The sequence below is a fragment of the Uloborus diversus genome, chromosome 4 (assembly GCF_026930045.1).
Source record: "Uloborus diversus isolate 005 chromosome 4, Udiv.v.3.1, whole genome shotgun sequence".
Classification (NCBI taxonomy): domain Eukaryota; kingdom Metazoa; phylum Arthropoda; class Arachnida; order Araneae; family Uloboridae; genus Uloborus; species Uloborus diversus.
Genome location: NC_072734.1, coordinates 66,167,419 through 66,239,507, shown reverse-complemented (window position 1 = coordinate 66,239,507; position 72,089 = coordinate 66,167,419). Strand labels below are relative to the sequence as shown.

The following is a 72,089-nucleotide window of genomic DNA, read 5'->3' as shown; positions in this document are numbered from 1 at the left end:
TTGAAATTTATGATAAATTAATCTTGACATTAGCAAAGGAATATTCATTTTTGAAGAAAGGAAATGATTAACATAGCTTTAATTTATTTTATTTTTTAACAATAATTGAATCTAACAATATTTTCTTGTTATAAACATTGACAAGTAACTAAAATTGAAAAATTTTTAAAACTCCCGACTGAGTCAACACGGAAAATTAAAAATCCTTTTCAAAGCCTTCTTTACTAATAATAAAGCTGAAAGTCTCTCTGTCTGTCAGAATCTTTGCCCGGATCTCTGTGCCGCGCATAGCGCCTAGACCGTTCAGCCGATTTTCATGAAATTTGGCACAGAATTAGTTTGTAGCATGGGGGTGTGCACCTCGAAGCGATTTTTCGAAAATTCGATGTGGTTCTTTTTCTATTCCAATTTTAAGAACAAAATTATCATAATATGGACGAGCAAATTACGAAATTATCATAACGTAAAACCGTAACATGGGTAAAATTGGCAAGAAAATTCACCATACATTATTTGTAAATATACAGGCAACCCAAAAGACCATTTAATTTTCCATTACGAGCAAAGCCGTGAGGGTACCGCTAGTATATTATTAAAAATCAATGTCAAGTACTTTATTTGCTATTAAATAGAAACTGGCAACAGATAAAATTTTAAATCATTGCGTTTTATTTCCTTGTCGGCTAACAATGAATTCGATTATCAATCGCGTGAATAAATGCTTAGCCGTTATTAAAATCTGCTTTTAAAAGCGTTATAATTCGAATTCTATGTAACATGGAAGCTCCAAACACATTCTATCAGACGCGGAAAAAGATTATTTTTGCATTAAATTTAAAAAAAAAATTAACTATGTTTACACTGCAAAAATCGCGAGAAGCCTTTTAGAGGTTTTTAATTAATATCTTCGTTAATTAATGTCATCCAATGTTTTTAAATCTTTAATAAATCGAAAGTTATTTTATAGAAATTGATATTTTGCAAACCGTTTAAGGAGCATTTTTCTCTACCTCCTATGGTTAACAGTCATATTTTTGTCAGAATATTCAGCAATTTCTAAAAAACAGCAGTCTTTTCCTAGTATACCATTAAAATCTGTGTGCATCTATAATATGTATGTATGTCTAACTAGTTCAATACTGGTACTGTTGAATACAAGACATCCAGGAAAAGCCATTCCGCTCAGTCTCACCCCTCTAAACCTTAAGGGGTCGGAGTTATAGGGTCGGGCATACAGGATGCCCTATATGGACATCCGGGTGCGAAAGCATTAAAATCATCAATTGTCATCCGCAACATTGAGCCACCGCAGGTGAGGAACGGGGGTTGAGGCAGAGCCCCCTAGTATACATGAATATCATACGCATTCATAAATTATATCTCCATCAAGTACAATTACTTAATTAATGCTATGTTGATGAAGTTCAGTTAGTTAAATCTACAATGCATAATTAATCACATTATTTTTCTTGTATCTTTGCCGAACGTTGTTTCAAGCCGTGGGAAATGTGTCGATGTTTTACCCAAAACAAAGACCTTGAAACTACAAGATTTGAAAATGACCAACTGAATTTTCCTCTGGTTCTCGAATTATTCACTTTTAAATTGCCAGTTTCGAACAATACGGCAGATTATTTGAAATGCGCTAATGGAATTGTGAAAATCGAATGAATGAATTTTGACACTAATTTACTTAGAGTAACTGTATGTGCCTTTCGGATAAGAATTAGCAAAATGAATAAAGATAAATTTCCGTCTAAGAAGTTTCAAGAAATGTTAGCTGACAGTAATGTAGCCAGTTTTAGGTAAAAGGGAAAGCTATTTTACATTTCCGAAATAAGATTGAAAAGCCTTCGGTATTAAAAGTGTATACTGCGGTAATGAATGTCTAGGGACTCAAAAGCATTGAGTGTTTCCATTTATATTGAGGGAGTTGAATTCATAAATTTAAATTTCTTTATTAAAATGGTGTTGTTTGAGAAAATGACAGTTTACCGGGTACTAAATTCAGGCCTTTCACCTTGATTCTGGTTGGTAACTACATTTTCAGTATTTATGCAGAAGTGTATGTATTGCTGTATGTTTATGTTATGTTATGTAAGTACTGCATGTCTAACCCCATTCGCTTTCATGGAATCCCAACATGCCAACAAGATATGGTAATAAATGTCCAACGATGAGTAAAAGTATATTACTGTTTATTATGTAGGGGAATATGGGGCGAAGTGGGGTTGCGAAGATAAGTGAAACGGGGAAATATTTATTTTTTTGTAAGTGCCCGCTCGTTACCGCTTGAGGTAATAAAGGCTTAGAATGGGATCGCTTCGGAAATTTTAAAAAGTATTTTTTCCTGAAAGAACGTGCTTAAAACATAGGATTTAACTATTTTTAATAACAATTTGACAAAGTTTAGTACTTTTTGAGTTATTTCAATCGGTGCGCAGATTAAAATTCATTTTTTACGCTTCTACACATGACATCACAAGTGATGAAATGCCATTCACTGATGCCATTAGCTCACAGCGCAAATTATCATAACCTGGCAACGCGGCAAAGCGTAAACATTTTGTGCGGCAATGGAGTTGCGTGCCAAAGTACATCACTTGTGACGTCATAAAGACCACGCCTTATTTCCAAAATCGGACGGCAAATAAAAGTATCTGTTGATAAAAGAAAAGTTTTTCTGACTCCATATATATATATATATATATATATATATATATATATATATATATATATATATATATATATATATATATATATTCGAAAAGTGGCACTTTTGAGTGAACGAAACAACCCCATTAGAAATGATCCAGCTCAGTGGCGTAGCCAGAAAAATATTGAGAATGGGGATATGGCTAAATTTCGAGGGGAGGGGATGTGGTAATTTTAGTCCTTTCCTTTGGTCAAAAAGGAAACTTCCTGAGCACGGGGAGGCGACAGGGCCTCCTCTCTGCTAGATTAAACTTAATATTTAAATCTCTGTAATATATTCTAAATCCTTGCACAATATATATATATATATATATATATATATTGTGTTCCAATTCAACAACATATAAATACTATTTAAATACGAATAGAAGTGAACTTTGAATTCTAAGACTTATGAAATGTTTTAACCGACGGACGAACATGATACAAGCATTTGTGAACATGTTTTTATGCTTCATTAAAATGTTTTATATGGTGCAAATAAATTTTTAATCAGCACAAATAGCTTTAAAAAAATATAGTTCAATATCTGCTGCCTTAACATTTATTTAAACCTTCTACTAAAAAGCTACTGTGGATCGTTAAAAATCCGATCGAATTGCTACCATAAATAATTCGGAATTTCAAATTATTCGGATCTTCGAAAATAGTCAAGAAAATACCATTTTAGGAAACAAGTATGCCATTTAATCAAAGTGATTATACAAATTGTGTGTACATAACGTACAATACAGTACCTAAGGCTTAGGTACTGTATTGTACGTTATGTACACACAACTAAGGGTAGAATATATAAGTGTAGTATTTTTTAATTAGGGTTGGTTGAGGTAAGTGGGACCCCTTTTGATAATAGTTCGTTTTTGAAACCTTATACAAAAGTTTTGAAACAAAATAATTTAAACTTACTATCTTATTTTATATTTTAGACATTATTAATGTAAACAAAAATTCATCATTATTTTCTAAAATAATGCTTTAAATATTTTTAACGATTATATTTTTTAAAAAATCGGATTACTTACCCCATAGTAAGTACCACCCAATTGTTGAAATTTAATTAAAGCATATCCGAAAAAGGGGTAAGGGAGTCTTACATGATAAAGTATGTAGCATTTTTGAGTGTGAGTTTTTTTTTTTTTTTTTGTTTGTAAATGAATCCATTTATGAGATATTTGCTGTGTTTTAAATCTGTATCACGGAAACTTTTAAAACGAAAAACAAAACAATTTTATTTGTGAAATTTATTGAAAGCCTATAGTTATATATTTTACCTATAATAATATTACCACACATAAAGGTGTGTTTAATGAACGTAATACAGTTGATTATGATCAATTTTAGTAAATTTGCCAAAACTATAAGTTGAACGAGTGATAGTCTTAAATTAAAAATTTTTAAAAACCACGATTGAGTCGCAAATATAGAATCAAGAGGGAAAATTGAAAATCCTTTTAAAAGCCTTATACTACCCTCCGTAAGAGCAGGGGCGCACTCCCACTCCCTAAATATCGCGAGGACCCTCACAAAAGCAATAGCCCCCCTCCCAAAGTGAAAAATACCCCTCAAAACACCCCCTTAATAAACTTCAATGGCACAGTCTGCGTCATGACCCCCCCCCCCCGGGTGGGCACCCCTGCTGATAATAAGATGAATCTCGTGGTCGAGAACTCATACAAAATTAAAGCATATTTTAATCTTTTTAATATATAAAAATTGGAAAAATCAGTAAAGGAAAAAACATTACAAACCAAGAATTGTTATCTATACTGCATGATTATTTTATTGACGCGAAGTTTCTATTCGAACTCGATGCGATACCTTACTATTTGCCTTAAATTTTGCTACAATCATTCGACCGAATGAAGACTATTAGTTTTTTCAGAAGCTCACAGAATATATTATTCGGTTTGTAACACTGAACACATTAACGGGACATGTCTCGCCCGCGGGTCGTAGGTTGGGCACCACTGGTATAAGGGATCTTCAACTTCGCTCCACGAGGCCAGAATTTACTTTCTGGGAGGCGAAGGTTTGATCATAACAGTTTTTTACGATACAAATTGCCATATTAAGACTGGTCATATGTATTAAAACCAAAGGTTCTGATAGGGTCGATTCCAAAGACCTCCCCTCCCCCTTCTTCTGAAGCCCCTAGGAGTTTTGTCTTTCATCGACGCCATTTACAATTTCGCCAAACTAGCACTGGATTCTACATCTTATTTTTGGTTGCAAATTTTACAAGTGGTTTTCAATTTATAATATTACTTTAGTTTGCATTGAGACTCATGCCGATTTCCCACAAACAATGGGGAAAAACACTTTTGGGAAAATCCAATTGCAACCATAAAAGAATGTGCACAATCATCGTTTTACAGATCCAAGTGACATTACGACTTCTACAGTTTACTGTTTTTGTGTTAGATACATACAAAAGCACATATATATATACACTGTAAAAACAATTCAGAAATGTTCCTGGAAAATAATGGGCAGCTGATGTGCCTAATTCCTACCAGTAAGATATATTACAAAAACCCGGAAAGTTTTCCGCTAAAATTCAGTAACCTTCCTGAAATAATCCTGGAAGCTTCCTGAAAATTTCGGAAATCTTTCCGTTCGAAGACAGTCGTGTTTCTGGAACTGAGGAGTAAATTTAAGTAGGCATAATGTAATAGCTTGGCGCCTTCCTGATTTATTAAGGAAGTTCCATAAGCAGTAATGGAAACAAAACAATGCCAAAGCTAAGCCAGAATGGCAGCAAGTAATGAGAATTTTACTCGCTTGCAATTCTTGCATAGCCAATGTAGCCCATACTTATTCGCTCCCTTTGAGAGCTTAACTGCATGACGGGGGGCGGTAATCAAACAGAGGTCGATACACTTTATAAGTACGCTCAGTTGATCTTTAAACTGGGAGCTAAAAATATTTTTCACAACAGTGAGAAGTCTTCATTCGTAAAACTTGTAGCAATTCAGGAATTTTTTTGACAATGATACTTGTTTTTTCAATGAAATATATAAAAACCATTGAAATCCCGAAACGCTACACTCAGTAACGTTTCGGAATTTTTTTACATTGTACATGAGCACAAACAATATTACGAGAAAACTAGCTGAAATGGACAAAATTCGGTTGCTCGTGGCATTAAAGTGTCCTTTTGCATGTACGAAAGTGCCTAAAAACTGGTCAAAATTCATTCCAGGGTGATAAATATAAATTTAGGTTGAAGTTTGATTGAAAATTTTTTGTGACTTTAATACTTCCTTTACTTTGTACAAGGAACTAAAAATACCGTAAAAGGGGAAGAAAACTAGTATGTTGTGGCTATCATGAAACTTTCTTTTATGTCTTTTTTATAATTCCGATCCCTCCCCATGCTTGACGAGGAAGCAAAATATTCCCAACAAAAACAAAATTAAACACTCCAAAACTTGACGACCTTCCCAATTCCCGATTTATTTCAAGAGCAAAGCAAAGAATGAAAATTGAAAATTATTTTAGGCTTGCTTAAAATAATTACAAAGATTTATTTGTTAACAAACACAAGATGGCAACAGTTAAAAAGTTTAAATCATCGCGATTTTCCTGTCATTTTCCAATAATTAAAACCAGGCGAAATACGAAGACGACAGTCTATTACGATTTATCTTTCTTATTGTTGCAATTGTAAAGCTATTTTTATTCACAAAATAAATCTTAATCTTAATATATAAAAATCTTCTGTGCGGACCTTTGTCACAATAAGGCTTTTAAACGGCTGGACCGATTTTGGTCAAATTTTTTGTGTGTAATTAAGTTGTGGCAAGCATGGTTTCGAAGTGCGATGGATCAAATCCGAAACGTTTTTGTTAATTAATTAATTAATTTAAACATTGGATGGTTATATCTCCCAAATGATTAATATTTATTTTAACCTATTGTTGAGCGAGAACTGAAATAAATATTTAACCCGTTGCCAAAGGACAATAAGAAAGCCAGCTCTGCTTTTTAATTGAAATTTCATACTGTGATAATGAGAGAGAGAGAGAGTAAAGCCTTCATTTCTTGAAAGCAACGATTTTAGGTATATTTTAAAGTAAAGTACTGGAAGGATCACTCAAAACGTGTGTTTTGTCGTCGTAGTTGAACCATGTGACCGGATCGGTGCTTTAGGTTTTCCTAAGAAAATGATCAGAAAGTACCGTACCGAGCAACATTTATTTCTCGGCTGAAATCCATCTGAGTTTTGGCACCAATGTCAAGAAAACTTTAAGGATTATCTAACTAATCAGTACATTATTAAAGGAAAAGATGATGGAATTAAAAGACGAAACAAATTTTATTTTCGTCCAGACTAATTACAACAGGGTAGTTCTGAAGATCAGTGCTGTGGAAGATCTTTATCTTTGGTAGAAAGAACAAATTAGGCAATATATGAAGTTTAAAAAGTTTTCGTTCAAAAGATCAGACTGCTAATCGGTCCGAATTGGCTTCGCTCACTGATCGGCTGGATTACAGTAACGTGGTGGCTTAGCGACTTTGGCTATAAACAATAGAGTTGCGTGATCATTTGTTTACATTTTAAAGTTGCTGTTAATATAATTCATTGGTTTTTTTTTTTTTTTTTTTTTGTATATTTGGCGAAATATTTCAAATTGCAAACAATTGTGTTTCGTTTTTAAGGAGTTTTTAGTCATTTTAGTTGAAGAATTTGTTTATTTTACATCGGGATGGGGGAGGGATGAGTGATTTCCGCTTATTCAGAGAATTGTTTTTACCTTCATCATTTTTTCTAAACGATATCCTTTCGATTGTTTTATTCTTTTTCATATGGGAGATGTTGCAGCGGGATTTGCCGTTTGTTCTAGATGGGTAGTTAGTTTTTTACACTTATTATCTGAGGACGCTTTTTATCCTTTAAGTATGGCTGAAGGAACAAACCATCAAGTACAGCAGAAAAAATAGTTAATAAAACAACTGGTCAGTGGGCATTAGATAAATCAAGTTATAATAAATATACGCATTCTGACACCAAGCAGCTTAAAACATTTTCATTTTACTTATTTTTTTTCTACAAAACGGTTCAAACACTTGATAGTTTATTGAAATTTTTTAACCTTTCAATTTTCAAAGTTTGAACAGAACAACGTCTGTCGGGTCCTCTAGTATATAAAAATCTTTTGTGCGGACCTTTGTCACCATAAGGCTTTTAAACGGTTGGATCGATTTTGATCAAATTTTTTGTGTGTAACGAAGTTGTGGCAAGCATGGTTTCGAAGCGCGATGAATCGGATCGGAAACGTTTTTCTTAATTAATTAATTAATTTAAACATTGGATGGTTATATCTCCCAAATGATTAATATTTATTTTAACCTGTTGTTGAGCGAGACCTAAAATAAATATTTAACCCGTTGCCAAAGGACAATAAGAAAGCCAGCTCTGCTTTTTGTAATGAAATTTCCTACTGTGATATGTCAATTGAGAATAGATAAAACGTAGAGAAATAGAGTGAAGCCTTCATTTCTTGAAGGCAACGATTTTAGGTCCAGTGATTCACAACTCCAGCGCTCGAATACGCTACCTTGCGGAGATTTACAAAACTGCCGGAAAAACTAAAACTTTGCCCCGTTGCGTCCATGTGTGTCTGTTGATGTAAACACAGGCAGTTTGTTCTGAGTATTTATTAACGCAATCGATGTGTCTTAGTTCGATTTCTGTAGTTTTCAGCTACAGAAATTGTTTCGTCCCTTAGTAGTATTCTCGAGCTTCTCAGAATAATGTTAGTTTTCCTTATTTCCTTCTAAAATGTGAGTTGATTGAAAAATGGTTAAAGCGAAAACTCTAGATTAACAAACTTGGATAACGTTATACAAGGTAAAAAAGTTTAGTTTTGTATGAATTTGTGAGAATATGGGTTTTTTTAAATCTTAAATTAATTTAACTAACCATATTTTACAGCAGCATTCAGTGGGAATAAACAGTATGCAAAATATTTTCTTGAATATATTATCGTAGAACAAAATGAAAAATGTTTAACCGAGAAAGAATTTACTTTATTCCTTTTATTCTCAGCTGAAAGGTTTCGCCAAATTTGTTTAGGGTTATAGTTTTAGTATTCTGCGAGCAAAGTAACCTTGGCGAGATTTCACGTTTTTAGTTAAACCATTTTTAATTTTTATCATGAGTGGAATAAAATGGTAGTAGGATTACAGAATTCGATAAGTTAAAAGAAATAATGGTCATTCAACTGAAAAGAAAACTACTACCATATTTCCGTGAGAATTTTGTTGATGATTTGCATAACATGACATAATTAAATCGTAACTCAGAAATTAGAAACATCGAAACAGAAAAATTTTAAATTAACCGATTCGGGAATTTGAGAGAAATAACTCAGCTACAAATGCAAAACAATAAGCGCTAGCCAAGCAAGGCAAAGAAGTATCATCTTCTTTTGATAATAATTTGTAATGTTATATTAAATTTTCTAGCATTAATTGTTATTCTTATCAGGCAATAATTATTATTTAGTTTTATCAAGAATTGATAAATATCGAATTCAACATCGTGGAAATGGCTGCTTAAAACTACGAACTACGTAGTTTGCATTAATGTTTGACGTTTAGTAATACTTCTTGAATTCTAATATCTTTCTACGTGGACCAAAATATCCTCAGGACTTAAAATATTGATTTAAAAAGGATGAAACAAAAAAATCATACATACGAACAAAAATCACAACACTTTTAGCATTTCCTTCGTTACCACGTGCGTTTGTTTTAGTTTTTTCGTCCGCCATTAGACAGTGACTGCAGTGTCCCCTATAGTTCATTGGAGTTGCGAATATATTTTAAAGTAAAGTACTGGAAGAAATCGTGTTTCTTTCACTAGGTTCACGCAAAACGCTTTTCGTCGTAGTTAAACCAAAGACCATGTGACCGGATCGATGCTTTAGGTTTTCCTAACCAAATGATCGGATAGTACCGTACATAACGACATTTGTTTCTCGGTTCAAATCAATCTGAGTTTTGGCACCAATGGCAAGAATACTTTAAGGATTATTAAACTAATCAGTACAGGAAAAGATGGTGGAATCTGAAGACGAAACAAATTTTATTTTCGTCCAGATAAGTTATAACAGGGTAGTTCTGTACACACAAGATCAGTGCAGTGAAAGATTTTTAGCTTTGGTAGAAAGAACAAATTAGGCAAATATATGAAGTTTTCGTTCAAAAGATGGGATCGCTAATCGGTCGGAGTTTGCGTCGCTCACTGATTGTCTAGATTACAGGAATGTGGTGGCTGGGCGACATCGGCCATAACAATACAGTTGCGTGATTATTTGTTTACTACTGTTAATGTAATTTATTGTTTTTTTTTTTTTTTTTTTTTTTTTTTTTTTTTTTTTTTTTTTCATTTGGTGAAATATTTTAAATTGCAAAGAATTGTTTTTGGTTTTTAAAGAGTGTTTGGTCATTTTAGTTGACGAACGTTTTTATTTTACATCAGGGGTGGGGGGTAATTTTCGCTTATTCAGGGTACTGTTTTTATCTTTATCATTTTTTTAAACTATATCCATTCGATTGTTTTATTCTTTTTCATATGAGGAACGTTGCAGCGGGATTTCCCGTTTTTTCTACATGAGTAGTTAGTTTTTATACTTGACATCAGAGGATGATTTTAACCCTTTGGGTATGACTGAAGGAACAAACCATACACTCTATGAAGATCTTTCACGTACGCAAGAAAAAATAGATGATGAAGCAACTTCTCAGTGGGCACTAGATAAATCAAGTTGTAATAAATATAGCATTCTGACACCAAGCAGCTGAAAACATTTTCTATTTACTTATTTTTTTCAACAAAACGGTTCAGACACTTGATTGTTTATTGAAGTTTTTCAACTTTTCAAATTACGAAGTTTGAACAGAACAACGTCTGTCGGATCCTCTAGTAAATAAATAAATAAATCAGGTCCCTTCCCCCCCCCCATGGAGCGATTGGGGCCAAAATTGAACCAACGCCTGTTTACATATGGATTCACATTTATTCCAAATTTCATCCAGAACGTAGCATTACTTCTTGAGGTATGGCACTCACAATGGAAAAAAAAAAAAGAACGAACGATTTCGCCACCTCCTTTTCAGCTGTTGACGCCGAAATAGAATCAGCTCTTATACCCTCTAAGGGCTACTTGTCGATAGATTTTTGTTTGATTCCTTTCATTATTTCTTGAGATACAGCAGTCACAATTGACGACAAAAAAACGTTCTATAGCTCAACCACCGTTTAAGCGATTGACACCAAAATTGAATCAGCACCTGTATCTATTAGGGGCAACATATGGACCAAATTCTGTTTGATTCTGCCAGTTACTTCTTTGGGAATAGCAGGCACGCATAACTCAAGAAACGTCCCATTGCTCCGCCCCCCCCCACCCCCCACCCCCCTGATGGAATTCGCGCCAAACACCAATGGGCACAAGTTCACATAAGCGCACATTTGGGTACTATATTTCGTTCGATATCATGCGGTAGTTTTTGCTGTAGAGGCGGCCATAAAAAAAAAAAACTAGTCATACGTGACACACACACGGACATACAGACAGACATTTTCCAAAAATGGTCGAAATGGACTTAGCACACCTCAAAACGTTCAAATCCATCAAAATTCGAAATTTGAAAATTTGCACGAATCCAATACTTTCTTCTGTATATTAGATATAGAAGAAAGTAAAAAAAAATGATTCAAATGATATTTAAATGAGAAAAAATAGTTCATTATTTTCAAAATTTAAATCGGTAAGACACTTCAACTTCAACTAAATGTTAAGATTCATCCCTTCACACGATACTTAAAACGGTCAACTTCAATAATAGACCTGTGACGTGAAATGTAATGCTTTTATCAGATGATCATTTCTTGTCATTTAAGACCGTATTGGAAAACGGTTCAAATTGACTTTAACCCGCTATCCAGAATAATTCGCTCGATTAATGCTCTTAATGTCGTATATAATATTGATGGCGTAGTTCCAAAACTTTCTTAGCCTCAAGTCTGTTGAGTCATTAGTGGGACCCGACGAAAGATCTTTTCATTAGTCTATAATTTCAAAGCAGGGTTTGAAATGGAGCTAATTTATTCAACACCAATCTTAATCTATTTTGAAAAGAATAAATTTATTTTTGGTGTGGAAATTTAACATATGAGTTAGTATTAACAGCGAATTGTCTAGCATGATTGGCACTTTTTGTTTTAATCTACGAGTACAGTTATTCAAAGCGACTCCGCTACAATTTCCCAAGTTGCCTTCAATAGCGTTGTTGCATCTATGAGCAGAAAACGAAAGAAAAGTATTGTGTAGTTATCCTAAATTAAAAAATAGTTATTATTAAAATAATTTACAATAAAATGTTAACCCGACTCAAAGTTAAGCCTCCTACACACGAGGCGGTAAGTTGCATCAACGTTTCGAAAAAGTTGCCTGTCAACTAGTTGATAGGCGGTTTTCGTTGTGTTCATATGAGGCAATTTAGTTGAATCAACTAGTTTACTCTTGTGTAGAGCGAACGCTTGGCAGTATTCTGATGAGTTGGATCAGTTAAAAATTTAATTCAACTCATCGGGATGAGAATGGGAGCGGCACTTGTGCCTGGTGTGCCTGATGAGTTGACTGTCTTCTGCAGGATGACAGGCGACTCCTTCCCTTTTCTACCTAATTACACATCTTTATAACCGCCCATTTGAAAGTTGATTCAACTAAGTTGCCACGCGTGAAGTAGGCTTTAGCCTGACACTCGGGGTAACTTTGAGCCACGTGAGAAATGTGTTGAAAAATAATATATATACAGTGACTCCCAAAAGTGTTCGTACACCTACGACTTTCAATGAAATAGGTCCCTATGTATTGGTTAGAACTGATATTTCGGAATAGGTATTTAATTATAATTAACTATGATCTATTTTTAACAAAACTACATGAAAAGTTTTTTTAAAATATTAAAACTTAATTTTTTTAAAATCAAAAAACCAAAAAGTGCCGGAAATTTTATCTCACAAAAGTCTTCGTAAACTTTGAAAAAAATGTCAAAAAAATTAGTAGATAATCTAACTTTTTAGAAAATTATTATTTAGTAGAATATCATGCAGTATCAACAACAAATTTTAAACGTCTGGGAATAGATCTCATTGCTTTTTCTTTCTTTTTTATGCAATTTCTTAGTAAGTGTTCAGCCGCACTTCGAGTCTTACTGTTTCTAGGTCGCTTTTAGTTTCAATGGTGTATTTTCGTAATCTAGCCACCAGATATCTCCAAATATGTTCCATTAAGTTTAAATCTGGCGATTGAGGAGATATTTCTCAGTTTAAGGACACTTTTTGCAGCACCAAACGCAAACGTGTAATTCTTATAAAAAACAAAGTTGTTTCCAATTGCCAAATTTTGGGCTAATAATTTAAAATTGTTTTTTGAAATATTTAAATGAACAGCATGATTCATTATTTCATCAAAAAATTCCAAATTTCCAAGTCCTGGTGCTGTTATGCACCCTCACACAAGAACACGTTCACCGTCCTAATTAACTGATCCAGCTAAGTTCTTTAAGATTAAGTTCCTCATTTTTTTTCTGTTAACAATTATACAAAAAGTTAACCAAAAATGTTGAATTTATTTTCATCTGTAAGTAAGACATTATTCCAAAACGTTTTAAGCTTATTTATCATTGGTTTTGCGACGAAAAGCGTAAGCTTTCTGCTTTTCGCACGAACAAGTAAATTTCTGCTTAAAGAGGTCCCATGTTAATCCATCTAATCAGAGAACTTGGCGAACAATTTTAGGTGAAAATTAAACGTAAAATGTTTCATTCAATTCTGTAGAAACTTTTTCAACGCTCAAATGTGTATTTTTCATAATTGTTTTAACTGTAAACCTCCGATCACGCTTTGTTAACTTTGCCAGTTGACCTTTTCTTACCTTGTTTTCGATCCGATTCTTGTCTTTAAAGCATTTTATCAAGCACTTCACTATAGAATGGTATAAATTAACTAATTTAGAGACACTTCAAACCAATTTATGGCTACAGTGAGGGGAAAAATTCAAATTTCGAATCGTGTTTGTTGTTTTCTACGCATACCTGCTATTTAAAAATAATAAGCAGAATATTAGGGAATAAATAAACAAAAAACTAAAGGCAAATGACTTTGCAGTGTCATTACAGCGAAAAAATAATTAAAAAAAAAACTACATATGATAATTTGATTCATGAATTAATTCAAAAATATTTCAATGTACAATGACTTTTATGGCGTATTTCTTCTCTGTCTCATCGTTTTGTGATAAATTTCAAAAGCAAAATCTGGCAATATTTTGAAAAAAACTACTGGATTTAATTCAGAATGGCATAGGAATGGTGTGAAAAAAAATGGATTTCTTATTCGAATTCAGTTTTGCGTTATTTTGGTTTTACTACAAAATTTCAAGGTGTACGAACACTTTTGGGAGCCACTGTATATTTCAAATATTGTAGTTGCGAAACTTTAAAGCAGTAACATTTAAAAACTTCCCATCTTTGTTCTGTGAGTTTATAAAAAATTTTATTATATAAAGCCACAGAACAAAGAGTTACACAAAATATTGTATTGTATAAAGTATAACCTAGAGAAAGAAACGGAAGAAGAAAATCATCAATATTTAGATAGAAAATGAACACTTTACCATTCGTGTAAAAAAAAAATGCAAAAGGAAACAATTTTCAATTTTTATTAAACTGAAATATAAACTTGTTTTTATCCAACTTTTAAATTAAGTCTCAAAGCTCTAGAACTACGCCATTCCTCGAAGAATATCGTTTTCGTTACTATAGCTGCTGTAGAATTTTTTACGTGAGTTTAAATTTGTAATTCTAAAAATAAGGTGGCTGTACTTGTCAATTAAAACGAAATAGAGAAAGCAGGTTACGGGAAACAAATGTTCATAAAATCAACGTTTTAATTTGTAAATATAATGTTAATGTACTTAGAGTAGTTAAAAAACAAAGTTAAGCCTAACGAGGAAACTTGCCCTAAAAATTGGAAGAAAACTATAATGTCTTCGCTTTTGTCATTTTACAAAAAATTTCAGAATAAACTGTTATAAATACTGAGAAATTCACCACATATAGAAAATAATATGCCTGATAAACAAGTATAATGTTACTTACTTTAGAGGAAAAGAATGGGTAGTAGTAGTAGTAGATAAGTAGGATTTCAGCAACTTCAAACCAGCAGTCTCGTAGCTTCCAAATAGTGAGTTTAGATTTGTTTGTAATTTACAATTTTCTGTGCACTTTTTTACGAACGTTTTTCCTAAAATTAAGAGTAAAAAATTGACTTAATTACTTCTCCAGCAGGGTGCAGCACTGGGCCTTCTAGCTTTTTTTTTTTTTCTTCCATCGAATAAAAATTTGAAGTGGCACAAAGTTACCCTAAATTGCTCTAATAAACTCGATTTTTTTTTATGAGCAATCACGATTGCTTATTGTCTTTACTTGACCATCCTTGATGTTGTGGTTCCTTTTTCAGCTGGGACCAGAAGCCTCTGCAGCACCACCGCCCACCGTCCTTTGCAGGCGGCGCGGCTGCTCCGGTCCTGAGCTATTCGCTTCTCCTGGTCGGAGGCGTCCATGTCCTACACACACGCACGCTCACACACATACACTCACACGCCTACGTGCATACACACAGGTCTACGCACACACACAAGCCTACACATTTACACACACAACTATGCTCACGTAACCGCCCAGGAGGAGAGGCAGTCTTGGGGGGGACAGGAGCCGTTTCTAGAAACCAAACTACAATGAGTAGGATCCTGTATCAGTTCGTGATTGCGAAAAACATAATTTGAATTCAAAATTTCAGAATTTGGCATATCTTGTTACCGAGTCTCGTCATTGTGGCTTGATTTCTTCTGGATGCGTACATATTTTTTTTTTTTTTTGGTGGCAGGGAGTATTTCATACTAAAAATTTGTACTTGACTAAGTAAATCCTATTTACCCCTTTTTTAGATATGCATGACTCAAATTTAAATAAAAGGTTGGTAGCCCACTTACCCCTTCCTATGGGCAACAGTCGGAGTGGTGATTTCAAAAATTTTACGATACAATATTGATAAAATTTTAGGTCAACAAAAATAAAGTTTTTTTTTTTTCTTAAATGTAATTTATAAGCTTGATTTTCGTAGTGGATGATAAAACGTTTCAAATTCAATCTTGAAAACTACAATAAAATACATTCAATTTTTTATTCTTCAACACAGCGACGCATTATGAAGTAGAAGTATATATCACATATGAGAAGGATAAATGTATGTCCCATTGCTTATTTACTTGCCTTGTTGTTGTTTATTAAAGTGAATTACTAAGATTTTATCTCGGAGTGAATGCGATACATCAGCTTTGGATCACTTCATCATAATAAATTCGTTTTCAGTAAAACACGAAGAACAAGGAATTAAAAATACAGCTTGATTTTTCAAGCTACTTGTCAACTTCTTATGTCTCGCCGCATCAGCATGAAACAATCCTAATCCTTGATTATCCTTGTATGAATCCTTGATTATCACTATTCGAAAGATAATGTACAAGCAGAACAAAATGCTTTAAATTCATCCTTTTCTACACGGCACCATGTGCTGATCCTGCATCCATCCCATTCTGTCGGTTTTTTCCAACCACAAGGAAGAGAATTTCGTTTGCCGTAGCATTTTAATAACACAAATTACTATTTACATTTTTAAAGCAAAAAGTTAGTGACTAAATTTAAAAATTATATTGTTACAAATTCTGTAAATAGTAATTATTGTAGTAACGTAACCTGTAAATAGTTTCCCGTAATGAATATACAACCCCTTTTCATTCCGCTAAAGTATACAACCCCCTATTTCCTTTTCTTTTCATTGATAAAATTTGATAACGGTCTACGCATTTCGGGAAGCAGAAAGAATGTTGTGGAAACTTCTTCGATGTTTATAAAGGCGTCCTGCGTGATAAAAAGTGGAGTTTCGATTGAGATTTCGAACTGAGAGTGTGTATTAGCTCTGTTTATAGCGAGGCATTTCGCTGTGTTGTTTTCGTATTTGGAAGTAAATACGAGTGTAACCGTTGAGTTTACGTTGTTGAGTGATATTTGCTTAATTGCTGGTGATTATTTTAGCAGTTGTTAACAATTTCTCCTGTACATAGTGTAAATAAAGCTCCTGTGTTTTTATCAAGAACTGTGTCTTCATTTCAAGAAAGTGGAAGTCGCACCGAATCCGTTACAATTTGGCGCCCAACGTGGGACTTCTTCTGGACTTTCTTGCAGTAAGTGTGACTTTGGACATTTTTTTTATAAAGACTTTTTAAATTTGGACTTTGTTTTTATGGTGATTACTCGCGCAATGGATGAACAATTAAAACAACTTCTTGACGCAATCACCTCTGTGAAAAGTGATTTGACTGCAAGTTTTACTGCAAATCAAGAACAATTAAAAAATGAATTAGCGACTAACCAAGAACTGTTAAATAGTGATTTAACTGCTAAAATTACTACAAGTCACGATGAAATGAAAAGTGACCTAACGTCGATGAAAACCATGATGGAGAATCAACTAACCGCCATGGGAGATAAAGTCGATGCTCTGGAAGAAAAATTTGATACTGTGGAAGAGCGCATCGGCAATATGGAAAATAAGTTGGAAGAAGAAGACAAGAAATTGACTTCATTTAAGGAAGAAATAATTAAGGACGTGGAAAGGAGATTGGCGACCGCGGAAAGCAGCTCTGTACAGTTTGGCGCTCCCACATCTGTTGCTCGACCGTCCATTAAACTGGCCACATTTGATGGGAAAAGTTCGTGGCAGGTGTACAAGACCCAATTCATGATAGTGGCGGAAGCGAACGGATGGGACTCTGCTACCAAGGCCTGTCATCTTGCAGCATCCCTGAGAGGTGACGCAGCGGACATTCTCCAGACCCTTCCGGACAGCCAGCGCCTGGATTTCGCCGCCCTCACATCTGCGTTGGAGCTTCGCTTCGGTGAGAAGTGCCAGAAAGATTTCAGCCGACTCCAGTTGAAGTCCCGTTTCCAGAAAACCAGGGAAACCCTGCAAGAGCTAGCGGCGGATGTCGAGAGACTGTCGCATCTTGCTTTTTGCGACTGTCCTGCGGATGTTCGAGACAACCTGGCACTCAACTACTTCATCGACGGAGTTCGGAATCCTGAGATCCAGAAGGTCCTCCGGATGGCGAATGTAAACGACTTGAAATCCGCTTTGATATCTGCGATGAGATACGAGGCCGCCCAAGAAGCAACCCGTGTGGATCGCCATCTAATCCAGACTCAGGAAGCTGATGAGTCTGATTCCAGGTCGTCCCATCTCGCTGAACTTGAGAGACAACTCAGTGACTTGGCAAGACATCTGAACAGCATTACAGCCCAAAAGAAACATGAGCAGAAGTGCTGGAAATGCGGTAGTGAAGGGCACCTGCGAAGGAGTTGTCCTGCTCGCCAAGCTACGCGAGGGAAAGAAATCACCTTCACCAGAGCTCTGCAGATTTCCTCCACTAGTAGTGGCAGTGATGGACTTTTCATTTACGCCCATGTAAATGGGAATCCTTGCAAACTGATTGTCGACACTGGAGCCAATGTGACAATCGTTAGGACAGACGTGGCTCGTGAATTTGGATTGAAACTGTTTTGGACATCGCCAGGCGTAAGTCTCCAGACTGTGACAGGCGACAAAATTGAGATTGAGGGTGAAGTGGACTTGGAAATAGTGTTTGGGAATGCCACCTACCATCATACGGCATTCGTTGCGGATATCACGGACCCCTTCATTCTCGGATTGGACTTTTTAAAGAAATACGACTTCACCCTTGACTTCAAGACTAATGAACTGCACTCGATAAGAGAAGACATAGCCGTTTTCCCTGCAGAAAGTGATGTAAAATCCGCTCATCAAATAGTAGCCCAAACAGATTTGTCGATTCCCTCAAGGTCAGAATCATTAATACCTAGCTCCCTTGAAGAAAGCAATAGTTTTCGATTTGGACTCATTGAATACCCTAACCTAAGCAATAACCTAAAAGGAGTGCTGGTAGCATCTACGCTTGTGGATCTTTCTAAGGATGTAATTCCTGTAAGAGTCGCCAACGTGAGTGAAAGGCCAAGGAATATTCGGAAAGGTGAAGTGTTAGCAACTTGTACTCCAGTAAACTGCATCATTATAAGAATCAATTCCCTCGAAACTGTGTCTTCTGAGTCCTTGACATCGAAGTTAATTGGGAGTGCGCCATTATCGAAAGATCAAAGAACTGCTGCGGAACAATTGGTGGACGACTTCAAGCATCTGTTTTCCTCTACATCGGAGGATGTTGGCCGTACGAATTTAACGCAGCATTGGATTTACACTGGAGAACATCCCCCTATTAAACAGCATCCAAGACGACTACCGTTCGCTAAGAAGGAAGGTTGAAACCCTCCTGAAAGAGATGAAGGGGAATGATGTAATCGAACCCTCATCCAGTCCTTGGGCCTCTCCCATCGTCTTGGTCCGAAAGAAAGATGGCTCCACCAGATTTTGTGTCGATTACCGACGGCTGAATGAAATCACCAAGAAAGACAGTTACCCTCTTCCACGGATAGACGACACCTTGGACACTCTTTCCGGACACAAGTGGTTTTCGACCCTGGACTTGAAGAGCGGCTACTGGCAGGTTGAGATACACCCTGATGACCGAGAGAAGACAGCGTTTACAACTGGACAAGGCTTATGGCAGTTTAAAGTGGTGCCCTTCGGCCTCTGCAATGCACCAGCTACGTTCGAGCGTCTTATGGAGACAGTGTTAAGAGGACTTTCCTACGAATCCTGTTTTGTCTACTTAGACGATATCATCATTGTGGGACGCAGTTTCGAAGAACATCTGGCAAATCTTAGGAAGGTGCTGCAAAAGCTTAAGGAAGCCAATCTGAAGTTAAGCCCGTCCAAATGTAATTTGTTCCGCCGGGAAGTGAACTATCTTGGTCACATCATCTCTTCTGAGGGTGTACAAACCGATCCAGAAAAGGTATCCGCGGTCAAGAGTTCGAGTCGTCCCGAAAACATCCATGAGCTGCGAAGTTTCCTGGGGCTCTGCACGTACTACAGGAAGTTTGTGAAGGGTTTTTCCAGCATTGCACGACCTTTGCATAAGCTAACGGAGAGCAAGCAAAAGTTTGAATGGTCCAAAGAATGCGAAGATGCATTTCTACGACTGAAGGAGACTTTAACATCAACGCCTATCCTCGCCTATCCTCAGCCTGAAAAATCCTTCATCCTGGACACTGATGCGAGCAACGAGGGCATCGGAGCTGTTTTATCCCAAGAAATTGACGGAAATGAACATGTCATCGCTTACTGGAGCAAATGCTTATCAAAGTCGGAGAGAAATTACTGCGTCACCAGAAAGGAGTTACTGGCCATAGTGAAAGCTATAGAACACTTCCATCATTACCTCTACGGCCGAAAATTTCTGCTTCGGACAGATCATGCCTCATTAACTTGGCTTTTGAACTTCAAAAATCCGGAAGGCCAGATAGCCAGATGGATACAGCGGCTCCAGGAATATGACATGGAGATCAAGCATCGAAAAGGGTTATCTCACGGTAATGCTGACGCTTTTTCAAGAAGACCCTGTCCTGAGAACTGCCACTATTGTTCCCGAATCGAGAAACAGTATGGAACGACTAGCCCTACCGCCTATCAGGTGACAGTGACTCCAATATCATCAGAACCTGATCCATGGAGTGACGACCAAGTTCGAAAAGATCAACTTGAAGACCCCGACATAAAACCAATTTTGGAGTTCATGGAAAGTGACAGTCGGCGAACTAGCTGGCAGGACGTTTCCATCTTCAGTCCTGCAACAAAAAGATACTGGGCTTTATGGAACTCGCTCCATTTACGGAACGGCGTGCTACACCGAAAATGGGAATCTGACGACGGCAAAACATCTAGGTGGCAGTTACTACTTCCCCGATCAAGGATTTCAGATGTTCTGAAAGAAATACATAGTAGTGCGGCTGGAGGACATTTTGGTGTCTTGAAAACCCTCAATAAAGTTCGGGAGCGCTTCTTCTGGAGCAAGGCGAAGGATGACGTGGAGAAGTGGTGCCATTCTTGTGACGCCTGTGCTGCTCGTAAAGGACCGAAGAAGAGAAGCAAAGGGAAGCTACATCTGTACAACGTTGGAGCTCCTTTCGAACGAATTGGAATCGACATCCTGGGTCCTCTACCAAGAACTGCTGATGGGAACAAATACATTCTTGTTTCCATCGACTACTTCACCAAATGGCCGGAAGCATCCCATTCCAGATCAAGAAGCTACCACCGTAGCAGAGACTCTAGTCCAACATTGGATCTCGAGATATGGAACACCTTTGCAGATTCATTCCGATCAAGGGAGGAATTTCATCTCTGCTGTGTTTAAGGGCCTATGTCAAATTTTCGGAATTGAGAAAACTAGGACAACACCACTACACCCACAATTGGACGGCATGGTGGAGAGATTTAACCGCACAATCCTAAATAATCTCTCGCTTATGGTATCCAGAAATCAACAGGATTGGGACAAGAAGCCACCTTTGTTCCTGCTGGCCTACCGCAGTGCTGTCCACGAGACTACCGGATATGCCCCATCTCAGATGCTCTTCGGACGAGAGCTTCGGCTACCTTGTGATCTCGTCTTCGGTCGTCCTCCGGATGCGCCTGCATCGCCTGAGGAGTACATCCAGGATCTCCAGGTCCGGTTGGAAGACGTTCATAACTTCGCACGAGAGCGAATCAACATCGCGGCGGAGAAGATGAAGACCCGATACGACACAAGGTCTACTGGACATGAATTGAACGAAGGCGACAAGGTTTGGTTATGGAATCCCATCCGACGGAAAGGTCTGTCACCCAAATTGCAGTCGCATTGGGATGAACCCTACAAAGTCCTTAACCGACTAAATGACGTCGTAGTGAGGATCCAAAAATCACCTAATGCAAAACCTAGGGTTGTACATTATGATCGGTTAGCCCCATACTATGGCCATAGTTTATGAGTATTACGTAAACAACAATGGTTGATAACATAAAAGTTGTAGATAATTTTTGCTTTTAATGTTTAGTAATATTTCTTGTTATTATTGTGTTTCCTTTGCACTATTGGTTATTATTTAATGTGTGTAATTGTGAACTTGTGATAGAAGTTTGGAACCCTTTCTGGAGATTGTACTGCCCGGGACGTGCAGTCCTTAGGAAGGGGGCAATGTTACAAATTCTGTAAATAGTAATGATTGTAGTAACGTAACCTGTAAATAGTTTCCCGTAATGAATATACAACCCCTTTTCATTCCGCTAAAGTATACGACCCCCTATTTCCTTTTCTTTTCATTGATAAAATTTGATAACGGTCGACGCATTTCGGGAAGCAGAAAGAATGTTGTGGAAACTTCTTCGATGTTCATAAAGGCGTCCTGCGTAATAAAAAGTGGAGTTTCGATTGAGATTTCGAACTGAGAGTGTGTATTAGCTCTGTTTATAGCGAGGCATTTCGCTGTGTTGTTTTCGTATTTGGAAGTAAATACGAGTGTAACCGTTGAGTTTACGGTGTTGAGTGATATTTGCTTAATTGCTGGTGATTATTTTAGCAGTTGTTAACAATTTCTCCTATACATAGTGTAAATAAAGCTCCTGTGTTTTTATCAAGAACTGTGTCTTCATTTCAAGAAAGTGGAAGTCGCACCGAATCCGTTACAATATATATGAGGCAGTGAGAAACAAAGGGATGCAAGTGGCAAAATTAAAGATTTGGAGATAATCAGTACAAATGTAGTTGAACCTTTCCTATGTCTTGGGGCAAGAGATAGTACAGTAAAACCTGTGAAGTTGACCACCCTTGTAAGTTGACCACCTGTCCAAGTTGACTGCTTTTTTCAGGCAAAGAATTCACCCTTATAATATAAATCAACCTTTGTAAGATGACTACCTGTTTGTTGGGCCTTTAAAGAAGTGCACCGCAAGTGGTCAACTTACACAGGTTTCACTACTAGAGGGTTCGTACACTTGGGGTAAAAAAAATCCCTTACTTTTCCAGTTTTTCCAGGTTGTTTTGTAGCAATTCCAGGTTACTCGCTTCATTCAAAATCAATTTTACAAAGCAATATTTTAAAATTAATTACAATTCCTTAAAGTAGCAACGCGGAAGAACTGAAACTTTTCCCCTTATATTTAAAAAAAAAAAAATCTTAGATTTGAAAACATTGAAAAAATATATATATATTAGGATTTTTTTTTCCTTTCTTTTTTTTTTCTCAAAATTTTAAGTTTTTTTTTAAACACTTGGTTTAAAATTGTTTTAATTGGTTCACTACTTGTTGAAAACAAAGTACTTTCAACTTATTTTAGCTTTTCTCTGAAGTCAAGTGTCATGCGTAATATTAGCGTTTTGCTGTAGTCATGCAACAATCTTTTAGCATCTGCTTTTGGTTTACAATTCTTCTTTTTATTTTCTTATTATATATATATATAACGCAAAAAATATTGAGCAAAATACAAAGCTATTTTTCATTACAAATATGATTACCCTGTTGCGTTGATCGGCATACCATATAATGCAAAATAACAAAAGTCAACATCGGCCGATCATAGGCCCCAATGCCAATTATCATCTTTTTTTTTTCGCATATTAAGGGATGCTTACAATAAAATTTAAAAAAATTTCTTCCCTAGGAAATTAATTTTTAAAAATTCAGAATTTGTTGCACATTTTATGTTACTTTCAATAGTTTACATTGAGATAAATATCAAATTCTGTTTTTGGAAGTTAACGTCTATTTCCATCGTGCAAACGACCAAATATAGCGACTAAACTCCCGTCAACGTATGACGGGTGAAAATTCCTTCTAATGCATTCGAACGAAGCTATTGCCTGTTTGGTGATAGTTTGATATGTGAAATTTTAACCCTAAACTCCAATAGGTGGCGTTAGTTGTTGATCACTTTTTCATTTCTTCAATCTCCTTAAACTACTCTTACCAGTGAAACTGTTAAGTTACCGGATCCAGTTCAGCCTTGTAAAGATAGAGCATTTGCCAGAATGTCAAACATTGCCAAAAATTATAAATAACTTACTGAATTTTTGGTGTTTCAACATAGACTAATAATAAGAGTAGACCGAGCTATGGTAACCCTTTTGCTGCTCATAAACCAAACCATGTGACTGGTGGATATCCTAGCAACAGCGGGCGTTAATCGTAGCAGACGATCAGCGCTCGCGAGAAATAAAATAAATAGAATTGATGGAACACGGAAGAATGATCTTTTATGGAGTCCGATTTGTAAATTTGTTATTCTAAGTTGTAAATATTTTGTTAATATAGTGAGTTTTTCGTTTAGATAGTATTGTGCATTTTCTATAGTCAATTTCAATAACTCTCTAAGCAATAAAATATGCAAGCGATCAAGAAGAATCAGCAAACGGTAAGATTTTTACCTACACTTTCAATTTAAGATACCGATTAGTACATTTTTGCGTTAACGCAAAACGTTTACGCCATTTCGTTCACGCCAACGCTGACAGCTCCAAATGAAATAAAAGTTACCGAAAACTGATCAAAAACTATTACCAATGTCAAAATAATGCATAACTAAAAGAAAAACAGTTCAATCTCTGCACATGGAAGTTTTTTTTAATGAAAACACATTGTCTTAAAATACATGTCGAGTGCCAAACTATAGATAATGCTGCCATCTAGCAACCATGCAGCCAAAGTCTTCGCCAAGCCCTTCCACTAGTCACATGATACATCTATGAACCAATTTTCTTCATCAGCAAGAATGAGAAAGCTCGGTCTACTCTTATTATTAGTCTATGTGTTTCAACAATGAAATAATGCTGTCACGCATGCTATGGCATGAGTACGAGTTTCATTGTTGATGATGTCAGCATTACTTGATCAGTGAATTGGCTATTATATATATGAGGATATGAAATGGCTTAATTGACAGCAATTTACCACTAGTCCCGCGGACTACTGATTTCTATTCCATGGTGGTCCAAAACTTTTCAGTGGTTTCAGATCTGCAGCGCATTATTAAGGACGTTGAAAACTGGTCACATTTTATGTTTTTTTTTTCTTTGATGGAGAGTAGAGAGTCGGTATTACTTGACCCCCCCCCCCTACACACACACACTGAGCCTGAAATGGAATACAATTCTTATGCGAATAATGTTGGGAGCAACTATGAAGATACAAGGAAACATTTCAAATTTTAAAAATCAAATCTTTTTTTAAAAGTAGAATAAGTAGAAGTTTTTTTAAAGTTTTCGGAAAGCTGGATTTGCTAACTTAATAACACCGCTTTTTTCACTGACCTTCCGACCAGAAAATAAAATCGTTCTTTTTTACAATTTCAGGAAGGCAGGAAAGGAAAATAAAATGCTCCCCTTTTACTATAAAAGATGCAAAAAACGTTTCCGTCTTCCGTTAAACGTCTTGTTCAACATGCCTTTATAGTTAATGATTTCATTAGCAATGAGTAGGATTTTTAGGGTTTGTATGTAGCTATTGGTACTATCAAACAGTGTATCATTAGAATGGAATGGGCGAAGGTGCTTGTATGCTTAAAAAAACTGCTTTTTAAAGCTTTTTTTTTTTTAGCACCTATAAGCTGAAACTTACAATCTTCAAATTCTTCAACAGGAATTTTTGCTTTTGATGTTTTTATGTATAATATTTTTATACTATTTTCATTCAGATTTGAAAATAAAAATTTCACAAATAGATGCAATTCAACGAAGTAGTAATGATACTAATTTTAAATATGTCATTAGAAATAATTTTAAATCTGGTTACGTTTAAGCATTTAATAAATTTTAAAACATTGATATAGGTTTAATAAATTACAAAACCACACAACTGTAAAGGGGTTTTGCAAGATGAACATCTAAATACCCTATCCAACCATGGATAAAAAAGTAGAGTATTTATTTTCACTTTCCCCACTTATATTCACACTTTTTTCAAACAAAGAACCAACTGTATTATTGATACGATCACAAGAATGAAGTTAAGTAAAAGTTCCACTTTAAACAAGTAACATATCTTTAAATTAAAACACTGTTCAACTTTTTTTCATTACTAATGTACTAAAAGTATAGTCAGACATTTACTTTTTATTTCTAAACAGTGGTAGTAATTTCTATTCATTGTTTCAAAAAAATGAGAATGTCATTATAATCTATCTTTCTTAGTACCCAAAAATATTTTTTTAATTTCCATACATTATTTTTATGTGTTAAATCAGGGCTCCCCAACTTTTTTGTACTCGACAGCACAGTATACAATATCGGTCGGACAGGGGGCCTATTTTTCTTCAAGGTGAAGTTAAAACTGGCAGTATAACTTACCATATCAAGTTTTTTGTTAATATTTTTGTGGAAAATGAGTAATTACTAAATACACAAAATATACAATATACAAAAATTCTTCACAATAAATATATATATAATTCTCGAAGTAAAGCAGATTTTTGTCATGGCATTTGGTTGACCATTGCATCGTAATTAAGAAGGATGGTGACATTTTTGCTTGTAAGCAGTTGTCAAAGTGTGCATCAATGAGTCATGACCCATAGTCTAATTTTATTATATTTGTTGTTGATAACAATTATTCACACCAGTATATGGAGCGAAAACACAATCTTATTTGGGCGTCATTATTTTCAAAGAAGAAAATTTATACTTCTTTCAAAACTTTCATTCCAGAACTTATCTCTCAGAAATAGAGATTGGCTGCATTTCGATTTGTGCTTTTATCAATGTCGGACGTCATTTTTACTTTTGAGTAGCTAATAATTAAAAAGATCTTTTATACAGCAATTTTTTTTTTAGAGCTAGGGGTCTCTGATCTTTGCTCGCTGGTCCTCACCAATCGCCAAGGATGCTTTGCAATCTTGATTTACAATTATTTAAGTGATGTATTAGAACAATCTTATTAAAAAATACATTACGAATTCCATTTCAAACAAAATGAAAATCTGCTTCTCCCTCTCGTTGAAAATAGAATATAAGTAAAGAGAGCTCATAGTTAGAACACAATTCCTCTCCCACCCGAAGACAAAAAGAATGTGATAGAATGTTCATTTCAAACATCCCTTTTAAATTTGTGGTCTCTAATAATATATTTTATTCTTTAACTCTGGGTTTGAACTGAGTTGATAGGAGTTTCGCTAAAATACTCACCCTTAAACTTGAAATTCTTATTGATTGAGAAAATTGGAAGCTTTTTTTTGTGCAGAAAAAAAATCTTTCGAAGGACACAGAATGTTAAGGGGTGTGGAAAATCTTCCATCCCTTTAATTTGATAATTCGAATCCCTTGATTATCCCAATAGGGTTGTTTCCTTCAGTCAAAAGTACTACTTTTAGTCATTGAAATGGATAGAATGAGCAAAAAAAATAGTATGGACCCAGAAAATACTTTCATTTTCTCAACAGGTTTTTTTTTTTAAATTAATTTTTTAAAATGTCTGATTTTTCAAACAAGGCATGCTCTTTGGCGCATCTTTCTTCTGTGTTTACACATTGTGATAATCAAGCAGCGAATTAAAATTGCGCTCTACGCTTGCTATCAACCATATAGTTTCCAATACACATGAGTAAAGATGCGAATTAAATATTTTGTTCTGTGAATGGCTTTTCATCATTTGTGATGTCACACGACAGAAGTGTAAACAATAAAATCGCACCTATTTAAGTAATTTTTTAAAAATATTAAACTTAAATAAATTATTTAAAAAAAGATCAGATCCTATGTTTTTAAGCATGCTCTTCCAGGAATTTTTTTTTTTTTTTTTTTTTTTTAAATTTTGGAAACGACCCCATTGCCTGAACAAAAGTATTAAATGATACAATTGAGATCAAAGTAAACCATCACAAAATACAATTTATTAGCATGAGATTTCAAAACTTTGATCATTACACTTCAAATCAAACACAAAAATTTTCAAATGTTTTAAATTTTGCTTACATGTTTCAGAACTACAAATTTATTTAAGCACAAAATTTTCATGTCACATTTAACAGAGAGATTCAATATATAAAATAAAATACACATTACAAACTGCACCAATGATAAAACTCTAAATTCTAATGCAGACAAATAAATACAGCAAAATATAAAATATTGATGCAGGTAATATAAAGTTAAGGCACAATAGCTGATGAAAATTTGTCATGATTAAACTCTGCTTGTATATGACAACTCCAAAAGAAGTCATGAAGGATTTCTTTGCAAGTTGAAATAATAATTATGACTTCAAACAATCTTGTAAACATCATTCCTAAAACATATGTGAGCAACTGTACTCAAAGTAAGAATTGCGTCAGTAAAAAAACGTTTTAGTTTCTGTTGGTTTACAGTCAAACTTTCCATGTTTAAAGCAAATGAAACAGAAATCTGATATAAGAAAAAACCCATTTTTTAGCTTTTGAATGTTATTTTACGCGTAACCATTAAGCAAGTCACTAACCAAAAATTTTTTTTAACAGTAGTACTATAATCTTGGAATTAATTCTTTGTAGCATGGTATTTATAGAAGAGCGAAAAAAAAAATCGTTTGAAATCTTATTTATGATGAGAACTACTCTTTCTGTTTCAATAAGTTTTAACTTTTGATGTGACAGTTCAATTTGTTGGCTATTCAAACAAAACAGTCAGTGGCTAAATTATTCTGTAAACTTTTGGCATACAAAACTTGGCCGTGCTGCTACCTAGTTTTTCGTAACCTGATATGAACCGGGAGAATTTAAAAAGCACCAATGCGTCTTGCTGCAGATTAACTGCATATCGAAAAATTTCTTTTACTGGACTTTTTAAGTCGTGTCAGTACACAGTGTAAGTTAGCTTAACATGGGGTTTTCTTTTCATAGGTTTTGTAATGGCTGTAGTGAAAAACTTGTTAAAATGTCATGGAGATAAGAATGTCCAATAAAATACATATACAATATTTTTATATCTTTCAATAGTCACTGATTCAGGGTTGGCAAGGTTTTGGACACTACAGTAAAAACCACGATAAATACAATGGTTTTTACCATCCTGTCCAAAAGTGTCCAAAACTACATTTTTAGAGAAACTATTTTGTGAGAAAATATCAAAAACAGAACAAAATACAAAGTTATGTTTTACATTGAATATTTATTCAATGTGAACATTCCAGTATAAATATATGTGTAACTTATTTAAACAGCTGATTCCAATCTAGCTACATAGAAGTTGAATTCTTCATTAAAATTTTCAATTTGCATACATATATAGGGGAAGGTTGCCCTCAATGAACCACATAACACTTTTGACTTTTTTTAGGAAGTAGTTCAGACTCAAACTTTATATTGACGACAGGAATAATTACTCAGCTTATTTCTCCCTTAAGAAAAATATTCGCTTTTATGTTAACTGTATTCAATAAAGAATAAAAATTGAAAAGAAATATTTTAGAATGTGGTCCATTCATGGGAACCAGTTGCTATGGATGGACCACATTTTCAAATAAGAAAATCAAACCGGAAAATATAAATAATTATTACAGGAGATGAACAAACACTACAAATAATAATAAGTTATTCAAAAAGAGAAAATTATTTTTCTTTTTTTAAATTATTTTTTATCATAGGAGAAACATAAAAACCCCTCTGGACTCACACAACACAGCTCTTTTCACCACACTTTGCTCACCACTTCATATTTTCTAACATGTGACTTTCTCTTCTGAGCTAAAACTTCATGAGGGAAACAATTTCATTTGAACAAATCATCCAAGTTCAAAAATCTTGATTTACAAAGATTTATATTGACAACAAGGTTTTTGCTATAGCACGTTGCATGCCCATCGTTATCCACTGGCTTTATTTCACTTACTTTGGTATTTTTCGTGAACAACAAACGTACTTGAAACTGTATTAAAATTTACTTTCACAAATACTGAATTGACTACACAAGTTTTCAAGTTGAAAATATAATAGCTGAGGGGAGTTTCCAAAACTTATTTTTAAAATATTTTTTCATCATTATCACTTACTTTAAAAAATTGATCAATTATTAACAGGGGTGATTGTGAGTTCATCAAAAAATACATGAAAGTTTCAAAGCGAGAACAGGAGGGGGGCGGGGGGTAATCTTTGGCCCCTATTACTTAAGTGCACCTATGCCATAGTATTAAATAGTTCAATAGTCAGAGTCAAAATAGTGTGTATACATTTGATTAAAATTTTAATGGGTTACAAAGTTACTTTTGAGCTGGGGTTATGCAAAATTATCTTGACATTTGTCCATCTTAAGGGATAGGTGTCCATTTTAAGGCTCTTGCAGGTATATTTGATGAGTATTATACAATTTTTAAAATACTGCGGAGGTAGGGAGATAAAAGCATAACAAAAAAAAACATAATTCCGGTATTTTCAGACATAAAAATACCGGAAATACGTCCGAAAATACGGGAAATTTGGTAAAATACCGGAACACAATCACCCCTGTATTAAAGATATTTGAGCTGAAACCTGAATAATATTCATAAGATTCCATGAATAAACCAATTTTTTAGCTGGTTCATCATAGAAACACCTAGCAGTTCAATGATAGCAACTGCGTCATTTTGAATGTTCTCATAGTTCTCACTGCTGTGACGATTTGAGATGAAACTTTAAATATTGGGAATTGTACTTGAAAATACATTCTTTCAAGTCAATGTTCCCATTTAGTTTTTCAGTAATATTCAAAGCATGTAAAAATAAAGTGTAAATGTCAATTATTAGTAAGTGAACGGTAAAAATTTTATTTGGACGTTTAACAATGTGATGTATTGATTCAAGCTCGTGACAATTCTGCATTGGTCAGTTTTGAGACAATGGAGGACACTAAAACTGATTTCGTGCCTAGGAAAAATCTTGTTGGGGAAAATACCTTCGAAGTCCAGTCATAGAACTGGTTCATTGATGGCAACCTTCCCCTATATACATACAGGGTGTTCCGTTTTAACATGCAAGACCTTTATTTTCGCAACTGTTAGTCCTAGATATATACTTCCAATTGCAAAAAATTTCAAAATCAGATGCAGAGTTAAGATATTGAAAGTTTGAAGTAAGTGAAAACAAAAATGAGGCGAAAAATACAAAATTTAAATTTTTATACGGGCCTTATGTCCCCTAACTTACATTTAGCGCAATAATCTCCATTGAAAAATAATTCCAACACAAAAAGTTCGAAACTAGTACGATCAATATTTACTGAGATATGAAAAGCAGCATTTTGTGACTTACACCGCTCAGGGCCGGATTTGGAAGTGTGGAGGCCCCGGGGCAAATGAAGGAGTGGAGGAGCCTAATCAGGGTTCGAAAAGATCATCATATTTTCGAAAATATCCTATACTTTGATATACAATAGAAAACCATTATAACACTGACCTATATAACACTATTCTCTATAAACTGTACAACTTTCCAGAAGTAAACAATAGGTTTTGAAGTTTAAAAAATATCTCTGTTTTGTTATGCAAACATAAAAATTGTTATTTTGAAACAGTTTTTCATTTTTCCATCTTAATCCAAAGCTTTTAAATGGAAATTAGTACCCCCCCCCCTTACAGTAAACAGAAAATACCAGATGGCTCTTGCAAATGCAGCTGTTATGCAAACCAAGAAGCTAACAGAAGTGCAGGATAATGCACTTTCTTTTGATTGTGAAACATATTTATTTGTGAATAACTAATTTTAATGTGGGTGCTTTAATACTCATTGCAGATAAAACTCATTCTGAAGTGCTAATATAGAGACATGTTCTGAAAATTAGTTTCAAAATTTGTGGAATGATCTTTATAACGCAAAAACCTTTATAACGCAAAAGCTCTGGTCCCAAGGTGTGCGTTATAATGGTCTTGTACTGTATATCCAAATATATTGATATATATATGTATATATCCGATATTTTCGACCCGTGAAAGCTAGGATCTTTTGTAAAAATTTTATTGTGCAGGCCCCTTTGTTGTGGAGGCCACGGGGCAGTAGCCCCGCCTGCCTTCCCCTAAATCCGGCCCTGACACCGCTTTCCATGATCTAAAACTAAATTACCACCTAACTGCTTTAGAAAAATGCCAATAATTTGTTTCTAAAAATTTTCAAGCTACTATAGTTTTTGTTTATTGTAGTTACAGAATGTATTGTATTAAAAATATGAATTTAAAAAAAATTACACAAGTTTTAAAACGTAAGTGCATACATTTAATCATTAATTTATTGTTCTTTAATCTATGATTAAAAAAAGAATTTTCATTAAAACATCATGCAAAACTTATATGCAAAAATAATTTAAAAATTTAAACTTTTTTTTTGCTACACCTAAATATTGCACATTTAAATGACATTCCTTTAAGTTACGAATGGAACTGAAATCAGTTGTCTTGGTAGTGTTGTGAATTCCCTTTTATAACTCTATTGTCCGTTTTTTATGAGAAGGCACTTTGCCAGGCCTCCTCGAATGCAGAGTTCCATTTTACATGGGGGTGATGGGTAAGCAATCCTCCCACTTCTAAAGGAGACAAAACCAGACATCCTTAACTTGGGGGTGCATTTTAATGTGCAAAAAAGTCTTAGTGTCCTTTACATCACTTGCTTCACTTGTTTGTTGTCATTTTAATTATTCTTACATTTTTCAAACTGCTGCTTTTACTTTCTGCCGAAAACAGCGAAATAGAATCATCGAATATCACGTGACGAGGAAGGAATCAAGTGCCTTCTCCTGAAAAACGGACAATACCAATTGTTGCATGAGGAAGTTTTTATGTAATAGAGTTGTTGGCATTTTTTTTAAGTAAAATGTTTTTTGAATGAGCATTTCAGCGAAAAATATTTACAAATACTCATTTATTAAAGCTTAATTATATTTATAATTCTGCATTACAAATTTTGCAGTAAAGACAAATTGATTAGGTTACACTCCTTTAGTGTTAGCATACTTTCGGACAGTTTTAGACAGTAAAAATCACCTGTCCTGTCCTAAACTAGTTTTGGACAGTCCAAAATCCAACCCTGCACTGATTACATAATGTTATAAAAAAGTAGCAAATTAAAATAAATTAGGAAACATTGTCATATAGCATAAAAATTAAAAAATACTCATGCCTTTTTTGTGCACAAAACCTGCTAGTAAAACGAGCACTATATATTTTATACAAAGTTATTAAGTATATTAAAACATATACATATTATTACAAAAAAGATGAAAAATCATCAAGATAAAAATAACTTAGCAGAAGAAAAATGCTATAAAAACTTTTAATTCCACATTTATATCAAGTAATTTTTTGCAATCGAACGGAATTTTATAGGTGAATTTAACTTTATAAATGAATATTTGATACACAATACGACTTCCGTTTGGAAATTGCTGTTCTTAATTTACTACAATACTTAAAGTCTCTTTAGTTATTGCATCATGCTTAACAAAACCTTAAAAATAATAATAAAAATGCAAAGGATACATATACTGAAATCTACAAGCAAAATAAATATTGAAAAACAAACTCTAGGAGAAAAATTTTTTAATGCTTTAAAACTGCTTTATAATCCATTATTTACACAAAACTAAAATTCTGAGATTCTAAAATCAAAGACAAAGAAAGTCATTATTTAAATGTTAAGAAAAGACTTTTATACGTTGTTGGGCAAAAATTGCATAGGTACAAAAATTTTTTTAAAAATCAGATCGTAAAAATGAAAAGTTTATGTATCACAAAGAGCAGTTACATTCAAATTCGGAAGCTCTCAAATTTGCCATCAATGTGGCGTAATCTCAGATACGCATCTGTTCCAATTCCTTGCATTGTTTCTAAGGTCAAAGAACCTCCAAGATATTCAGCATAAGCTCGAGATGTAGGTAGACCAAATCCAAAACTGAAACATCAAAACGCTATGTTTTAAAATACATATGCTGTATGAAGTAATATTCCACATAAAAATACAGTACTAGGAAAAGGTTTCTTAATGGAGAGGGTTTTTTTTTTTTTTTTTTGATTATTGTCCTCCTGTTATCTTTACTCAATAGGAATTTTTAGAGTGTTGTCCCCACCATAATGAAGATTTTCAAGTCTTTCTTTTCATTATTATGAGGGCCATTCCACGCATGGAAAACGGTCATTTTGTCCTGCACGTAACCCCTCATACATTTCATTAAAAATAATACTTTGAAATATTAATGAACAAATTTTTTTTTCAGCTTAATAAATTTTACAAACTTATGTGTGATTTCTTAAGCAAAACATTTTGTCATTACCTCTTAAAATTATTACTTTTTAATGAAATATATGAAACGTTATGTGTGGGACAAAAGGTTGACTTTTTTGTGGAATGGCCCATAATAGGTATTTTGCGGGACTGTAGCCCTCATTTGAATGAAGAATTTTAAGATGTTCCCATTATTATAATGAGCATTTTCAAAAACTGTTGAGATTACTTAAAAACGACTGGCTTTAATGAGGATGTTAGGAACTGTTTTGCTTTTAACCTTTGCTAAGCCATAACTGCTATTGAATGATACAGTACTATTTCTAAGCATATCCTTGTGCTAAGGATTATATTTAGAGCTGTAGGTCAACCGGCAATGCAGAAGCAAAGGGTGCCTGAACATAAATTTGCAGAGGGGCGGGGGCTGATTTTTAATTACCAAATGAAACTCTAATTTTACTAAATGAAAAAAAGTGAGCACATATATTTGCCTACATTTAATAAAAAGCAACATCACACATCATTTTAAAAACATAAAAAATAAATAAACAAAAAAATGTTGCAATTTTGCAATACTATCTCAAAATTTGTCAAAGAGTCAGACAATCTGCCGAAGAACAAGTTTTTTAGGTAGGTTAAATGTGACCTCCCATCAGAACTACCCTGTCCAAAAAGTACATTGTTATGACTTGTTAAGCCAAATATAGTGCCCCCTCCCTGAAGATTTAAAAAAAAGGAGGGCATGATGCTTCCTGAAAAAGGTCACTTCAATACAATAAAAAGGACCCTTTTTCCAAACGAATTTTGTAGTAAAAGAGTACAAAGTTTTTTGCACAAGCTTCCCATGTCATTCTAGTGGCTAAGGGAAACAAATGAGTTCCTATGAGAATAATTACTTTTCGACAAAGAAGCGTTACCGATTATTTATTGATGAACTCAAAGAGGCAAGGAGGGCATATTGAGAGGCTCAAAATACAGTGCAACATGCATCAAAGGTTGCCTTAAAGAAGGCAGTGCGTAACACACGCCTATACCTATGATTGGGGAAATAACTAAGTGCTTCAGATGGTTCGTCACGTAGGTTACACCAAAACATCGATATCTTACTTTAATGGGAAATTTTAGGGACTCTGGGTCTTGTAGGATTCAAAGTTTGGATTTTATACAGTATGGGTCAAATAGGATTTTTCAAAGAATGTTTGTTATTGTTTAGGACTCTTGGTCTCATTGTAAAGAAAATTTTTAACGATGGCTGCTGAAAAAGTGAATGAAGATTTTGGGTACTGCTGTCCTAATTCAAATAGGAATCATCCACTAAAATTAATCCTATTTACCTCGAATTGAGTATTGTACAATCCTCATACTCAAAAATACTTGTGTAACAGAGTTAGTTGCATCATAATAATCTGAAAATCCCAATTAGTGACGCAATTACTACAGCATAGATGATTCAAGAATGGAAGCCTCCAATAATATTTACTTCGCTGGATTAAGAAAAACAGGGTTTATACACTTATGGTTTAAAAAAAATTCTCTGACTTTTCCTGGTTTTCCCTGTTGTTTTTTTTAAAAATTCAAAGTTACTCATTTCATTCCAAATTAAGTTTAAATTGGAATAGTTTCAAAATAATTAAAACTGTTTAAAGTAGCCAATGCAAAAGAACTGAAACTTTTTCCCTTAGATTAAAAAAAAAATGTTGAAAGTTGATTTCATTTGCTTACTACTTGTTGAAAACTAAGTGCTTTCAACTTATTTTAGGGTTTCTTTGATGCCACATGTCATGCATAATATTGGAGTTTTGCTGTAATTAAGCAATAATCTTTTAGCATTCGATTTGGGTTTACAATACTTCTTTTTATTTTCTTCTTAGTTAATAACACAAAACATATTGAGCAAAATACAAAGCTATTTTTTAGTATAACTATGATTAACTTGTTGCATTGATCGGCATACCATATTATACATAATAACAAAAATCAATATCCGCCGATCATAGGCTGATGCTAATATGATGATCAGTTTGTCTTTCTTTGACATTAAAGGGCGCTTACATTAAAATTATTCTTTATAGAAACTAATTAATTTTAAAAATTCATAATTTATTGCACATTTTAAATTACTTTCAACAGTTTGCATTGAGATAAACATCAAATTCTTTTTGGAAATTTCTATCAATTTCATCTAGCAAATGACCAAATATGGCAACTTAATAAAAATTTTAAGATAATAAGTTGATTTCTGTATTTGTAGCGTAAAAGTAGTTATAAATAATTAATAATCCTTTAAAAACTACAAGACAAAATAGACAGTTTTTAGCACATAAGCATCTAAAACCATTAAATTAAAAAGTGTTTTTAAGAAAAAATTTTGTATTTTTCATGAAAATAATTACAAATTATCCACCAAAAGAAAGAGGCACATTTTGTGTTGTTTCAATAATTTGCATTGCAATAAACACCTACTGCCATTTTCAAAAATTTAGACACTTAAAGATTGGTTACTTACATCTTGGGAATGACCAAATATGGCGGCTGCGCCAAAAATTAAGAAATAATTTTTGAATTTGTAGCATGAAAACAATTTAAAAATAATAAATCTTCATGAAACTACAATTCAGTTGAAAAGTTTTTAGCACATTTGCGTCCAAGGCAATGAAGATTAGATTTAAGTTTTAAGAATAAAAATTTTCATTTCTCAAGAAAATTCCATATTTAAATATTTGGAAAAAAAATGCAGCACATTTTCCGTTACTTTCATTAGTTTTCAGTTAAAGAAAACGTCCAATTCTGCTTTGTTCTTGGAAACTTAGGCTTTTAAGCATCATGTCTACTTCAAGCTTGTGAATGACCAAAGATGGCGACTACGTTTCACACGTAGCTGAAAAGAGTTTCAATCAAAAAACGACTTCTTCGATTAACCCTCCCATATTCAGGCTTGTCCTTTGAAGCAGTAAAATGCTTTTTCTCCATTGTTGAGTTTGTACATAATTCCTGTTTACCTGGGGAATTTTTTCCTTGGGAACAACTGAGTGGGCAAAAATAGCGACTGCAGAAGGGGTTTTTTTTTTACATCACTTTTTTTTATTGCCAGTCATTTTACCTTGAAATTCCAAATTTGTTTCGGGAAACATCAACAAAAACGAAGATTAGATCTCATGGTACAAAATTCTTGGGTAAAAAATTGAAAAAAAAAATTTGGGGGGGCAAAAATTGGAAAATTCTCAGACTTTTCCCTGACATTTTTAACTAAGTCATTTTCTCTGACAATTCCAGGTTTTCTTGGAGCGTACGAACCCTGAACAAGGAGACAAAGTGGGTTTTCCATATTGCAACTGAGAGTTTCACTGGTTTTCTCCTAATAATGAAACAGATTGAGATCATTGTCTCAATAACAGAGGCTCTGACCATTGTTTCAATAACAGAGGCCTTAAAAGTCTTCTAGAAAGAGGATTATGGTGCCCTTAAAATAAAAAACATCAATTACACAAACCTAACAATCTGCCGAACAAAAACTGCAGGTAAATGTGTTAAAAAATACTTTGAACACAGACTTTATTTAGTTTTTGTAGCTGTAATCTCTTTTTGTCTCAATTATTGTCTCATAAAAATGAATAAAAGTCAGAGCTGCAGAGTTGGAATCATAGAGACGGACTGATTTTGGGTTAAATGAGTTGGAGTGGGCATTGAAGGCTTCAAAATTCCAAAAGGCAGACTCAGTCACTTTTCCTCTAAGTCCTCAACTTTGCCAGTGCTGGGGAGTCCAACTGATTTTAAGCTAAAAGAATCAGTGTCAATCATTTTCCATCCGACTCCATAGCTCTGCCTTAGAAGGAAACGAATATTTACCCATGCATGGGTCCAGATGCAGGACCATCATTTGGTTCATTCATAATTTGGCCCAAGAGTCCTCCATCTAAACGATGATCAGTGCTAGATCCCGCAGTGGTAAAATGGTATTCCATAATGTGAGGGAGAAGCTGATGAGGGATTCCACATCCTCTGTCCGAGATTCTGTGAAAAAGAAACATCTTTTATGTAAAGTATAATATTTACAGTAATGCTGAAATAACACTTTTGTATTTGGCTTTGTGACCATTCCAAGAGGGTGTGTATTTATTGTTATTTTCCACCCTTGTTTTTATCTTATGGCCACTCTTAGTAACTTTTTTTGTGAAGGATCAGGAAGCGAGCGAGAAGGGGTTTGTATGGCACATGGTTTAGCATACATATTTGTTCTTTTTTTACTTAGTGTCGCATCAATGTGTTTTTACTTTTGGAAGTCCCTGGATTTCCCACCTCTGTTAAAGCGATCTTATTTGTGCTGGCATTTTTTGAGCAGTAGTTTCACCGCTGAAGAAGTGAATTCACGCTGAACTTGTCTGGGTTTGGGAGAATGGCTTATTTCCATGTCGATAAGGAGGGGATTGAGAGACAAACAGAGAAAGACAGGGAAAAGACTAAGTGGGCAAATTGTTCTGGGAGAAGATGGAAAAGAAAAGCTTGGTATGCTGCCCAAAGTCAGGAATACTTTCAAAAGTTTTTAAGCACAAAAGCTGAAATTGTAAGGTTGTATTCAAATGTTTTGAGTTTTATTTCTTTCACATCCCCCCCCCCAAAAAAAACTTCTTGGATGGAGAAGTTCTTGTGAATGGAAACTATCTCTGAAAAGAATGAAATTTTCAAACGCACACAGTAAGGTGCTAAAAAAAATACCATACATTAAAAAAAAGAGGTACCAATGTTTCAAGAGCATTAACAGCAGTAAACAAATTAAATATTTGTATTGAGAAGCAGCTTTGCAATGCAAAAACATAACTCAAATTTTCTTAAATGAATGCTTTATTTAAAATTTTAGATTTCTACTTAATATATGCTATCCCTATTTTAAGCAAGATAAAATAAATAGTAACATGTAAAATCTAATACTGTAAATGTGCAATTCTTGAAAAAAGTTTTTTATTTCATTCAAGTAACTATTAATTAAATATGGGATTAACTGTTATGCTTTGATAGTATATTAAAGCATGTATCTGGTGTACAAATAAGTTTTAAAGGATTTTTTTTTTTTTTTCAAGTTTGATGCTATATTGTGAAAAAATGGTTTCATGTTCAGTTTTTGAAGTATTGACCATTGCTGGCCACTACCTTTTCCCATCTTTCTGTCAATTTTTGAATGCCTAATCGAAAAAACGATGTGTCTTTTGATGCAATCCACGAATCGATCCAATTTTGGACTTTTTCAAAAGAGTAGCAGTGCTGATCCCCAAGAGCATATGTCATCGACAAAAATAAATAGTAGTTAGAAGGGGCAATGTCAGGGCTGTATAGCGGGTGGGGTAGGATTGCGCATTTTAAGGTATCAAGGTTTGTTTTGACTGACGGCACTACACGTGATAAAGCGTTATAATGTTGTAAAATTATTAAACTTGTTGTGTTTCCCCTTATATTGTGGCCGTTTTTTCTGCAGTACTCAGCTCAAACGCATCAATGCAGTTCGGTTAAGTTGTTCGGCACCAGTCTTCGTCCAATATAGCCTCCAATTCAGAATCTTCAAACATTTGTGGCTGTCAATCGTGCTCTTTGTCATTGGTATCAAAATCACCACTTCTAAAACGTCTATACCAAAACTCACATGTAGAAATTGATGAAGCATGTTCCCCGTAAGCTTCTTGCAGTATTTGATTGCCTTCAGCCGCACATTTCTTCAAATGGAAGCAGAAAAGTAAACTTTCCCCAAATTGTGTTTTGTTGGCACAAAAGTCGACACATTTAGAGCACACAAAAACTATGTTTTTTTCAACTTTAGCCAAATATCACATACTGAAAATGAAACCCTAACGATGACGTTATAAAATGAAGATATGTGCAACATTGTCCGTTTCAATGTAATACCATTGACGCCATCTCTTAAAAATCTTTTAAAACTTATTTGTACACCAGATATTATTCCCCTACAGCATTATTTTTTGAAGGCTTTGGTTGTCTGGAAAAAATAAAAAACTTAGCGTTATGCACAGGACATTTTTTCGAGAATCGCCCAAATAAAACTTGATTGAACCGTTTCTCACAAAGCACAATAATATTAGTTTATTAGTTTCAATTAATATTGTAGCTTGCACTAAATGAGTTGCCAATAACTCAAAAAGTAAAATTGCAAGATATAATCCCCCAAACATCAAACACCTCCCAATAATGTCACAAAATGCTCTTATTTCAGTTTAAAATGCACAAATTTATAAAGTGTACACCTGGCAGAATCATATTCACACATGTAACCATTCGTGAAAAAAACATTACCTGATGATAAAATCAACATCATTGTTGGCAATTGTAATGGTAACAGGTGGAAGACTATCTTCAGAAGCATCGAGATGGCTTTCAATAGTTGCCCTATAAAACAAATATTGTTGATTTTACTTTATATAGCAAGAGTTTTCACAGCTGAAATTTAAAGTCCAGAACCAAAAAACTTGAGTCATTTATAAAGAACTTTGCTAACTATATATAAAGTGTAACTACCAGTAGTGGACATTGTACTAGTAAACACTTCTCAAGAATAAGCAAAACGGTAAGCATTACGAATTTAAGCATCAGTATGTAACCTTGACTAAAAAGGTATAAAATAAATAACAAAATGCATTTTTAATCCAAATAATAAAGTGGTCTTTATATTTGCATTGCTTACCTTTCAGCTTATTCTTTATAAGTGTCCACTACTACTGCAGTGACAATTACTGGAGGTTTTACCCCAATAACAAATAAAAGTGAAAGCAAATGCAATAAATGGGTAAAAGACACCAAAGAGATTGCAAAAGGCTATTAAAAATTGAAGAAGACAATTTACAAAAGAACCCCCCATATCAAGGGATCTTTTCCTCAAAAATTACAATGACAATTTTTCACATTGACTTATCTACTGTATGTTAATGTCATATAAAAATATTTCCATATTTCTCACTAAAATTAATATAAGAAAGTCTAAAAGGATGACCTTTTTGAAATTTCTGAACAACAATTTTTCCTAAGTTGAAGTTATCTGCATGAGACACAGCATTTTTATGTATAAGAGCAAGAAAACATGTCAGTTACAGGGTAACGGCACCAGTAATAGACATGTTATAGCCATCGCTCTCGGATTAACTCTATTTTCTGAGCCTTTTAATGTATTTTGACTTTTAAAACTATTTTTATCTCATGCAACAACATCTCATCTAATGTTTGGCTGCTTCTGGATCCCTTGAATTAGTTAATTCTATTTTTATTTGCTCAATTTTAAAAAACCGTCCGACCCCCCAGTAACAGATATCGAAAATCCTGATGATAGCCAGCAACAGATAAGATGAGAAAAGGATGAGTAAAGGACAGAATTCCCCTTTTCGTTTCAAAATGCGCAAAAGTTTGTTATTTTTAGATCTAAAACCTTGTTAAATTCAAATGAACATGAACATCGGCAGACCTCGTGATGGCTGTTCATAACCTTCCACCACTGCCTTGTAAATAACAATTGGCTTACAAAATTCACTCTGATAACACTAGATGGTTTGCACCGTATTCAGGGTCGCAGCTACATCAGTTTTATCTGCCTAAAGTTCTTATTATTTAAATTCAAATTTACGACTGTCTGTTACTGAACCCTTGTCTCAGCTACTGGTGCTGTAACCCTATACGTACTTTCCCAATTTTGATTTAAAATTGAAAATTTTAATCTTGTTTTAACCAAGATCAAGGAGCCAGTGAAATTATTTCGCAGAAAGAAAATTTCATTACATTAGTATTGCGGAATTTGTACATCCTTCAGATTTAATTTAATTAGGGGATTACCTAAGTTTTGGCCAGAACGAAACTTTCGAAGTAACAGACTTTGAAACAGGATTTTACTGTATTGCTTTGTTTACATTATGAAAAATAACTTATGATTACAATAATATTGTATAATATGATAACTTTAGCAAAAAAAGCTAACACAGAAAAACTGTACGTAAAATTAACATTTTAAACAATAATCATATGAAAAAAAAAAAAAAACAATGTAGGAAATGCACGAATTTGTAAAATAATGAAGACAAGTATTAAGGGATTTCAAGGACCCCCTGTTCATTATGAAAGTACTTATTTGTTTTTAAATAAGCATAGGTTTTCAGAAGTTAAAAAAATAAACATAACATTTTAACAGTAGAGGTACTTTTTATACTTGTTATATCTTAATGGTTTAACTTTATAAATGAAAACATCAAAAGAGAAAAATATAAATGTAATAAAACAAATTTTACTGCTATACTCACAATAAATTGGGAACACACAAAAAAAAAGTTATTCTAAGTAACAGAATGAATCTAGTTTTAACACAATTTTGTCTTGAACAAATCTGCAAAATCTTGCTATAAATAGCATAGAAAAAGTGCTACAGATGAGAGAAATATTTTAACATGCATATAATATTCACCCACTAAACTGTTTCTTGGTTCCTCAATTTCACACTCAATGAAAAATTTTCAAAATAGGAATCAATCCAATGAAAACAAAAGTTGAATAAAAAGTTTATGAAACTCAAAAAGGAATAATGATAACTATGTTATCAAACGTATTAAAATGCTGCTTTAGCATTTGTATTATTCTTGTTAAACATTTAATAAATAATATTGTAAAATTGTTAAGTGAAAGCTGTACTTTTTTTATCTGAAGATTGATTAATAATAATAAACTTTGCAATAAAGCAAAAACCAGTTTAATTCAATTGAACATTGCAATCAATTAATGAATCTGAAATACCTGTTAGATTACTGTAAATAAGGAGCTGAAAGGCTTTTTAAAACTTATTTAACTCTAACGATGCACAAATAAAACATTAAACTTTAATGCATAATTCACAAAATTCTAGTACATGACACTATTAGTAATGTACTAATTAAAATACATTAATAAATGCAGACAATACTTTGATGTCATTATTTATAAAACAGCAATTGTTGCCAGCCAGATACAAGTTTTCAATAATATTATGAGTTTAGTTACAACATGAATTTTTATTCATTTACAAAGCTTTTTACTAGTAATCACGCAATTAGTCTAAAATGGATTTCTTTTTATATTTAACTTTATTTTTTGTAAAAAACAGTTCAAACTTACAGAAAAACAAATTTAGAGTGCCAATGCAAAATCATGCAATAGCATTCAGTTCCTGTTGTCCCACAAGAGTAAACTAGCTTTCTCCCTTTGAGTAGCTTTGAGTAGCCACTCATATTAAAACACTTCTTTCATACCTGTCAACATCTACTGGGGAAAAAAAAATCCAGTAGATCATTAAAAAATCCAGCAGATGTTTATGATGGACTTTTTATTGTTAGTTAGAAAAAAAATGAATTTTTTATTATCCTTCTTAGTACAACCAAATGTTCTGTACATCTTATACACAATCAAGAGAAATGATCAAAATTCCAGAAATCTCCTGGAAAAACCAGTAGAGTTGCCAGGTATGTTCTTTGCATTGAAAGAGGTGCTCTTTGTAACACCAAAACACATGTCTGCAGTAATTTGCAATTTTTGTGCATCAAAACGTTGGTTAATTGATTCATTTAATCCATAGACTAGTTTGAATATATTCATGCTTACCAGCTAAAAGTTTTTCCTCCTTAGCTTCCCAGGCAGGGGTGCCCATCCCCCCCCAAGCCAAATGGCGCAAAATCCCCCCCCCCAAAAAAAAAAAAATTCACAGCTCTCTAGCTTTTAAGTTAAGTTAAACATAACACTTTTTTTAGAGTCACACATTGCCAATTAAAGTTGCATCATTTGCAATCATTTAATGAATCAATCAAGACAATTCAACAAAATCAAGTTGCTTGAGATTAAAAAAAAGTTACAACAGATGCGAAAACGAACTGCTTGCATTTACGACAGCAATTAAAAGTACAAGCAATAGTTTTTTATAATAAATTTAAGATCTTGCGAATAATCGCTGCTAATACTAAAATTTGTTTAGTTGTTTACTCAGAACTTTAAATTTAAGTGTTACTGCAACCAGATTTGTTCTACTTATTGCACGTGTCGGTAACATTTGTAATTTATGTATGAGCTTCAGTTAAAATGCTAACATTCAATTTTTCAAAGCCGTCGCGAGATAAAAAATTCTAAGGGAGAAGGAATTTTTTTTATTTAAAATTTTTTTTTGAAATTATAGTTCTAAAAAGCTGTTTTAGACGATATTTGGTAATGTTCGGCGGAGGAGAGGTTTAGTGATCCTCCCATGTCATTTTTGGATCATCTTCGTTATGTTAGGTAAAGACGGTTAGGGTAATCTTCCTGGAAATTTTTTGAAATTAAAGTGTTAAAAACGCGATTGAAAGAAAGCCATCTTTACCTCATTAGGTAACAATCCATTTTTCAAAATTGAGGCTCCTCAAACGCAATTTCACTCGACCTTCAATGATGTTAGGAGGGGAAAGGGTTTAGAAGCTCTCCCACGGACTTTTATTGAAATTGTCATCCTGGAACACAGTTTTGGGCGGTCTTCAGCAGTTTGGGGAGGGAGGGGAGAGGTTCGGATGCACTCACTTTCGAAATCAAAATATGCATAACTACCAAAAATCAGTCACACACACATACAGAGATTGATATTCTCCGCAAATGGTCAAACTGATTCATCTATTGAGCATATAAATCAGAGAATTTTTATGGATAGAAAAATTCCTTCTATGTATTAGATATCGAAGAATGTAAAAATGATTCGTGATTAAACTGCTCCACTTCCATCTGCAGAGTCCAACGTTTTTGAACGTTTGGTAAAAATCATGTAATGGTAAATTTTAAAAACTGCCATTTAGAAAAGGATACAAAACATGGAAGTAAAACAAAATGAAAAATTCTTCATGAACTCAAATTTGTTTGTAAAGAAAATCTGTGCATTAAAAATCGTTAGCCAAGAGCAAAAAAATTATTTTGAAACCTAGTTCGGATTGAATTTTCCCGGTTCTAGTGGATCCATGAAAAGCCGGAGCAGAATGGTCAAAATTCTTACAAAAACAAAAAAAGATTTTAAAAATATTTTATTTCATCTATTTTTGATTTCTTTTTCATCGCTGTCACACGTATTCATCGTTATAATTGTACTTGTTCCAGAAAAAAATCATGATAAATTAAAATGAAATCAAACAGTCTGAACTTTTTTTGCAACATGCTCTGATGCCATCCTGTGTCTAAGGTGATCTTCATTGAAAAAAGACAAGGCTACTATATTTTGGAAGATGTATGTCGAAAAAGTATAAATAATGCATCTTACTTATTCTTATTGTAAAAATTTTAATACTTTTCTTTCCTCCAAAAATTTCATTTTCAAAAAAAAAAAAAATCCCCCCCCCTAAAATTCTGATGGTGCAACTTGTGCCATAATCCCCCCCCCCCCTGTGGCCACCCCTGTTCCCAGGATCCCCTTTAACATTATTTTTATTATAGAATTCCAAAGATTAGCATCAATAATATTATTGTTTTAAGGAAAAGTGAGCTACTTAAACAAACTTCAGCAAAAAGTTCAATAGGAATACAAATGTGACGACCACCAACAGGCTCTTGGCCCAGCTAGGCTAGTCCTTGTCAGTTTATAAGACCCCAATGAAGATCAATGGCCCCTCTTAAAGCAATCCATCCCTTTGCTCCTTACCACCTCTTCTGGTAAGCTGTTCCAAGTGCCCATGACCCTACTAAAGAAGTAATTTTTCATAATTTCCAGGATAGACTGTTATGTAAAAGAGTAGATTTTATTATTTTACTTTTAACTTTGCATTACTTTTACTGATAGTTTTAAGAAGGGCTTAAATTCAATAGCTACATTTAGAAAGGAGGAATATTTTCATGTTCCATAGTTCTAGTAGTTTTCTTAGTAAAATACTACATTATTCATTTATGTATAAGTTATCTAAGCCCATCATTTAAAGACATCTCAGGAGAGAGCAATTGCACCCATTAGCTTTGAGGAAGTAATGAATTTACACATGTGTAAACATAGTTTTTGTTATTTTCTGATTTAATATGCATTGGGCACGATACTCTTAGCTCCTTCTATAAAACTTTGAAATGATGGACTTGAGTTTGACAACAATTGCTTTATAAATTAAAAGGGAGGAAAAAAACTTACCTGACAGCATTTTTCAAAAGTTCAGGAATTATATAATCAAGTGGAGCTTGAATATATGGAAATATAGCATTAATGTGACCATTTAACTTGATTGCTGGTGATTTTCCATATTTATGAAGAGCTGTTTGCCTATAAAAGCATATTTTAATTATAAACATATTCAAAACAAAATAGTATATGAAGTGTCAGAAATAATACATTTGTAGCCTTTTGAGAGCAAAAATAGAAATAATTTAAATTTAGATTCTGAAAATATGCACAAAATCTTTTAAAAAGTAAACAAGGATTATATTTTAAAAAAATCATTACATAGAAATAATATGCATGTAATGAAAAAAATCAAACTTGAAGAAAATTTTCATTCTCTTCATGTCAATTGAAATGAGACAGAAAACAAACCATCTGATGCGACCCACAAACTTAGGTATTAAATTTGAAACTTACGTTTGAAAAATGTACTGTAAAAGTTTAAGCAAAAGATTATTTTTGAGAGTTAATTTTCAGGAAAGGTAAATCTTGTGCAACTTACTATTACATTTCTATGACAATGTTATCATGGCTTTAGACAATAAGAAGCCTGTAAATGTTGTTTACATTGATTTTCAAAAAGCTTTCGATAAGGTACCACAGGTTGCTCTACTTAGCAAAACAGCTGATATGGGAATAGGAGGGAAAATTTTCATTCGAGTAAAAAACTGGCTGATTGAAAGGAAACAAAGGGTAGTTGTAAGGGGAAATTTTTCTAAATGGAGTGAGGTTTTAAGCAGGGTTCCTCAGGGATCAGTGTTAGGGTCTGTTTTGTTCATTGTTTTTATGAACGATATTAATAAAAATATTTCTGGGAACATGAATTGTTTTGCTGATGATGTCAAAATTATGGGGATTGCAGAAAATGAAGAACAAGTAAATCAGCTGCAAGAGGATCTAGATCATATTATGGAGTGGACTGATAAACGGGGTATGGCTGTTAATGTTGGGAAATGTCAAGTGTACAAGTTATTATTTGCAAGGTTCAGTCATTAGTCAGGCAGAAAAAGTTACTGATCTAGGTGTCTTAATAAGTCAGGATTTAAGGTTTAGTCAACAGTACAGCATAGCTAGTAACAAAGCCAATAAGATGCTTGGGTTTATCAAAAGATCTAATTCAAAAAAATCTAAAGAAGTTCTTCTGCTCTTATATAGAAGTTTGATAAGACCTCATTTGGAGTATGCTGTTCAGTTTTTGTCTCCTTATCTTAAGAAAGATATTTTTGTGTTGGAAAGGGTTCAAAGGCAGGCTACAAAGTTAATAAATGGACTTTCTCATTTAGACTACGATTCCAAGCTTAGAATGCTAAAAATGTAGTCTTGAGCAAAGAAGAGACCGAGGGGACATGATTCAGTTGTTTAAATTTATTAAAATGAAAGATGTTACGGGGCTAAAGTTTAGTACTGAAAACAGGAAAAAGGGTCATTGTTTTAAGCTATTTAAATCTCAGGCTAACATGGATATTAGGGAAAATTTTTATTTTAGCAGGGTAGTGGAACCTTGGAACAGCTTACTGGAAGAGGTGGTAATGAGCAAGGGAGTAGACAGCTTTAAGAGAGCCATTGATTTTCATTAGGGATATTAAATTGACTAGGACCAGCCTAGCTGGGCCCAGAGCCTGTTGCTCGTTGTCACTTTTGTATTTGTATATCGGTGATTCCGCAAGCTAAAAATTCCGCAAATTTTATATGAACAGAATGATGGTTAATTATCTAAATAAAGTTGAAATATTTCGAGAGGTTTAAATTTTTGCCATTATGACAGGTTTGTGAAAATAAGAGCTTTTACAGTATTTGTTACAAAATACATCCAATGACCTTTTTTCTTTTATGTTATTATTTTTAGCTTTGGGGCAATTCCAAGGTGTCGGATGCAAAAAATGAAGAAAAATTTCTCAGTTTTAATTCCATTTACCAAATATATACTGATCCAAAATGATTAATTTTTTACTAGATACTTAATTCATCCCACTGAATGAAAAATCATGTTAGTTTTTCAAAATAGATTCCTAAAGTATAAATTAAAAAAATTTAAAGAGTCGGTGTGGGACGTAAACACACAAATAGTAAAATTGATGGTTCAGTTAAAAATTATTACAAGTCTGTGAATTGACTTACATTTTCATTTTAAAAACAGCTGAATTCTTAGGTATACTTATGATTGAAGCATATTTCAGTTTTCAAATGATATTATAAAGAAAAAAATTATTTAAAAACTATTATTAGCTTGGTGTCGGACGTAAATTTTCGGTGTCGGACATAAATTGTTCATGTTGGATGTAAACTATTGCTCTTAAATGTAAATACAGAGCAATGATTACAGTTATAAATATGTAAACTATACGTTAAATATACTGAAGCAAAATTTACTAAGTATATTCAGAAGTAGGGTTGGTTGGGGGAAGTGGGTCATTGGGGTAAGTGGGTCACCCCCTTAAAACTGGAAAAAGCATAAGGTTTTTATGCTTTTTTTAACTGAGCATGTCATGGTTCATCACAGTGATTGGTTTTGCATTTTTTTGGGTTTTGTGGAATTTTTTTCTAGGTCAGAGAACTTAGTCGAAAAAAAATCCGAAAATTTTTTTTTTTGCCTAGTTTAAGCAACATTTTTCAAAGAAGTGTTTCCCGGTTAGCTTTTATTATTTTTTTATGATCATTAAACCTTCATGTACAGTTTAACTTAAAATGCATACTGCAACCAGAATTTTTTAATGAAATATTATTAATAACTGTTTTAGAAGAGGGGTCCCACTTATCCCGTAAAATTTCGCTATAAGAGATCCCCAGACTAAGGAGTAAGTGGTTCCCCCATAACAGTGAGGATTTGAAAATCAAAAGCAACTCTGTTGAAATATTTGTATTAGTGAAATACAAGACAACTATGATGATTTCGTAGGAATTGATAATTCAGCTACAAAAACTGCTGAAGCTAGTGATTAGTTATTTGGGAAACTTATGTCAAAGAAAACCATTAAGATTTATGTAGAACCAATGTTGATAGCGATTCTTCCTTTGCCAACTTTACATAGACAAGGTCATTTAGTGTTTCCAATTTCTTTTTCAACTTATAGTTTTGGCAAATTTTCCAAAATTGATCTTAATCAACTTTATTACATTCATTCAACACACCTTTTCTCAAAAGGGGTCCTACTTACCCTTATCAATCCTAAATGTATATACAATAAAGTCACTAAGTTGTTTTTTATGCATGCTTCACTTTAACTTAGAAATTAAAGGCAAAAAAAGGAGAAACACAGTTGAAAACATATGTTGTTTAAAGGAATGTAACAATGTCGGACGTAAATGGTAGTAGGTAGTAAAACTACAAAAAAAAATTTTTATGTCCGACACCTACATTTTAATAAAAAATATTCACTTGTTACAAAATTAAAATAGGTTACATCAATGAGATTGAAAATCTTGCTTTGTACCAAAAAATACATGTATGTAGCTTTAAAATTATTGACTCCGCATAATTAATTGCCCATTTTGGTGTCGGACGTAAAGCACTTAATGTACCCCAGAAGAATTCTTTTACAAATCAAAACGAATTATTTTTTGACACATTTTTGCAACATCACCAGCAACACTATATATCATTAAATGGTCATTCATCTCAATTCATAATATTGGTATGTATTTTTTGGAAAAAATGGAACTTCTTTGAGAGTCACCAAATATGGTTTGAAAATACTCAAAATGTTGACCTTAGTTTAACCTCCTGTAACTTATTTACAACTGAAGTCATCAAATTTTAGACAGGTATTTCAAAATATACTACTCTTTACCTTTAAAATGATACCTTATTTGTTTAGAATTTTTAATTTTGAAAATTTGATCATCTGGTTGACCTTATAATGGAATTGCCCTTTGGCTCATTTCAAAAAATAATTAATTCTGCACAATTTCAAGTTCTTGTTTAAAAAATTTAGATTGCAAAATATCTTAATTTAAATTATCAGCAAACTTACCGTACAAAGTCTGCCCATTTTTCTATCAAGTCTTTTAACTTCATGGAAACATTGATAATTCCAACATAATTTGCCTACAAAATCAACATTTAAAAATTTGCAAAAATTTCCAAAATAAACTAATTTGAGAACAGTTTTAATATGAAAAGAAACTAAAAATAATGTCAAAATCAAATACAGTTGAAATAATTAAAATTTAAAAACTTTCATTACGTTCTCGCTCATATTTTCTTTGTGAAGCCCAAGATGATGCTCTGCTAGCATTCTAAGTCCAAGCCTTGAAGTTAAAGTTCTGTCCAAAAAGTTTCGTACAAGTTCTTCATTCTATTTTTGAAAGAAAGTTTTGAAAACTTAAGAGAAAAAGAAAATTTTGTATTGTACTCAAACTATATTATACGTAAGAAAACAAATGAAGTTAAAGAAAACTTGCGTTTGACTGACCTTTATATGCTTACGACATTCCCTGAAACCAGAAGCAAGCTGAGTAACAACATCTTTGTGATCATCAAGTAGACCTTGCAGCAGCTCACAGTAACCTTTTTCTGTTTCAAAATCAGTTATCTAAAATCAACAAATATGCGTAAAATCAATATTCATGCAAATTTTAAGCACCTATAAATTTTAACAAAAAGACTTTTCTTATATGTATTCTTAAACAATAATACTTTCAACACAGATTTAAGAAACAACTACAAAATACACAAATTTGAAATCAAGAACTGCTAAGGAAACAAAGTAGAATAGAAATATTTTAATCCTAAATATAAAATCCTAAAATTGATTTGGTATCAATTAACTATGGCCTAAGCTTGAAATTCATCAGCAAAATAATAGAGTTTTTTTTTTTTTTTTTTAATAAACAAAAAAAAAAATACACATTTCTGAAAAACTAGCCAGGCAAATACGAACCGGGGATCTTAATTATTGTTAATAGCTATATAATGAACACTAGTCTAAATTATGTTGTAAATTTAACACAGCTCATTAAAAAATAGTTTTTCCATCACAATTGGAATATTTTAGTCCATATTTTAAGACAGAATGGGTGAAAAAAAAATTTTTGCTATTTAGTTTTATTTTAGCACAAAATCCTCTGTGAATTCCACTATATAACATGTGCTAAAAATGCAGTTAAGCAAACAAGTATTTTGTGAAAAAGCTTTTAAAATAGCAACTTCACTTAAAACAAGAAACCTTAAAAACCCTTAATTAAAACCCTGCATTATTTTTAAAGTTTCAAAAGCTCAAAATTCACAAATCTATGCTTGCTTAAGTTCAGTTTTGAACTTAATTTGACAACTTTGAAAACAAAATTAACTTTATAATAACTGTATTCATTTTTATTTTTGGCAGTAATTAAAAAACTTTTCCTACTTACCCACCAACCATAGAGTAAGTGTAATAAAAGTCAATAAAAATCTTTACAATATGGTTGCTTTTCATACTCGAAAACACAAATTTTTAAAAAGCAGAAAACTGTTTTAAAATACAGGACAGGATAAACAGCAAAAATGTATTTTTCAATACATCATTACATAGATTTTTTTTTTTTAATGTATCATGTTTAGCAGAAAACTCTCTACTAATTTCTTAATAGTAAATTTCTTTGAAGAATTGATATTAATTATATGTTAAGAAATAAAAGTATACCTGAGGATATTCATTCAACATGTAAAATGCCCGGATGTACAATTCATGCTGAAACGAAAATTGATAGGTTAACTTAAAGAAAATTAAAAATTTCAACAATATAAAGATCAACACTGGTAGAGAGAATGTTATAAAGTGAAGATGAATAAAACTGGTAGAAACAAAACATATAAATATCCATGATTATTTAAAATATTTGATTTTAAATAAAAATGGACATGAATATCAAACATAAAAAGAAAGAACTTACAACTAAAAGAATTGTAGGATTGCATCCAACTATAAAAGGAAGGCTGCGGAAACCAGCAACTCTGTGAGCAATTCGAACAGGTAGCTCTTTATGCAGATATTGAGCACTTCTCTGAAAAGAAAGATTAAAGAAAAAGATTCAATATTCAGTAATATTTTAACACATAAATAAACTTATGTTTTATACGTAGTGGTAAGTCACAAACAACTCTTTAAGATCAATGATACAGCAATTGAAATTTAAAAAAATATCATTTAATGTCAGGGAGAGCATTGATTTTTTAGAACTTAAAACGAGAGAGGGGAAAAAACACATTTTTGAAACAGAAAATAACATTTTATCAACTTTGAACAGGAAGAATGAATTTTTTTTAAGTTTCAGCATCAACAAGCTGTAGATGTTTTAATTTATTTAATGCGACACTTTTGGAAAATATGTCGGTAGTAAAGTTTAAAATTACTACAAGCTTAATTTTGATACAAAACAAATAGTAAAAGGATCATTTAAAAAATATATTTAATCAATTAGATAGAATATAGCAAATTTACTAAACGTAAAACATATATATATTGGCATTCAGAAACACTTATAATTTGATACCTTTTATTTTTAACACCTCCATAAAATGCTATTTGCCATAGAGCACTAAGATTTTGGAAAACTAAAATTGGAGAAGGTAGCCTTGAGCTGTAGGAATATAGCTTCCAGTACTAAAAAAAGCAAGATAATATGTGACTTACAAATGAATGGTTGCCCAACTTTTTGTCTTGGAGCCAGGTTTGGCTTTCTGCCGGCAGAAACTAGTTTTTGCCGTGCCAGTGGCAGAAACTGGTTATAACCGGTAAAAACTGGCAAAAACTTAAAAGCATCTTTAATTACTTAAGTGATTGCTAAATGATTATTCATTTAAGTAAACTAAAAAATTAAACTACATTTCATGATTTAAAAAAATAAAATCCTATGCTAATGCCCTTGATTTAGTTCGAGAAGGGAACTTTTCAATTGCAGATGCTTGTAATGTTTGGATTAATCTAACAAAGGACGAAAAATCATATAGGTGCTCAGGAAAGAGGAGTGACATACAAAATTAAAAGGCATTTCTGATTTTAATTTGCTCACTCATATGCTGCATCTAAATTGTTTGTGATCGAAATTATCATGTGCTTCAAGAAGAAAGTGCCAGAATTTTACTTGCCAATAAATATTAAGATAGATTTTGTACCTAATGTCAGTTTCGCAAAACAAATTGGCCCTATTTCTCGAAACTTATTTTTCCAGTTAAATTTCTCTCACTACCCCAGTTACTATATGGTAGACCAGTTTAAAAAAATATACAATCGATGAAAGTTTCACGAACATTGCTTGTTCCTTCATGCAGGCCTGCTAGCTCTTCTGTTGAAGGAATATTCTAAAGTTTCTCATTTGTACATATTAGATTGAGAAACTGTTTAGATTTTAGAAACCACCTTTACTAAGAAGCAACTGCAGGGTCCAAACAATGGAACATTTGATTTTTAATTGTGGTATTATCCTAATTAAATTGCGCTTTAGTTAATAATTATTCTTTCCATGCACTTCATATTGCATGTCAATAATTTAATTTTTTTTCATTTTGTGAGTTTTTGTCACTTTCTACCTCAAATGTGGCAGAAAGTGGTTTTTGCCATGCCGGTTTTAACCAGTTTCTACCAGTGGTTTTAACCGCCTCAGCAGGAACTTGCCAACCCGAGTAAGATGGAATGTGAAACACGTTACTTCAAGAATCTTTTTCACACATGCAAAACACTTTAGATGATGAACCAAACTGCCTATGCATAAAGGCATAAACAATATTTTAGTTTAGTTAATAAGACACTGATAATACTTACAAGTATATGACTCCCATCAGGACTTTTTCCAGAGTAAAGAATTGTTGCAGGTGTCAAACGAACAGATGGCTGAAAAATATATTATAGAAAATGAGAGCATGACTTATTTAAGTAGAAACTTCTGAAAAAGAGAAAGATTACATTCTTAATTTTTGATTTGAATGTACAGTGACAGGAGGGAGGATGAAGAAAAAAAGCAAAAAGAAATCAACCTACAAGAGAAATTGATTTTCTAAAAGTTTAATGTAGAGCAGGGTTTCTCAACAGAGGCCATATATGGCCTTCTGAGGACCACAGAAATAATCAAATGGGCCACAGGAAATATGAAAATAGGGGAGCGATGAACCTTGAAAAGGGGGCTATGGTAGAATAAGTAAAATCTTTTACATAAGGAAAAAATATTCTACTATTTTTGACCAAATCCATTGGATGTATTTGACAAAAAATTGGGTTTCTAACAAAATCTTAGAATAAACTACAAAACTTGCTTTTGTTTTTTTCTCAAACAGGTTTTTAAAATACATTTTGGCATAACATGTGTTTTGAAATTTCAGAAAAAGCATCATACACAAACTGAATCTTGTGATCATTCCTTAAATGGTACATTTTCAACAATTATGGGGCTGCTAAAAGGTTTCTTAAATGACTTGTTTTTGACCCCCATTTCATGGAGGAAAATAGAAAAGGAGTAAAATAAGTTAGTAGTTGTATTTGCTCCAGAAAAAAATTCAGTTACAATTGGTCGCTTTTTACATTACTTCATTACGACATTGTTCTTTCTGTAATATTTCTCCAAAGAATTCATATCAAATTTTTTAAAACATAGTTTTTTAATTTTAAAACTATGCAGTGTGCATAACTTTTTTTGCTGAGAACATGAAGAAAAAAAAGTCCCCCATAAAAATAGTTGAGGAATAAAATTAATTTGTTTAGAAAATAGTATATGTAATAGCAAAAAAATTGAAAATAAGGTTGAAAAAGTGGGAAATGTTTGTTTGCATGAATTAATATGTAAGATGTGAGTTTAGAAAAAATCTTTTTCTTACTTCACCATGTGGACTTCCTCCAAAGCTTTTTTTTCCCCCACAAATTTTTGCAAGGTTTTGAATAGTTTATATTTACGATTATTTAATAAAAGCATTGCACACTACAGAAAGAATCCAGTTACAGTGGCAACAATATAAAAAAACAATTGAAACAAACTATACATTTAAAATATTTCAACATAAAGACTTAAAATTGTAAAATGACAAGTTAAAAATATCTAAATTATGACAATGAATGTTAAAAAGTTTGTAAAATTTAAAAAGACAAAAATTATCAACATAGTTCCGTCTGGTAAAAATATTTTTAAAAGAAGAATGACTCAGAGTCCTACTTGGGACAGCAAGTTACTGTATTGAATTGACAATATCTGAGCAGTCAATTAAATTATGAGGAAGCTTGCAGAAAAAAGAAGACACAAAAGTTCACGGTGTGATTTAAGAGTGGGAACCAGGGTTGGCCAGATTGGACCCAATTGGGTTGGACCCAATAGGTTTTTTTGAAAGAACCCATTTAAAAAAACCCACTATTTAGCCCACTTTTGGGTTTTTTTAAATTTTCCAAGAAGTTTTTAAAAAATTAATTAATTTAAATACTTTTACAATTTAAACTTCTTCTTTATTTGTTCTTCACCACAGCCAATGAACATAAAAAATGAATTTTGAACTTTAATAGTATTTCTTCACTTTTAACAGCATTAAAAAAATACTTCAAAGATTTTAAATAAATGTATTTAACTTTTTTCTTTAACTGGTCAATAAATAACTCAAACTATCTTGACTAAGTCCTGTCCCGTCTGATGTTCTCAACATTTGTAGATTGTACAGAGGAAACTACTCTAGTCGAAAGGCTTTCGTGTGAAATATTTTCTGGAAACCAACACGTCACAAATCTCGATTAAACAAGGTACATTTTTTAGAAATTTACAGGTTTTACGAACGGTCGAACAGAATAAGATGTACAGTATTTTCATTATCTTACAAAAAAGTTTACACCTGTTTTTTCTATTTCTGTACACAGAAATAGAAAAAACAGGCAACATAAAATTCAAAGAAATGTCTTGATTAAGCTGGAATTCAGTAAAAAGGGATTTAAACTACTTGAGGTTCTACAGTAGTTTTGCATAACAAAATGAAATACAATAAAGTAAAATGCAAAAAAAAAAATGTAGTAATTACAAACAAACAGATTTTATCACTCGAGAAGTAACTTTGACTTAACTGTTGGTAATCAAGGAAACTAAAAAATCTGAAACTTCACCATTCTTGGGTTTCGTCGTCTTTTTTACTTTTCTTCAGAAAACGCTGAATTTTCCAGCTTTGACAATTTTTTTGCTTTGTCCATATACTTACGCTACAATATGCTACAAGTACCCCACATTTTCCCTAAGAAAAGACAAAAAAACCCACATTTCTTTTAAAAAACCCAGCTTTAGTTGGGTTTTTTTGGGTTTTATTTAAAAAAACCCATAAAACCCTGGGTCCATGGGCTTTTTTTAAAAAAAACGGGTTTTTGCCAACCCTGGTGGGAACATTATAAATATTACATAAATAAGAGTAAGAATACGTTAAAATTTTTTTATTATTAGTACTATAACATAAGTAATAAACAAATTTGGATTGAACCTGCTCAAGAATTTTAGATTTATTATTGTAATAGGGATCTCGAATAAGACTGCAGTACTCGAGTTTAGAGCGCACAAGATAAAAATAAAGCGTCTTAAGTGCTTGCTCATTAGAAAAATCTTCAGTCTTGCGCTTAAAAAATCCCTATATGCCCTTGAAACAATGTTGTTAATATGTTGCGTAATATCAAGGTTACTATTAAAAGTGATGCCCATATCTGTAGCAAAGTCAGAACGTGATAAACACTGTAGTGAATTTTATAAAGATGCAAAAATGGCTTAGATCAGCGACTGTAACTCAAAACACTGCATTTACTAACATTTAAATAAAGCTTATTCACCATGCACCACTGGTGCAGCTTCTAAATAGCTTTAAATCATCAGCGAAAAAAATATAGTCACAATATTGAAAAATATTACAAATGTCATTTATGAATAAAATAAAAAAGCAATGATCCTAAATAAAGTTAATATAAAGTTTATAATAACCCTAATATAAATTTTGAAAGTTTACATGGAACCCTGTTCGGATATTCTTTTTGTACCGACAATATACTGATGTATCCAGAGACTGCTGTTATCACAGCAGTCTCTGGATATATGATAACTGGGCTGTTGCTACATTGCAGGTAACTGTCAACATGGCTCACACTCACACTAAAAGCTGAATGTGAAATGTGATACACCACAACTCATATATTTTATTGAGGTAACAGTTTGTTGTATCACAGCTATAAATTTTACATCATTTGTTTTTGAAAAGTAAGGAAACATTTTAAAGACAATGTTCATTATGAAAATAAGAAAAGTTATAATATTATTAATTTTTTACCCATAATAATACAGCAAATAAAAAACAACATGAAAATGACAAAATGGCCATTAGAAATGACCTGCAATGATAGATTTGAAGGGTTAAAAGAACCAATTAAATTCTAACATATGTGTTGCAATGAGGTTACAAGAACCTATTCAGAAAACATATGTCAACTCATGAAATGAAAGTCTAAAAATAGCGTTAAAAACTTTGAATGGATTTAGCCCTTTTAAGTATAATTCATGCAGTAAGTTTCACTTATACAATATACATTATCTAATGCTTCACATTTAAGATTCTTTTTAAACCATTTAAAAATTTAAGTTGAACAAATGAAATTAAAAAGTGAGAAAAAAAATGTGAGCATATGTTTTTACAATAGCAGTTGTCTCTTCTAAGGCACAACTGTTTTTAAAAAGTAAGAACCAGTTCAACATAAAAAATATGTCAGCTTATGAAAGAAAAAAAAATACACAAAAAGTTTTGATATTTCAAAGCAGTTATAAATTTCTTTGAAGCTTTCGAGTGCAATACTTAGCAACTTTACATAGAATTAGCTGTAAAAAGTATAATTCATTCTGTAAATTTGTATTGATGCTTCACGTTCAAGAACTTTTTTGAATACTTCAAAAAATTAAAGTAAACCATAACAAATAATATTGAGAACCAAAAACGTTTTAATAACAATTAACATGAGCATATGCTTTTTTTAATGTCAGTCTTCGTTTATCCAATATTTAAAAACATAATCCAAATGTCTTTCAAAGTTTAAAGCTAGTGCACAAACAAAACATTAGAAACAAAACATTGCACTACAAAGAAAATAATAACTTACTTTAGCTGCAGCTATGTCGATTGCCGATTGATTATAGAATGATTGCACAGTTCTTGTCCGCACTTTAGGGGCAGGGTTGAATTCAGTTCCATGATGCAGAGGAGCAGATTTGCCATACATAGATGAATTTCCATTTTCAAGTGAAAACTGTGATTTTCCATTCACACAATTCACACTACGTTTAACTAATATTCGAACTCCAAAACTACTAATTAACTTGCTTTTCTCGAAAATAGGAGTGGCCATATTTAATGGGTATGAGTATAAAAGTAGAAAGATGTTGGTGAAATTAAAGTTTTCGTAATTTCTTTTTACAGAAAAGAAGCAAATGCAAATGAGATTTGTAGATCCAAACAGAAGATATCACAGAAATAAAGACACGACAAATATGTAGAAAGCTCTGTAGGTTTACGCGTTTACGTTATATTTAAAATTTATTTAAATATAAGAATTATAAAGAGAGATTTTATGGCGGGAACTGAAACTTAAATGCTGAAAAGTGTTAGGCTCGAACTCCCATTTAGTGGGAAGCCAAAAAGTAACTTCAGGTAATAAATGTCTAAGAAGGGTACACCCCATTACATGCAATCCTAAATATATTTTTAATCAAGACACCGAAAATAAATAATCAAAACTTTTCAACAGAATTACTCACACAACATTCGTGTTTTGATGCTTAATAAAGGAGGGGAAGATGAGAGATTTTACAAAGTTGAATTCACGGATTCACGATCACTCCTCAGAAGCCATGTAGGGTTACCATACTTGCAAAATAAGAAATACCGCCAAACAGAGTTGCCTAAAAATAGAAAAGGAGCATCTTTTGTAAATTTACAAAACTAACTATCGAAACCATTTAGTATGTGAAAGAGGATAAATAAATTGTTATTCTTATTTTATGAAAAGAAAATTCCAAAGTTCTATCCTCAATTAAAACTGCAAAATTTGGACACATTTTTTTTTATGGCGCCAAATGGTGATAAATAACTAAATAGCAAACTTGGACTGTAAATAATGGCGTACACGTGATAGTCAGCTGCTCAATGCTTTTGCGTGCTTTCCCTCTCGTAAAGGTAAAACTTCTGTAAAACGTGTCCGTGTACTTCTCCCCCCCCCCCCTAAAACCTTTGAGAATGAGGACGATGGTGAATTTGAATAGTGACAAGAATTCGATGCTCTAATATTACAGAACTGGAGGATGTTGAACTTAAAGGTTTTTTCCACCTTGGACTTTTGTTCACTTTTTTTTTCTTTTGTTTAAGATTCCAGTTATAATGTTTTACGTTAGGTAAAACGGGAAATGAACAAGAAAAAAATTAATTAAGAAAACCTTCAGAAATGACAAAACATTTAAATTATAGGAGAAATTCCATCTGATAGACTCGGGGCTGGATTAGCCCATCGGCCCGCGAGCCGGTCCTCCCTCCCGGCTATGTGCACTTGCGCAATCGAACCAGTGCGCCTTCGTTCCCCCCCCCCCCCCCAACACACACCGACACACTATCAAACTGTGCGATTTCTTTAGGATTTTTTTATCATTATTATTTCCCCCCCCCCCCTCAAACTGTGCACCTTGTGTTTTGTTTTATTTATTTATTTTTTTTTTTTTTTGAGTAATCACGATTGCTTATTGTTTTCATTTGACCATTTTTGGCGTCCGTGCCTTTTTCAGCTTGGACCAGGGACCAGTGGCGGATTGGTTGAAAAATTCGGCCCTGGCATTAGGAGATGTAGCGGCCCCATAGCTCTTTTACGGATATTAAATTTTACCAAATATGAGGAAATTATTCTTAACAACTAAATATGTTTTATTTAAACGAAATTTAACAGATAGGAACACTTCTACGCTTTAATGGTGAAAAAATTGATACAGTATTAGCTAAACCTTATTTTGGGGGAAATTTGTGATTGCAAATTGTCCATTTAAGTATTTTTATAATGCCCGGAACTTGATTTGATATTTCCGTAGTGATAACACTGCTTGTTTAGTATGTCCTTTTCTGCAGTCATAACAAGTAAATTGCTCTGTTTTATGAAACTGATCTAGCGATGTTCATGGGTGAAAGACTAGGACCGTCTTAGAACGTGATGGGTCCCTCGACACAAACGCACATTACTGGGCCCTGTCATAAACATTCCCTTTTTTGTACTGCCATACCCTGACGACCCCCAGACTCGATACGAGGTCAAAAACCTGGTGGGAGGGGTCGGGTATGAGTTTGGCAGCCCCTTAATTTTTTTTTTTTCAAACGCATGTATTAATACAAAGAGAGAAAGTGGACTTAGCTTTCTGGCTTTCTGGGAGTCATTAAAGTATTAGCAATGTAAACTTAATGGAAAGATTAACATTGAGTCTGAAATAGGGGGGTCCAGGGCGCCTCTCCCCCGGAACATTTTCGAAATTGTAGTCTTAAAAACTCAATTTTAGGCAATATTTGGTGATGTTAGGAGAGCGTATAGGTTCAGGGCTTCTCCTGCTGCACTTTTTCGGAAGTGGAAATCCAAAAACAGAATTTTGAATTATCTTTCGAGTATATGCTATGAAGAGCGGTTCCGGGGGCTCTCCTCTGAAATTTTTAAAAAATATATTAGCTCTGAAAAATCAATTTTAGAAGATCTTTGGTGATTTCAAGTCGAGATCGATTCCGAGGCCATCAACCAGAAAATTTTCAAACTGAAGTCTTAAAAGCCTTTTTTAGTAAAAACTAGGGCACCGGCAGTTACTCGAAAGTTAAGTTCCAAGCTGACCTTCAGTGACGTTAGGAAAAGGAGTTTTCAGGAGGTTCACCCCGGAAAATTTTCGAAATTGAAGCACTAAAAACTAGATTTAGAAGGTTCTTCATTGATGATGCCGAGAGAGAGAAGGGGACGGAGCACTTTCCCAAAAAAAATTTGATACTGTTAATTTAAAAACACAGTTTTAGACCATCTTTGGGAATGTTAAAAAAATGGGAGAGGTTCGAGTGCTTTCCTCCAGCAAATTTTCAAAACTGGAATTCCACGTTACGGCAGGAGTGGATTCGGCTGTTCTCTTATGAAGTTATTCAAAATTGAAGCCCAAAAATTTAAATTTTACACGATCTTCGATGATATTTGGAGGGTGGGGGGGGGGGTCTGGGGACCACCGGAATTCTTTCGACATTGGTTTTTATCAACTTATTTTCTTTTTAAAACTGAGGGGCCTTTCACGCTGCTCAATGGTATTTTAAAATTGATTTTTTAAAATAATTTTACGGAAAAAATATTTTGTCACTTTTGTTCCAATTGTTATAAACTGTCGCCGAGAGCACAAGGGGGGAAAATGACACAGGTAAATGTTTCTCACAGGCCCTCTTCTGCACCTTTCGCCATTAGGATATTTTACTCAGGGTCCGACTAACTGAAAGTGAGGCCCAAGTCCCACAAGGATTTGAAGGCCCCCCCTCTGTATTCTGTCACTTTAAATCAACGCAAAATAATGTTAAAATAATGTTTAAGAATACTTAAAAGAGGTCTGCTTTCAATGAATAAATCATTATTTATTATTTTCAAAAAATACATGATTTTTTAATGTTATGCATAAGTATTTAAAAATTTGGACCCCTTAAGTAGATGGGACCCCAGGCCTAGTTAGCCTGTGCGGTAATCAGGCCCTGATTTTACCCTCTGCACGAGTTCAATTCCAAGTCGGACCCCTATTCTCCAACTAAGCTGACATGACCTCACGTCGACCCTTGTTGTAAGTTGCATTTTAGAGCAATTTGAACTGTCATTTATAAATAAAAGCGTCAAAGACACCAAAAGTATTTTAACTTTTTACGATAGCTAAGGTTTCCCTGTTTTTTTTTTTTTTGTTTTTTTTTAAATTTATTCATTTATTTTTTATTATACCACTAAAAATATATTGGCAGCCCCAAGGCCCGACTAACTAAAAGTAAGGCTCTAGGCCCACATTAATTTGGAGGCCCCCTGAAGACTACGCAGTGTTTGATTTACATTTTTAAAGCACGAATGCACTTTTGGAGGTTGTCAAATCACACAACTATGTATAAATCACTTATGTACATTTATGAATCCCCTTTGGACCCCCTCATAATCGTGACCAAGGAAAGTCGTTACTGGCAGAATGATTAAAAATTCCCCTTTAAAGAAGTTTTTTTCCAATTAATAAGTCATAATTTTTTATTATTTTTTTTTTTAAATACATGTATTTTTCATATCGTTGCAATGCTATGCACAATTCTTTGAAAAATGTGGAGTTCCTTAGGAACATGGGGTCCCAGGCCTACGCCTAGTCAGTCTGTGTGGTAATCAGGCCCTGGGCAGCCCTATTTCAGAAATCCCCCCCCCCACCTCTTGGTGACGAACCTGCCTCCCTCCACATGCAAGCTTTAGCCCATGCGTTAAGAGGAGCTGAGGCTGTGTTTTGCGAATTTGCGTTATTCTAAACACATTTGCGCAAAATTTACATTTTGCTTTTAGTAGACAGGCTAGAAGTATTTTGCTGTCAGTTGATCGGCCCAAAGCATGACCCGCCCACCGGGCAAATGCCCGGTTTCCCGCCGGCTGTATCCGCCACTGCCAGGGACACCAGCACCACTCGCCCACCGGCCTCTGCAGGCGCGGCTCCGAGCACATTTCTCCTGTTCAGGAGCGTCCATGTCCTACACATACGCGCGCGCACACACACACACATACACACACAAGTCTTTACACACATACACACACGCCAACGTGCATACACACAGGTCTACACACATACACAAGCCTACATATGTACGCAAGCGCTCCTACACATCAAGGCCGTAGCCAGGAATTTTTTTCGGGGGGGGGGGGTTCAAAGTGAACGAAATTAATCTGTGAAAAGACAGAGTTGTACAAAAGGTTACTATGTCGTTTGACACAATGGGATCATAGGCTGCTCGTACGGGAGAAGAGGAGGGTGCTGTTAGTATTCACTTTTAAAAATGGTGGGGGGGGGGGCTTGATCCGGTTTTTTTTTTTTTTTTTTTTTTTTTTTTTTTTTTTTTTTTTTTTGAGTGATAAATCAATGGTCCGTTGAAAAACGATATTTTGCTGGGTAGGCTAATTTATTTTCCTAAAATAAAAACTTAAAAATTTCAGAAGTTTTTTTTTTTCTCATGGTATTGCACATGCACAAGTATGGAACTTTTAATTGGAATCGAGATTTCTATGGTGGTCATCCGACCTGTTTTTTTGAAGCTGTATTCCGTTTTTAGAGGTCGTTTAATCAGTAATTCTTAAATCCAATAATATGACCAAATTGTACAAAAAAAAAAAAAAAAAAACACACAGCTATTCCATTCACAGTTCTCACTTCTTTTGACTCCCCATTTTTTTGGTTCACCAGCCGTCTATGATTGAGAGTATTTTGGATTGTACAGGAAGGAAAGGTAATGGACAACACTGTACTAGAGGCTTTTGGGAAGAAGGGATTGAGTCACTCTCTTCCCCTGCTTCATTTTTTAAATAACTGTTGAAATAATTATGAAGACTTCATGTTCAAAAAACGGAAGAAAAAAACTAAGAAACTTCAAAGCTTTATTCTTTTTATAAAAATTTAATCTATAAAAAACTAAATATACTAGTCACAGAAGTGAACAACAGACATTCCTCATACATGCTCCTTAAATTCACACCAAACCAGTGGCGGATTTACTAGGGGGGCGGTGGGGGCAATCGCCCCCTCCATGACCGTCATTTGTTGAAACCAGTTACATTGATATTACTAGCAATCGATAGTATTTTAATGAAATAAATTCCATAGTTTTGCTATAAACTTGTTTTAGGCAGTTTTGTAGTCCAGGATGTGCGGCATTACCCATTTTTTCACGTTCGCCGAGCTCGCACCCTCCCTGTTTAAAGTTTAATAATTTTTATATTTGTATATGTAAGTCCACTTTTCCATCATCATCTTCCAGGACCAAACTATACATGTACAATAAGGCGTTGCTATGATTTAAAATGTAATGTGAGTAGTGTGGGGCAAAACTAGTAGATTCAGACTGGGGGGGGGGGCAAACCCGTCATTTCGAATTTCTTCGGGGGTGGGGGCATTTCAAATTTTATCGGAAAACAACAAAATCCACGCTCACTTACATGAAAAAACATTCATTTTTCAAATGCCGAGGTGAAGAGGGGGGGAGCAATATACTCCCACTGTGTGACGGATTTGGGAGGATGGCTTTAACAGTTTTCAACCGCCACCCCCTTGAATAGACTCTAAATCCGCCTCTGCACCAGACCAGACGTGCTTATCTTGGGACAGAGAAGACCTGGGGGACTTTGCTATTATCATCCCTTCCTCACACCTGTTGTCCATCGGTAAACAAAGCATGAAGGTCGACTGACCGGTTTGGAATGTGGATTTTTCTTCTTTCTACTTTTTGAAGGGAAAAGAATCCAGAAAAATTTTCGGACAATGTGTGAGTTAGTGGTCGTTTGTGCGCGAAGAGTGAAGGAATGAGGGAAAGATTTTCGACTGGTTTAGTGGACAGTAATCAAGTTGATTCCAATGATTTATTATTATTTTTTTTTATAGCATCAAACATTTCACACCTCCAGAAATTTCAGGAAGGTGGGGGGGGGGGGGTCACACTCACTGGACCATCCGACTTTTTTTTTTTAAGCATTTAAAATTTTGAAAGGGGGTATGACCCCGGACCCCAACACATGGCTACACACATACACACACGCCTGCACACACACACAACTATACACACGTAACCGCTCAGGAGAAGGGGTAGGCTTGGGGAACAGGAGTTGTTTCTACAATCAATAGCCCCCAATGAGTAGGGCCCTGTCGCAACTCGTGATTGCGAAAAACATAATTTGAATTCAAAATTTCAGAATTCAAGTTATTTTTTATTTTTTTTTTTTTTTTTTATGAATGAAAATTATGTTATTAAATATGGAAAAATTTTCATCTAGGGAGAGTGAGACGAAAAAGAAAACGTGTAAAGAAAAGACTTTGTAAGTAAGAAAACACTGGCACGTCATTAGGGTAGAGGAAATGATTGAGGAGTTGTTTCTACAATCAATAGCCCCCAATGAGTAGGGCCCTGTCGCAACTCGTGATTGCGAAAAACATAATTTGAATTCAAAATTTCAGAATTCAAGTTATTTTTTATTTTTTTTTTTTTTTTTTATGAATGAAAATTATGTTATTAAATATGGAAAAATTTTCATCTAGGGAGAGTGAGACGAAAAAGAAAACGTGTAAAGAAAAGACTTTGTAAGTAAGAAAACACTGGCACGTCATTAGGGTAGAGGAAATGATTGAGGAGTTGTTTTCTACAATCAATAGCCCCCAATGAGTAGGGCCCTGTCGCAACTCGTGATTGCGAAAAATATAATTTGAATTCAAAATTTCAGAATTCAAGTTAATTTTTTTTTTAATGAATGAAAAGTATGTTATTAAATATGGAAAATTTTTCATCTAGGGAGAGTGAGACGAAAAAGAAAATGTGTAAAGAAAAGACTTTGTAAGTAAGAAAACACTGGCACGTCATTAGGGTAGAGGAAATGATCCAACCTTGAAGTTTGCAACCTCAGCAGCACATTTTTGTATGTTGATTTATTTATTTAGTTATTTTAGTAGCAGCGTTGAAGAAAAAAAGTCCGAAAAATAGTCTGCAAGATAAATTATCATCACATTAGTCGTAAAATCTAAATCAGAGCCTAGAACGGCGTAAATACGATACAAAACTTCGTTCTCTGAAATTTAAGCTTGTTCTTTAAATGTTAGCTTTTTTCACATGATCAGCAGATTTTCTCAAGATTCTGCGACTTTTACGTCGCACTATTTTTTAATCCGGAAACATTTAAAAAAGAAAAAAAAATGAGGGGGAGGGACTTTCTTTTTCTTGTTTTCGGAGTTAATTTCCCCATGTTTTAGTTTCTCAGAAATTTCAAACTATCTATTCAGAATTTTTATTGGTATTAAATACTACGCAAAAAAACACTTTTTTTTGGGAGGGGGGGGGATACGAGATGATTTGTCGTCTGCAAATATAATAATAATAATCATGAAGAAACAAAACGAAAATGATGAACAATAGTATGCAAATGATCGTCTGCAAAAGAAAAGGAAAATCAGTAAGTGGAAAAAGATTTATTGTCTGCAAAATCTTTACTAATAATAAAGCAGAAAGTCTCTCTGTCCGGAGGATGTCTGGATGTCTGGATGTCTGTAGGATGTCCGTAGGATGTCTGTGACGCGCATAGCGCTTAAACCGTTCGGCCGATTTTCATGAAATTTGGCACAAAGTTAGTATGTAGCATGGGGGTGTGCACCTCGAAGCGATTTTTCGAAAATTCGATGTGGTTCTTTTTTTATTCCAATTTTAAGAAAAAAAGTATCATAAATTACGAAATTATCGTAACGTGGAACCGTAACATGGGCACAAGCCAATTGGCGAGATACGAAATTATCATAACGTGGAACCGTAATGTCGGTACAAGCCAACTGGCGAGGAAATTCACTATACATTATTTGTAAATATACAGGCGAACCAAAAGACCTTTTGATTTTTCTATTGCGGGCGAAGCCGTGCGGGTGCCACTAGTAAATAAATAAATGCGTAAATAATTTCAAAAAAGCATCCAGTATCCAGCATTAATTTGAGTTTTGACGCCTCGAATTCAAATATGTTTTTCACAAACACGTTTTGGGACAGGACCCTACTCGTTGGGTTTCTTGCTTCTACAAATGGCATTCCGAAGAAATTTGCACCCGTCATATTATAACTCGTGATTTTCTATGCCATAAGGATAAAGATTTTTTAGCCGATATCCCACTCTTATCATTAAACCTAAGGCGCAACGCTAAGAGGTGGGGTGATGCAGAGAAAAGACACTCATCATTAAGATTATTTACAGCGCATAACGTTACATATATTTTTATTTCTTATTAATCTTAAATGATGAGAATTAGTAATCTAGAAATTTTGCATTCAGATAAAGAAATTTTTTTAAGTGCAACTATGTTGAAGTTCTTCTTGACAAAATGTAATTCCCCACCCCCTCCGTTAAAAAGTAAAATCTACTTCAGTTAAGCCTTGAATGAACGCAAAAGGTTCTGTAACCATGGCGACAAAAATGTACTCACACATACACACACTCATGCCTGCACACAAACACAAACACATATGCCTACATACACACACACACATGCATACATCACACACACACACGCACCCACACACATGCGCCTACACAAACACAAACGCGCATTCATACACACACACGCTCGTGATTGCGGAAAACATAATTTTAATTCAAGATGCCAAAAATTCAAATTTATATATATATATATATATATATTTAAAAAAGCTGGACACTTTTGATAGTTGAGGTCTTCAATATTCGTAAAAATTTACGGATGTGTTAGTGGTACTATGATAAGAAAAAGTGTTGTTTCTTTTTTTAAACTAGAAGTTCCGTCTAGAACTATACGAGCCTACTTTCCCGTATACCCATACTACTTTCTAGTACCTGATCAATATTCTCAAAAATAGCTAAAATCGCAAATTGTTTCACACATATTTTTGCTAATTTCTAGGAATAAAGTATTCCTCACACATTTAAAAAAATTAGATGCGTATAAAAAAAAAAAAAAAAAAAAAAAAAACAGCACTTTTTAAACAAAGCAGCTAATGCAATTTTTTCCCTTAAAAAATTCTTTAACAGCTTTCAAAACGAAAAAATAATAATTAAAATTAATAAGCTTCTTTACTAATACTAAAGCTGAAAGTCTCTCTGTCCGGAGGATGTCTGTGACGCGCATAGCGCCTAGACCGTTCGGCCGATTTTCATGAAATTTGGCACAAAGTTAGTTTGTGGCATGGCGGTGTGCACCTCCGATTTTTCGAAAATTCTATGTGGTTCCTTTTCTATTCCAGTTTTAAGAAAAAAATTATCATAAGATGGACGAGTAAATTACGAAATTATCATAACGTGGAACCGTAACAAGGGCACAAGCCAACTGGCGAGATACGAAATTATCATAACGTGGAACCGTAAGATGGGTACATGCCAACTGGCGACAAAATTCACCATACATTATTTGTGAATATACAGGCGAACCAAAAGACCTTTTAATTTTTCTATTACGGGCAAAGCCGTGCGGGTACCACTAGTATTAAAATCAATACATCATATCAAAAAAAAAATCGTTTCTTTTTCCCCTGTTGCCAAAAATAATTTTTTAAATGAATTAATGCACTTACCGAAATAAATAAAAACAATAAAATGTCAACTTAAAGAATAACTTTTCATTGTCAAAAAAAAAAAAAAAATCGTCTGCGCAAATCGTTATTTAGAAACATAAATGACTTCGTGTTTATTCGCCGAAAACTGAGTACCTAAATTAAAACTTTAGCGTGAAAATAAAAACAAGTCAGATCAACAATAATTATTTCACAGTCAAAACTACAGCTGTGATTTTGGAGTCGGAGTCAAATATCTAAGAATCGGAGTCCGTTATTTGTCCTCCGTGTATAAATTTTTGCCAAAGCTACGAAGTCGGAGTCGAAGTCATGGAGTCGGAGTCCGATTAATTGTCGGGCACAGGAGTCGGAGTCGGAGTCAGGTGCCTCTAAATTCTCGGAGTCGAAGTCTGGAGTTTGGCGTCAAGAGCTATTTCCAACAAAATTTGTTTGAAATAAATCCGCTTTCAAGTACGGAATCTACATTGACTTTCAGTTTCCCCGTAGGCGCTAATGTTAAGTTTTTTTGAACTGTTAAAAATTGAACAAAAAAATAGTTCAAATCAAAAAGTGGTGTGAAAGGAATGAGGTGTTCTCGCCGAGATCTTTCGAACAAAAAGAAGTTTGTTCGAATCGGACTATTCATTCAAAAGTTTTTAGGGGGGGGGGGGGGACAGACCGACAGACATTTTTCCCCATCTCAATACTCTACTTTCCAATTTTTAATTTTTCGATATTTATTTAATTATTCTATTTATTTTTGATTTTTTTTTCGCGACATTTTTAAGATGCATTAAGCCTTCTTTCATGCTTTTTTCTCCTTTTTCTGACTTTTACTGGGAAAGTAGGCTAAAAACTGATTTGTTTGTCCTTGAGTAGGTGTCAAAGTTTGTCATGAGAAAAAAGAGCTAAATATATGATTGCATTGCTTCAAAAGCAATGAGTGAAATAAGCCAATTCTTTTAAATAAGGATACTACTTGATACTAGGTACATTCTAGTAAAAATATTTTGGTGACTCACTCACGGCTTTGAGGGCAAAGGTCAATTGAAAATGCAATTTTTTAAACTTTTTTTTTCGCTTTGTTTGGACCCGGATATCTGCTAAAGCTGTGAGTAACCCTCAGAAATAAATATATGATTAACTACTCAATACAGTATAGTACTAAAAAAATATAAAATGGCTTTCGTTTCTCTTGGCTTTAGTAGTTAAATGGTCTCAAATTCGATGATTTTTTAAAAATGGCCAAGTTTAGAGATCAATAACTTTGATTCCGACGGTCCAGGTTAGAAACCAATGGCAACTAATCAACTTTTTTTAATTACGCGGTCTCAAAGTTGATAATTTGAAACAAGAATCAAAGTGTTAGGTCAATTACTCTATAACGCCCGAGTCAATAACTTTGAGCAAGAGCTTTAATTAGGCTCTACGTGGTGTAGTTTCAGACACCTGTCAGAAAACATGAGATCTAATCATCTTATTTAATCAAACGGGGTCAAAAATGAAGATTTTAGTATAAAAGAGCGTTTTTTCACGAGTTTATATGCGTGCTACTCAAAATCTTATGAGCTCAAACTCACATATATACAAGAAGGAATCAACTGCCAAATGTTAGCTTTAAGCTACCAAAATTTCATGCTTCCAGTGCTATAAAGTTTTCCGTAACCTTGACCACAACATAGCAATTTTTCTCACAAAGCTGTTCCGCCATTTTGGAGCACTATATTTTGGAGATCCTATATCTTCAGGATTCGGATCTCGGAAGCTGAAAATTAGCATCAGATTAGTTTCAAAAACATCTCTACGCCTCTATAAAAGTTCATCCCATTCGGGGATGATAGAGCGGGGAGAGTTTGAAAAATCAGGTTAGTTGACGTGGAATCACTCTGATATAGATATAAACAATATGCACATTTCACCCGCATCTTTTTTTTATTGTCTAACAAATCTTTTTTTTTTTTTTTTTGAGCAATCACGATTGCTTACTGCTTTCATTTGACTGTTTTTGGCGTTCCTATCATTTTATTTTCCCACCGCCACCCTCCGCACCATCACGGTCGATCGGCTCCTCAAGATGCTACTCCTCTAGCGAAAGCCGTCTCCAGGTTGCATCCATGTCCTACACACACGTGCATACATACACAACTACACACACACACACGCACACGCAGAAACACATACACACATACACCTACAAACACATACACAAACACATACACACACACATACACACACGCATACATACAGACACTTACACATACAAACACACAAAAACATAGACACAACTACCCACACATTCATGCCTGCACACAGACACAAACACATATGCCTACACACACATACCCCACAATCACACATTCATACGCACAACTACCCACACACTTATGCCAGCACACAGACACAAACACACATGCCTACACACACATACACATACCCCTACACACAAACACACATACCCCCACACACAAACACACACGCCTACATACACACACTCATGATTACGAAAAACATAATTTGAATTCAAGATGTCAAAATTCAAATTAAATTTTCTTTTCTTTTTTTTTTCTTTTTTTTTTTTTTTTTTGAGCAATTACGATTGCTTATTGTTCTCACTTGACTGTTTTTGGCGTTCCTATGATTTTATTTTCCCACCAGCACCCTCTGCCAGCACCACCGTCGCGTCGACCTGCCTCACGATGCTGTTCCTCTTGCGAAAACGGTCTCCAGGTTGCGTCCATATCCTACACACACACACACATACACACATTCATGCCTGCGCACAGACACAAACAAACAGTCCTACACACACATACACATACACACACTCATGCCTGCACACAGACACAAACACATATGCCTACATACACACACACATGAACGCCTACACACACGCGCGCGCGTACATACACAGCACTGCATACGCAACACGCACTTATACGTACATACACACACACACACGCACCCACACACATGTGCCTACACAAACACACACACGCACATGATTGCGAAAAACATAATTTGAATTCCAGGTGCCAAAAATTCAAATAATTATATATATATATATATATATATATTTTTTTTTTTTTTTTTTTTTTTTTTTTTTGACTTTGTATTGTAACGGATTCGCTGCGGCTTCCAACTTTCTCGAAAGGATGACACAGTTCTTGATTAAAGATACAGGAAATTTATTTACACTATGTACAGGAAAGAGCGTCAACAACTGCTAAATTAATCATCAGCAATTAAACCAATATCACTCAACACCGTGAACTCAACGTTTACACACGTATTTACTTCCAAATACGAAAACAACAGAGCGAAATGCCTCGCAATAAACAGAGCTAATACACTCTCAGTTCGAATTCTCAATCGAAACTACACTTTTTATCCATCGCTAACGGCTTATATACACACCGAAAAGAAATCTCAAAGATTCCAGAAAATGCTACAACGTTCTACAACTACACTTTCATTGATAAAATCAGTGAATGAAATAAGAAAAAAAGAATAGGTGGGTTGTATACTTTAGCCGAATGAAAAGGGGTTGTATATTCATTCCAGGAAACTATTTACAGGTTACGTTACTACAATAATTACTATTTACAGGATTTGTAACATTGCCCCCTTCCTAAGAACTGCACGTCCCGGGCAGTACAATC

At 33.8% G+C, this 72,089-nt stretch overlaps 1 protein-coding gene across 1 annotated transcript; it reads right to left on the bottom strand.

The window, feature by feature from the left end:
• Positions 1-27,663: 27,663 nt before the first annotated feature.
• On the bottom strand, positions 27,664-58,937 carry LOC129220028 (3-methyl-2-oxobutanoate dehydrogenase [lipoamide] kinase, mitochondrial-like). The gene is made up of 11 exons (XM_054854358.1): positions 58,223-58,937; positions 53,903-53,971; positions 52,035-52,145; positions 51,785-51,832; positions 50,576-50,695; positions 50,348-50,458; positions 50,135-50,208; positions 46,137-46,265; positions 40,310-40,402; positions 37,859-38,023; positions 27,664-33,682 (listed from the first exon to the last, which is right to left on the bottom strand). Exons 1-11 carry the CDS (start codon positions 58,466-58,468, stop codon positions 33,538-33,540), a joined length of 1,311 nt encoding a protein of 436 aa, XP_054710333.1. The 5' UTR covers positions 58,469-58,937; the 3' UTR covers positions 27,664-33,537.
• Positions 58,938-72,089: the final 13,152 nt, after the last annotated feature.

Bases quoted from the DNA above. Each gene is read 5' to 3' on its own strand.
- LOC129220028 (XM_054854358.1), bottom strand. From the start codon at position 58,468: ATGGCCACTCCTATTTTCGAGAAAAGCAAGTTAATTAGTAGTTTTGGA. The intron at 50,459-50,575 runs GTCAGTCAAACG...TTTCAAAAATAG, and splicing joins AATGTCGTAAGCATATAAAG to AATGAAGAACTTGTACGAAA. The intron at 46,266-50,134 runs GTAAGTTTGCTG...ATGCTTTTATAG, and splicing joins AAATGGGCAGACTTTGTACG to GCAAACAGCTCTTCATAAAT.